General features: G+C 40.6%; 1 protein-coding gene and 1 pseudogene across 1 annotated transcript; one reads left to right on the plus strand and one right to left on the minus strand.

Annotated features, from left to right (window-relative positions):
* The first annotated feature begins 10,922 nt into the window (after positions 1-10,922).
* On the plus strand, positions 10,923-35,636 carry LOC146624985 (protein NLRC3-like). The gene is made up of 12 exons (XM_085363239.1): positions 10,923-11,011; positions 11,096-11,197; positions 21,081-21,197; positions 23,974-24,052; positions 28,331-28,532; positions 28,673-30,470; positions 32,056-32,229; positions 32,576-32,749; positions 33,019-33,192; positions 33,457-33,630; positions 33,884-34,039; positions 35,594-35,636. The coding sequence occupies exons 1-12, from the start codon at positions 10,923-10,925 to the stop codon at positions 35,634-35,636; spliced, it is 3,282 nt and encodes a 1,093-aa protein (XP_085219365.1).
* Positions 25,954-27,969, minus strand: LOC146624986 (E3 SUMO-protein ligase KIAA1586-like; annotated as a pseudogene).
* Positions 35,637-72,089: the final 36,453 nt, after the last annotated feature.

Here is a 72,089-nt window from a genome sequence, read left to right on the forward strand (position 1 = left end):
CCACATCAACCACAATAGCTAAGGTGGGACCAAACCACGACCCCCCACCCCCGCTAGGTGATTGAGCCGATCAAAGGAGCCCAGAGGGATTGATCTAATGTGGTGGCAGAGGCTGTATCGAGACTAATGTGATCTATTAGATGGTTTCTATATTGGCTAGAATTAATTTAATTTTTATTATTCCAGTTCATGAGGACTGTTTTCTTGGCAATGCATAGGGCAGTAAAAACCATGTGGACTGTATTAGTCTCTGTAGTGACATCATCCAATTTTCCCAACATGGACACTAAAGGGGACGTTGGAATTTTACATTTCAGACACTTTGATAAGTCTTCATGATGGGTTTAGATTTTATTATTGTCATTTGTATTAGGAAACATTTAACCATGTATGCTTAGAGGTGTATAATCAATTGTAGATTGAAAGAATGTCTCATCCTAGGAGGTCTGTAACAACTCTGTGTAGCATGAAGAGGGGAGTGTGTTCACTCCTCTACAGAGTGTGTTCTGGCATAGATCACACCCCCTAGGAGAGGTTTTATCTTCTCTTATTGATATATGGTATAGCAAATACACGTATATCTGTTTGAGTGTAAGAGCCTTTTGTTTAGATGGACCCAGCTTTGGGGAGTCTTCACAGGGTCACATCTTGACCTCACACACACACACACACACACACACACAGTATTCTTTGTTCACATGTATACCTATGTAAGATGTTATATGTTAATGACCCTATGCATATTCATGTAACCACAATAAAAGGAGTGCTGTGGGGAACCTGGCTGAGAGTCTGATGGAGGTCAAGTGGTGGGACGACACTTGGCTCCAGCCAGATATCTCCCTCATGCATGAGTAAACCAGAGAACTTTGGTGCCTTGTGTCTTGCTTTTTGCTGCGTAGCAGATTGTCCTTAACATTCCAGCGAATAGGTTTATGCTACAAACCTATCACTTCACATATCCCGCGCCAAAACTCAACTGGTGGACAGAACCAAAGAGCGTGGATGTAATTGTCTGGTGTATTGCCTTGACAGTGTGAGCAGTTGTTGGAAGATGTAAATAATAATAATAATGGATTGGATTTACTGTATATAGCGCTTTTCAAGGCACCCAAAGCGCTTTACAATACCACTATTCATTCACTCTCACACACTGGTGAAGGCAAGCTACAGTTGTAGCCACAGCTGCCCTGGGCCAGACTGACAGAAGCGAGGCTGCCATATCGCGCCATTAGCCCCTCTGGCCAACACCAGTAGGCAAGTAGGGTAAAGTGTCTTGCCCAAGGACACAACGACCAGGACAGAGAGCCCAGGGATCGAACCGGCGACCTTCCGGTTACAGATGCGATTCCCAACCCCCTGAGCCACGGTCACCCTAAAGCCCATCTTGAACATTCGATGACCTGTATAGTGCACTCTATGTAGTATTTTGTATTGTATTAATTGCAGACTGGGATTTTTAATCAATTTAAAAGTTTTTAAGCATACCTGAGACCAGAAGTTTTGGTCTAAACTGACTGATAAATCTGCTTCCCACTTTGCAATAGGAAGGGATATTGATTCATCTAATTTAGAAAGTGTTCTGTATATTTTAGATAATAATTTGGGGGATTTAAGAGTAAGGAAATGTGCCGCACTTGGTGGTGTTTGTAATTCAACTTGACTGAGGTTAAATTTCATTTTTATTATGGATTTAATTTGTTGATATTCTAAAAAATTTTTCTTGTTGATCCCATATTGTGCAACTAGTCTGTCAAATGGGATAAATTCTGTTCCCTCTAATATATGTTCTAAGTATTTAATTCCTTTACAACTCCATTCTGGGAAATTAATCATATTATTGTTTTGTAATATGTCAGGGTTATTCCAGATAGGTGTACGTTTGCATGGGATTAGTGAAGACTCCGTTATTTTTAGAAACTCCCACCATGCTGTCAGAGAGAAGCTGATGTTGATACTTTTAAAGCATTCATGTCTTTTGATGTTTGAGCTAATAAATGGTAGGTCTGAAATCTCTAGATCCTTGCATAGTGCCTGTTCAACATCTAGCCAGGGCTCATCTAGGAAGGTATGTTTTGACCATTCTGAGATGAACTGAAGCCTGTTGGCTAAGAAGTATAGGTGAAAATTAGGCAGATCTAATCCTCCTCTATCCTTGGTTCTTTGTAGCGTTTTTAAGCTGATACGCGGGGGTTTATCTTTCCAAAGGAATTTGGAAATATATGAATCCAGAGATCTGAGCCAATCTTGTGATGGTTTGTTAGGGATCATCAAAAATAAGTAATTTATTTTTGGCAAGATCATCATTTTTATAGTGGCGACCCTTCCCATGAGTGATATGGGTAGAGATTTCCATCTAGTCAGATCGCCTTCTACTTTCTTTAGAAGTGGGATGTGATTTAATTTAGTTAAGTCTGAAAGCTTAGGAGAAACATTAATACCTAAATTTTTAATATTTCCGGATTGCAGTGGGGCAGAGGAAGAATTATGGAAGGAGCAGTTAATGTGGAGAACTGTAGATTTTGGCCAGTTTATTGAATAATCTGAAACTCTTGAAAACCAGTTTATTAGAGTAATTACCTCAGAGAGGTTGGTTTGTGTGTTTTGCAGAAAAAGCAATACATCATCCGCATAGAGACTGATTTTATGTTCTATGTTCTTACATTTCATGCCCTTAATTGTTGTAGCCTGTCTAAATGCTGCTGCTAGAGGTTCGATAAAAATTGCAAAAAGTGAAGGGGAGAGTGGGCATCCCTGCCTGGTGCCCCTCAGGAGACAGAAGCTGGATGATGTCTGGTCATTTGTTCTGATACGAGCTGTTGGGGAATTGTATAATATTCTTATCCAGTTTATAAAAGAGTTTCCGAAACCAAATTTGTGTAAAGTTGCGAATAAAAATTTCCAGTTAACTCTGTCAAATGCTTTTTCTGCATCTAGAGATAATATTATGGTTTTCCTGTCACTTCCCGTCACTTCCTCTTTCTATAGCAAAGGGGTGGCGTATCGGTCGATACCATCCACCTCCACTCTGATGGTCTTTTCCTCTAGCATCTTGACAGCCATGGTATTCTGTTTTGAACGTGTGGCCACCTTCTCATTCTGGAATGAGATAACATGCAATTGCCAGAGCTTGGCCACATTACTGAGAAGTTCAGCACAGGGAGTCAGGGTGCTTGTGAGTAGACACTGAGGAGTGGAGGCTTGATGTAGAAGAACCTTGGCTAGACCCTGTAGAGTCCAACCCAGACGTGTCTTGAGTGTAGCTTGTCCTCCCCGTGGTCCCAGATGTACAGGCTCTACTGGAGTCAGGAGATGTGAGAGCCAATCAGCAATAACGGTTGAGCTTGGTGAAACAAATGAAGTGGAAGACTTCGCAGGTGGCAGTAGGACCTTTGCAGTGCGTCAACTGGATGTGAGTGTTTGGCAAGCCCAAGCTCAGTGGCAGTGAATGCTCCTTGGATCCGGAACCCTTTCCACAGGTCAGTGGCGGAGGCTATAGAGAAGGAAACAGAATGTCCTTCCACCGTTCTAATGTCTTGTTGGATTGTTCGAAGTGCCAACTCCTCCCTCATTCCCTGAAGGCCCAGCTCTTGGGCAGCACTGTGAAGAAGGATTGTGCGCTCTGACCCATCGTCTAGGATGGCCGAGGTTATTATAGAAGGGGCATTTGTTTGGCTTCCCCAATTTGGAAACTGGACGTGATGCCTGTTTCGAAGGCTCTGATCCTTAACAGTAGGGTCGTAGCCCAATAAGACGGTCATAGTCACTGTTGCTGATCTCTGCTTGGGTCTGGCACCCTTCCCACAATCCACACGTGGCTCTCAAGGTTGCTGAGGATTATGGAAATACACATCATCATCTTGGATGTGGACTTCATATTCAAGCCACTCTGCCAAATCTGCTAAGGTCAGGATGGGTGTCTGAAGAGGACTGATGAGCTGCTTAAACTGTGCTTGAAGACTGTGTGCAGTTTGGACAGCAGTCTGGTGACACGTGACCCACACTTTAGTTCTGCTCTCCCCTCTTTCCCAAGCTGCTCCAACTTTCCCATGAGAGCCCTCACTTTAAGGGTGAAAAGACAGAATCCTCGGCTGTCACCACTCCGAACAGGAGACTCCGACAACACATCAGTCATCCACTGCAGTGCAAGTTTGTGAGGTTGACCGTACAGCTCTATCAGAGATGTTATGGTCTGGCTGTATGGGTAGCGGCTATTGCTGTAGGAATCGGCACTCAGGAGGGCATCTTCCAACTTGAGATGATCAACTAGGATCTGGTACTTGAAACGTTCAGTTGCATCATGAGGCAGGATATTGTCAAGTGCCATTCGCAAATGAACGTACTGGCTGGGGTCATCAGACGTGAAGTATGGAATGTGTGGTGTTGGTCCCCAGTACACTGTGGGGTGGCTGTAGCTTAGGTGGCAGAGCAGGTCAGCCACTAATCAGAAGGTCGGTGGTTCGATCCCAGGCTGCATGCCAAATATCCTTGGGCAAGATACTAACCCCATGTTTGCCAACTGGTGGTGGTCAGAGGGCCCGGTGGCGCCTGTGTCCGGCAGCCTCGCCTCTGTCAGTGCGCCCCAGGGCAGCTGTGGCTACAATGTAGCTTGCCATCGCCAGTGTGTGAATGGGTGAATGACTGAATGTAGTGTGAAGCGCTTTGGGGTCCTATGGACTAGAAAAGCGCTATACAAATGCAGGCCATTGCTGTCGCCGTACTCGGTAGAGGTCTGTGCTGACCATATTTCCTCCAGGCGGGTCCTCAGTCATCTCCTGGAAGCTTTCTGGTTGTTGGCGCTGAAAGGTCTATGGCTCTGCATATTCAGGAATGATCTGCCTCTTTACCCATGCTCCAGGGCCATACTCAACATTCATGTTAATTTTCCTGACCTGTTCAGTCACAGGAAGTTGTCTGTACTGATAAGGTGATGTACATCTGATAGGAGCTGAGACTGCTGGACATTCCCCCAAAATAAGGGAGTATCAAAAAATGCTAATTTTACTATTTACATAAATCCTAACTAGGCACTTTACACAAGTGCCAACATGAGAAATTAGTGACGGTCCCATAATGACCGCATGGCAGAGGCTGCTTCTCAGTAAATGACAGTAACATTCGGTAAACAAAGTGTTTAGGATTAAAACAAAGGAGGATAATGGCCGCAGCAAAGAACAAACAGGATAAAACAGAGAAACTTACAGTCTCATGGACGCACACCTCTGCTGACTCTCCCCACCTGCAGCTCTGACTGAACTCTCTGCGTCGAAGTGTGCGTGTAATGATGAGGTAGAATTGTGTCTTCTGATTGGCGAAGAGGATGGGTTGCCTCCCCGCTCATTGGCTATTTGGCAGCTGTATGCTGATATATTTACTCGGCAGATGTGGCTCTGTTCGTCAGTTCTGCCAACTGCTTTTTGTACAACCACATTATAATGAGGGACCACTGTATTGAACTTGAACAAAGGTTTGAGGAAGCACGAAAGCTGTCCACACATCTGGACTCAATGTTGTTGACAGTTGAGCCTACGTATTAAAGAACTGTGACGTATAAACTTTGAAGCGGTTAAGGGGCGCTTTCCCACATGAAATAAGTGTTAGTACCTTGAAATGGCAATGAGAAGGAATGAGCCGAATCTTAAATTAACTAGAGAATAGCATGCTCTTAATGTGAAAATCTGACTCCTGCCCCTGATACCTGTCCTACTTCAGGTGGAGTCCCGCCTCCTTCCAGGAAGCAGCTCACCTGGGTTTTTGTGTTTGGTGTCCAGCTGTGGAGTGGAGCTTGTTGTTGGTGTGTGTGTTTGAAGAAACTGTAAGTTTGCTTTGTTTCCTCCTTTAACAGTTTCACTGTTTGTTTCTGCTCTGTGATGTTTGGACCAGATGTTCAGCTTTTATTTCAGGACACACTTTGGATCACTTGTGTTTGAAGACAAATCCACATGATTATAGATTATTGATTGATTGGAATCCACGCTGATTATCAGTCAGTTACTCTGCACTTAAACATTTGTTACTGTGATCAACAGTTTAAATGGTTCTGTATGTAACTTTAGACCCAACAGTATTGTCATGTAACATTGTTTTTCCCTTTAAACGAGGACAAAGAGATAAAATCAGTTTGTTGTTAAGAAGTTGGCCTTCAGGTTTTACTGAAGTGACGTTGAAAGAACACAAAACAAAGCAGCTCAATTTAGTTCAGGGTCACTGCAAAGTCAATCAGACATAAAATTCATGTTTTAGATGCTGTGTGTGCTGATAATATCTGCATATGGACTTTGCAAGTTTAAAATACACAAGTTTAAAAATATATTTGGACTCTTCCGCTTTTCTGTGTCTTTCTATTGTGATGAACACATTGATTGCTGCTGTCACACTCTGAGGGTTTTGTGTTCATTTTGTACTTGTGTTTTAATCAGGGAGCTGAGTCTGCCTTCTTTTTTTGTAGTGTTTGAAGATTTTAATCACTATTAGTTGGTCACAGTGTGGTCTCTTGTGTCTGTGTGTTGCCATTGTATTGAAGTCTTTGGAATTTTTTGTTGAACACTTTGAACTTTGTCCTTTTTGAAGTATTTTCAGTCTGAATGAAGAGTCACTTGATTGTATTTAAGTTTGTTGTCCTGAATTTGGCTACAAACCTTTGCCAACGAACCCAGGTTACTCTTGTATTAAATACATTTATCTAGTCACTTAATGGTACATTTAGATGAGTTAAATAGTTGAACTGATGCATGTTACTGTTCTGCTTGTTGTGATGAATTCTCAGTAAATCGTGACTTTAATGTAAGAGCAAAGTCTTACAGCCTCAAACGCATTTAAACCTCTCACTCCATAACTGAAGATGTGTAAGATATAAAGTGCAGAAGGCAACCCTGATACTAGTGTTTGATCTGTTTCAAATTAAACACAAATGAACTCTTCAAGGGACAAAATTTATTAGTTGTTTGGTCCTTTGTGAATTCCATTTCTTGTATGAATCTTAATTCTTACTTCTGTGGGAAATGTTCAGATAGAAAGATCTGAACTTTTTTAACAAGAATCAGACGGTTGTGTCCAGAAGATCAGGTCTGAGTCTGTCTAAGACCTTGTGGTGCTCCTGGTCAGCAGATGCCTCGAAGCCATCTGTTCCTGACTGCTGATGCTTTCCGTTAACATCTTTAACAAGGACTCATTTATTCATGAAAAACAGAAGACTTGATTCAAAAACAGAAGAAACAGCACACAGTAAAGTTACATGTAATAACATGTTTAATGTTCGAACACAGGCACTCACATAGTGTGACGCACTTAATCATGAGGAAGTTAAACATTCTTCTGTTGATGGCTAATCACTGAGGCATCACAGAAACTGATGGAGTTGATAAAACAGAACAGGAAGTGAGATATTTTAATTTACTTGACATAAAATACATTTATTTTATGTCATGACATAAAATAAATCAATTGTATGATCTAAATCAAACCACTGATGTCTCTTAGCCTTTATACAGCTCTGTTAAATAAGTGTTGCTGCCATTGGTGCATCACTGAGATCAGGTGTTATGAAAACTGAAACTATGCTGCATGCAGCTACTAGTTTTTCTATTTTGGTGCTATAAATTTTCATGGACATGGTTTCCTTGGCTGAAAACACCAAACATCATTAAAATATCTTTTCATGAAAATGATGTAAGACAGAGCAGAGAGCTAATGCTGACTTTAATGCTCAGGACCCACTTCTTCTGATCGGACTGTGTTTGAGGATCTTTAGAAGTTTTTCTTTCTAGTTTTTCCACAAGTTAGCTGATTTAAAACAAACAAACAATAAAACAAAAAATACCTTGTTCACATGCCATCAAGATAAAACAACACATATCCAAATCCTGCTGCAGATCTGGTGTTCTCCATATTAGGCTACGTTCACACTGCAGGCGAAAGCGCATCAAATACGACTTTTTTGACCCTATGCAACCCATATCTGATCATGGTGTGACAGTGTGAACGGTACAAATACGATATTTTCAAATCCGATCTGGGTCACTTTCGTATGTGGTACTGAATCCGATACATATCCGATGTTTTAGAAAGCGACTGCTGTTTGATGGTCATGTCGCATTAAATCCGTCTTTTACGTCACCGACACGAGACAGACTCCAATTATCAGCGCCGGAGAAGACATCGTGAACGCTTCCTGTCCATCCAGTGAAACAGTTGGGAAGACAGTGTTGGAGAAACGTGAACATTTTATTTGTACTGCATAATCTGCAGATTCTGACAGAAATCTGCAGCTATCCTTTGAAGCACCGCTCCTCTAAAACAGCAATAAGGATAATCATTAGGCCATATGTAAATAACAAAATAACAAAATAACTTAAAGCAAAAACTGGGAAACGTAAAGTCCGAAACAAGTCTTTATATTAAGGTCCATCAGTCAAACAATACTGTTTGGTCTGGGTCTAAACAGAGTGTGTTATGTGTGACGTCTGCTTTTGCACATGCGGACCGTTTTGAGGGTTCACACTAGAGCGCGTTTGCTGTCACATTTTATTTGTAGTGTGAACGAGCAGACAAAAATTCGGATTTGATCAAAAAATTGGAATTGAGCATCAAGACCTGCAGTGTGAATGTAGCCTTAGTGAATGGTAAGCTGCTAAATGTGTTTTATGTGGTAGCATCCAGTGAAACAGCATTTATACAGTCTAGCACTGACTCAGTTCACTAACCAGGTTCAAGGAAAAACTGGAAGATTTCCCAAACAGAGAAATCATGCTGGGATCTTTGTTCCCGCTATGAACTCTAATACAGTACAGATCTACAGGTCAGGGGAGAAAATATAATAAAAAAAGATTTCCAATAAAACACATAGAAAATCTGTTTTTCAGGTTCAGATTCATTTTCTGAATCTCCGCAGCGGCACGTGGAGGAAGTGGTGGCCCTAAGCAGCAGATACTGTTTGTAGAAGTAACAGAGGAGCAATAAGAAGCAAACTGATTTAAAGAGGGGGGGGGGGGGGGATTAACAGATGAATTGGAATAAAATAAAGATTATTTGAACTTTGAATTACATAAAGTTTCTTCACTGACTAAACTAAAAATACATGTGCACTCAAGTAAACCTGAATCAAAAAAGAAACTAAATTTAAGTTACTCAGCTCTTATGTGAAAAAGTAGGTTAAATATTAGGAGCCACCATCAAAACAACTGGAGTAATGTCACCTGGAGTAAATGCAGATATATTTACATGACTGAATATACCGTCCATTTCACAGATATCTTTAGTTTGGTTAAAGATTTTGATAAACACAGAAATTGACAAATCTGGAGTACAGAAAGTGGAATACCTAAAGAATTGTAATAGCTGTCTGTCTAAATTGAGTCTACATTAATGGAAATAACCCAGAGAACCTGCTGGAATCACTGAGTTTATAACAAAACAGTATGATATATGATTCATTTATAGCGCAGTAATACAGGTTTAAAAACAACAGGGACTAAAATGTCAATAATTCATAGTCATTTTATTATTTAATTAACTTCATATTAGGTTGATTTGTCCGAGCGTGGCCTACTGATGAAAATAACAGAGAAGCTGGAGGGGGAAAAAAGCTTTAAAAAAATTTTTTTATAGACTCTACACTCAGAAGTCAAAACAAGTGCGATGAATGAAATCCACATTTGCAGCACTGACAATAAGAAAGACCTTTAAAAGTACCAGGAACAAAACTGAACAAAACCATGCAGAAGTTTAAAAAACAAACTTGATGTACAAATTTTGTGGATGTTAAAATGCCTGCGTAAACAGAAGTGAATATGATGATGCGATTTTGGATGCTGATCATTTAAAAATGCTGAAACTTGAAAATAATCACAAATCCAACTAAAGACAGGTTTAAGTTCAAAATAAAGGTTAAAGTTGATAAAACTTTTGTTGAAATACTGCATAAATAGGCAGGTTTTTGTAAAACGTGGAGGTTATTACATGGGGTTCTAGTGATATGTAAAAAATTTTAAGTCTTGTGGAATCCATTAATAAACATTAAATTTGTTTCATATTGTCATGGTTTTAGCACTGATCTATTTTAAACTTCAAAAGAAAAAACAAAGTGATTACATATATATTACTCCCAACAAATAAGATATCCCCCCCCCCCCCCCCCCAAAAGAAAAGCCCAAAAACCCCCCAAACAACAAAACAAAAGCCCTCTGTTATTTGTAATACAGATTGCTGAAATTGCAACTAAATGCACAATGGAATGCAACCACAGGTTTAACCCTACATAAGCATGTAGGTGGGCATATTAGAAGAGAGTGAAGGAGAGGACAAGTTTTATAGACTTTAATAGACTTCTTACATGTAATTTATATATGATCATTGTTGAATCAGATATTGGATCTGTATTTGATGTGATGTTATGATTTTGTTTTTATTGTGAAATGTCCCACAGAACAAACTGAGGTAAATTACCTTTGTGTTATTCAAACATTCTACAGGTTAGGTTGCGGTACTGTGGATTTACTGTAGACCCATGTGCTGGAGTGCAGTACAGTGACTGTAGTGTTCACGGTCAGAGTTAGGTTACATCTTGGGGTTCTTCCACCTGCTGAATTCCACTTTATGTCTGACTGTTCTCATTTTTCTGTTTAGGTGTAGAGGGAAGGGCACCCTCTACAATTTAGGCAACAATATACAGCTTTTCTTACCTTTATGTTTCTCTGCTTGTGACGTACACAACCAATGGTCAAGCTGAGTACATTGATTAGAATTAAAATTTAGACTGTAACAAAATTTCTATTCCCATGTGCTAACATTATTTTATTATTATATTAATGTAGCACATGGTTCAGTTAGCCTTGTTATAGAGGATTTCAGTTGATGTGCACATGAATGATTTGTGTTTCCTCTGCAGGTAGAAAGTGTGTGTGAGCTGATGTGAATTGAGCAGCATGGATCAGTGTGAGGACAGAGAGGAGGGAGTCCCTCCCTCTAAAAGCACTCTGTGTGGGGAACATGAGAGCCAGACCAAAGCTCAGAGGTGAGATGACCATCTCTAACTGTCCATGACTCTTCTCCATGTCACAGCTCAGCACTCACATCACTGCTCCATCATTATTCACAGGAACCCGCCTGGACCTTCCCCCAGCTTTGTGTCCTTACAGAGTGACTGGTCTGCTGGACGCTTCACTCTTTTTAAGGGATACAAACTGTCTGCTGCAGAGAGGTGATCTGTTAGTAATATGAACTTTTTGATGTCAGTTTGGTGCACTGCTGGCACAGTCTCTGTGCACAGAAATCTGTGTTGCGCACGAAAAAAATCTAACCTGAATTGAAATTAAAATTAAACAATTCTGTTTTGCAGTGTTAGTCAGTGACTGTCTGCTCCAGTATGGGATTAGAACGATGAGTCCAGCCAATAATGCGATTCACATTCGTATATACGCAGCTAATCAATGTCGTTGACAGGCTCTGACAGCGTCCTTATGTGCCGGTGTTTTAGCAAAGCGGCTGATGTGGAGTGAAGCCACGTTAATGACAACGTGGAGCATTGGAGACGTGAGCAGGACAGACGGAACAACTGACGGACAAAGTGTGGACTTTATACCAGTTTTTAAATTGTGTTGATTGGCCACGTAAAACCAGAGTTATGATAAAATATCTGCAATGTTTGTTTTTCTTCCTGAATACTGTCGTTGTTTATATTTACTGCAGGAAGAAACGGTAAAAACGGCGTTTTATAAGGAAAACCTCCAAAGCACTCTCCACCTGTGAGCAAAAACAACACCAAAAAAAACTCTCCACCCTTTCCTATTGGTCGAAAAATGTACCATGTCGACCAATCAAAAAATGAAATGGCAACATGGCATTTAGTTGTTTAGTGTCATGGTCCGGGTGAGCACGGGGTTTTTCCACTCCGCTGGGTTCTACCTTCAGGCAGAGACTCCAATCAGCTTCCACACCTGGTTCCAATCAAGTCACCTGCATATAAGACCAGCATTCACAACAGACCTCTGCCAGATCTTCTGCTAACCCATGACCCACCTGGCAGTCACGTTTCCCGAACTACTCTCATCTCCGCCTGGACGCTGGTTCTGTCATCTGGTTTCTTCCTCTCCACCATCGGACTACACCTGCCTGCCTCCCTGCCAAGTCCCTCACTCCACGCATATTCTGGATCCTCTCTGGACACTCCTCACCCGGAACCCCCTGGACACCCCTTCCTCGCATGACACTTTAAACCTGCAACGCTGACTGCGTACCTCCATCCAAGCCGCTGCCCCTTTTTCCATCCGTGAAATCCAGCACCTAGCCATAGCACTCAGTTTCATGTTCACAGTTTGGCCTCACAGTTCACAGTTCATAGCATTTCATAATTCATAGCATTCATAGTCTCCTGTTGTGTAATTTCACTAGACACTTGTAAATAAATCACTGTGTTCACGCCCGTTTGCCTCCCTCTGTGTCTGCATTTGAGTCCACACCCACAGCCGGGCCCTCTCGGCCGTAACAGTAAGATCTGGCCACAATATGGACTCAGCAGACGCAGAGCGGACAGCCATTCAGAAACAAGGTGCAATCCTAGGTCACCACGAGCAATCCATTCAATATCTCCTGGCTTCACAGAAAGACCTTGGTGAGGGACAGGCTAAGATCTTTGCTGCCTTAGAGACTCTACAAGCTAACCTCGCTTCCGTGCCGCGTCCTGCCCCCGAACCCGCGCCCCCCGCACAAGACACACAGCCATCCACTTCGTCCCCTGCCTCGGCTTACGCGCTCCAAAATGGGCCGATTTTTCGCGACGCATCATCCCCGGAGCCCGAACCTTTTTCTGGGGATCCGGGGAGCTGCACGGGGTTCCTACTTCAGTGCGATCTGGTATTTGGCCGCTCACCGCGCACCTTCATTGACAACGCCGCTCGGATTTCCTATTTCATAGGGAAATTACGGGACCGTGCTCTAAAATGGGCAGAAGCATACCTGTCAAGCCATCCCCTGCGAACTTGCTCTTATGATGACTTCCTGGGTGAGTTTAAAAGGACATTCACTCATCCTGTCTCTGAGGGCAGTTCGGCCCGTAAGTTGTTACAGCTGCGCCAGGGTCGCCGTAGTGTTGCTGATTACCTCATAGATTTTCGAACGGCCGCCGCGGAGACGGGGTGGCCGGATCACGCGTTGCAGGGAATCTTTCTACAGTCCCTGAATGATAACATGAAAGATCAGCTCGCTTCACGGGATGAGCCCGCTACGTTTGAGGAGTTAGTCTCCCTCTCTCTCCGTATTGACATCAGGCTGAGAGAGAGGGAGAATGAAAGGGACTACAAACCCCAACGTCCCCTACTCCGCCCACTTCCGTGTTCGTTTACGCCAGCCCCACCCATGATGCAGTCGCCTGTGTCGGCCGCCTCTCCCTCCGTCGTGGACGCGGCGCCGGAACCGATGCAGATCGGCCGCGCTCGGCTGCCGCCGGAGGAGAGAGAGCGTCGCTTTCGTGCACGCGCGTGTTTTTATTGCGGGTCGACAGAACATTTGATCGCAGCATGTCCCAAGAGGGGAAAAGGGCCAGCCCGCCAGTAGATTCGGGGATACGGGTGGGCGGTTCTCATAGTGATGATAAACCCCGTTTGCTTCTCACAGTCAGTTTAGTTATCAACCGTGCCACGCACACCTTTCAGGCCCTGGTCGACTCCGGTTCAGAGCAAAACCTAATCAGTTTTGACCACGCCACACGGTTAGGATTGCACCTTGTGCCTTTAGATCCGCCCATTTCTGCGAAAGCACTTAATAACCAGGTCTTTGCACAAATAACTCACCACACTGAGCCAGTGACTGTAATCACTTCAGGAAATCATAGGGAGGAGCTCACTTTCTTCGCCCTCTCATCGCCTGACACTCCCCTCACGTTCGGCTACCCTTGGTTAAAGCTACACAATCCACACTTGGATTGGTCTGGACGGAAGATAATAAGCTGGAGTGTATTCTGCCATGCTAATTGTTTGAGGTCGGCGTGTCCCCCGGGCCCCGAGGAGCCCTATGCGTTGGAAGAAACAACCCCCGATCTCACTGGTGTGCCCATGGAATATCACGATTTCAAAGAGATTTTTAGTAAGAGTAAGGCGCAAGCTTTGCCGCCTCACAGACAATACGACTGTGCCATAGACCTTCTCCCCGGTGCTCCTTTGCCCTCCAGTCGATTATACAACATATCTAAACCAGAACGTGTTGCTATGGAGAAGTACATCAGTGAGTCACTTGCTGCTGGAATAATTCGACCGTCGTCTTCACCTGTTGCTGCCGGATTCTTCTTTGTGGGTAAGAAGGACGGGTCACTACGACCATGTATTGATTTCCGTGGTCTCAACGACATAACTATAAAGAATAAATACCCATTGCCACTCATCAGTTCTGTGTCAGAGTCCCTGCAAGGCGCCACTATCTTCACTAAGCTGGATCTTCGTAATGCTTATCATTTGGTTCGCATTAGGCAGGGAGATGAGTGGAAGACGGCCTTTAACACGCCACTGGGCCACTTCGAGTACCTGGTCATGCCCTTTGGACTAACGAACGCCCCAGCCGTATTTCAAGCTTTGGTGAATGATGTTCTCAGGGACTTTCTGAACAGATTTGTGTTCGTATATCTGGATGACATACTCGTATTTTCCAGATCGCTCCAGGAACATCACGCTCATGTCCGTGCTGTCATCCAGCGCTTATTGGAGAACAAACTGTACATAAAGGCAGAAAAGTGTGAGTTTCATGCATCATCAGTCTCTTTTCTTGGTTATATCCTGGCAGGGGGGCAACTGAAGACTGATCCAGCAAAGGTCAAGGCAGTCACAGAGTGGCCGGTGCCCACATCCCGTAAGCTTCTCCAGAGATTCCTGGGCTTTGCCAACTTCTACAGGCGATTCGTCAGGAACTACAGTCAGGTAGTTGCACCTCTAACACGCCTCACGTCTACAAAGCACCCATTCACGTGGCCTACCGAAGCCGACAGAGCTTTCAACAAGCTGAAACAACTGTTTACAACAGCTCCCGTGCTAATTCAGCCCGACACCAGCAAGCCCTTCATCGTTGAGGTGGACGCATCAGATGTTGGAGTGGGGGCAGTGTTGTCTCAACATACTGGTCCATCAGCAAAGTTACAACCCTGCGCTTTCTTCTCGCGTCGCTTGTCTCCGGCAGAGAGAAACTACGATATTGGGGACCGTGAGCTGCTTGCTGTGAAACTAGCATTGGAGGAGTGGCGGCACCTGCTGGAGGGGGCTGAGCACCCATTCATAGTCTGGACAGACCATAAAAATTTAACATACCTACGGAATGCAAAGAGACTAAATACACGCCAAGCCCGTTGGTCACTGTTTTTTGCCCGTTTCAACTTTTCTATCTCATATCGCCCAGGTACCCGGAATGTTAAGCCAGATGCTCTCTCCCGCCAGTTCGAAGCCGCCTCAGAGCGGTCAGGGGTGCCCTCCATACTCCCTGCCAGCTGTCGTGTAGGGGCTGTCACATGGGAAGTAGACTCCGTCATTCAGCGGGCTCTGCAAGCAGAACCTGATCCGGGCACCGGTCCAGCTAACAAGCGCTATGTACCCACAGCAGCCCGCACCAAGGTTTTGGAATGGGTTCACACGGCCAAGTTCGCAGGTCACCCGGGCCGAGGTAGGACAGCTATGCTACTGAAGAGACACTTTTGGTGGGAGACGTTGGATAGGGATGTACGTGAATACGTAGCTGCTTGCACGGTTTGTGCTCGTAATAAGTCCAGGAATCACCGTCCTTACGGACTGCTTCACCCACTATCCACCCCACACCGGCCATGGTCACATATTGCGTTGGATTTTGTAACAGGGCTTCCAAACTCTGCAGGAAAGACTACCATACTTACCATAGTTGACAGATTTTCCAAGGCAGCACATTTCATAGCTCTAGATAAACTGCCCACTGCTTCAGAAACAGCTAAACTGTTGGTTGAACAGGTTTTCAGACTCCATGGGATCCCTGTGGAAATAGTGTCTGACAGGGGTCCCCAGTTTGCTTCTCAGGCCTGGGGAGCCTTTTGTACGGCCCTGGGGGCCAAGCCCTGTTTGAGCTCAGGCTACCATCCACAGACCAATGGCCAAACTGAGCGCCTGAACCAAGAACTCGAGACCACTCTTCGCTGCGTCACTGCCCATAATCCAGCCTCTTGGTCCACATTCTTGCCGTGGGTTGAATATGCGCATAACACACTCACCGCCTCGGCCACAGGTCTTTCACCTTTTGAGGCGTCCTTAGGTTACCAGCCACCTCTGTTCCCCGAGCAAGAAGCTGAGCTTGCGGTGCCTTCTGTCCAGCATCATCTGCAGCGTTGCCGCCGGGCCTGGACGCGGACTCGTGAGGCGCTGTTGCGCGCTGTGTCTCGCCAATGCCACTACGCCAACCAGCGGCGCACGGCGGCTCCTACTTACTCTCCGGGGCAAAAAGTGTGGCTGGCGGCTAAGGATATCCCGCTCCAGGGAACCTCCCGCAAGCTGTCTCCGCGCTATATTGGGCCTTTCGTGATTGACAGGCTGATTGGCCCTGCGGCAGTCCGGCTCACATTGCCTGCATCGTTGCGGATCCATCCGGTGTTCCATGTTTCGCAGGTCAAGCCAGTGTTGTCTAGTCCTCTGTGCCCTCCTTCCGACCCCCCTCCTCCCGCCCGGCTCGTCGATGGTCATCCTGCCTTCTCGGTGCGGCGTATCCTGGACGTGCGTCGGTGGGGCAGGGGCCGGCAGTTTCTGGTGGACTGGGTGGGGTACGGGCCTGAGGAGCGTTCGTGGGTGTCTCGGTCTCTGATCTTGGACCCGGCGCTTGTTTCTGATTTTTTCAGGTCTCGTCGCGTGTCCGGGTCTGCTCGGTCGCCGGGGGGCGATCGTTGAGGAGGGGGTACTGTCATGGTCCGGGTGAGCACGGGGTTTTTCCACTCCGCTGGGTTCTACCTTCAGGCAGAGACTCCAATCAGCTTCCACACCTGGTTCCAATCAAGTCACCTGCATATAAGACCAGCATTCACAACAGACCTCTGCCAGATCTTCTGCTAACCCATGACCCACCTGGCAGTCACGTTTCCCGAACTACTCTCATCTCCGCCTGGACGCTGGTTCTGTCATCTGGTTTCTTCCTCTCCACCATCGGACTACACCTGCCTGCCTCCCTGCCAAGTCCCTCACTCCACGCATATTCTGGATCCTCTCTGGACACTCCTCACCCGGAACCCCCTGGACACCCCTTCCTCGCATGACACTTTAAACCTGCAACGCTGACTGCGTACCTCCATCCAAGCCGCTGCCCCTTTTTCCATCCGTGAAATCCAGCACCTAGCCATAGCACTCAGTTTCATGTTCACAGTTTGGCCTCACAGTTCACAGTTCATAGCATTTCATAATTCATAGCATTCATAGTCTCCTGTTGTGTAATTTCACTAGACACTTGTAAATAAATCACTGTGTTCACGCCCGTTTGCCTCCCTCTGTGTCTGCATTTGAGTCCACACCCACAGCCGGGCCCTCTCGGCCGTAACAGTTTAGGAAGGGGGAAGTTTTAGGAGTGACGGTGTGTTTGAGATGTGAGAGATTTGTGACATTTAGCATGTTTGGCATATAAAGTTGGTGTGTTGTCTTGTGTAGTTAATGTGTAGTTAGTGTGTAGTGTAGTCAGTAGTGTTGTGTGTCAGAACAATGAGGCGACTGCTGAATGTTACAGGAGTTACAGGAGTGACACATCTGCTGCTGTCAGGCCTGCAGGTATCAGGCTGTTGTTCTCCTTCATCTCATAGTGGACAGAAATTATTTTTTGGAGCGGCACAAATAATTTGTGTGGCATCAGATTTGATGCAGAACAGCTGATTGTTCTGTAAATAGTTTGAAATGTTTATTTAAAAAACTCCTTGGCTGCATTTTTAGGTAAACAGCTGCAAAAAACTTTTACTTTTTTGAAGAAGTAACTGTATAATTAAGTGCCCAACATTGTCTGCAAAATACAGTATATAATGACCAGAGTCACAGGACTCTCTCCCAGACCACAGACTCATAATACAAGTCAGAGCTTTATAAAGAAAAAAGAAAAAAAAGAAAGTTTTGTTTTCAAAATTGGAGTTCAAGTTATTTTTCCTTCCAATAGTGTTAACATACTACAGGTCATGAACAAGATTTTATTTTAATTTTTTATTGTAAGTGGGCTAAAGCAGTTAATTAAAAGTAGTCTAACATAAATGCTATAATTTGATTATTTTAATAAACATGTAACTTGGATGATTCGATGCAGACGTGACCACAGTGCACACGTCTGCTGTCGCTCACAGTGTCCAAGGGACACTCGGGGAGTTTGTGTGTTCGCTCAGACACGTGAAACATTAGAGGGAACGTTGTTGGTGTCTCATTTAAATGATTTTTATGTTTCTTGGTTTCTAAAATTGATCTCTGTAGGAGACAATGTCTCAAAGGACACACAAGCACAGGTGTCACCGTCATTTTCAACTGGTTTTAAGCCACTTTTTGACAGACTATTTATTTTAATTAGAGGTGGAATTTCAGACATCAAACATCTGGATCCAAAACTATCATGCAAAAAAAATGCTACAAGTGTGTAGCATCACTTTAGCTTAGCATTAAATCAAACATGTTATGCTACCCACTGTAGCTTTTATTGCTTTTTAAATATGAACTGACACAATGGGAAAAGCAAAAACAAATGAACAAAAACACATTGAGAGCACTCCTCAGAGTTATCAATGATCTGCTGGTTTGCCCTGATGCTGACTGATGCTGTGGTTAAGTTCTACGGGGTCTGTACTTGGACCCCTCCCGTTTTCTCTTTCAACTATTTTAACTGAGTGACAGTCATGAGCTCAGCACATTGAATGACCACATCCATAATATTAAATCACACACAAAACACAAACACAAAACATCTTGTAGCTAAATAAAGATCAAACCGGGGTCATTATTACTGGCCCTATTGCAGCTAACCCATATTCAACACTTCTGAGTGCTTTGACCCTGAAGATGAACCAATTTTCTAAACATCCCCACTTCACTTTTGACAATCGCCTGATCCGGAATCAGTCTTGTTTTATGCAGTGTAGAAGACTCAGTTACATTAGCACGGTCTATCCAAAAGACATTAAAGATGGTGATATACATGTTAGATTTCCTCTAGGCTAGATTTTTGTAACCCATCATCATGCTCTGGCATCAGATCTTATCACATATTATTCATGATATATTCATAATATTCAGGCTCTGCTGGTTGTCCCAAAATCTTTGCTTAGAACAAGGATGATAAGCATTTGTCTGTTAGTGCAATGATTATTTGGAATAAACTCAGGTGATCAGATTGGTGAGCTTTTTACAAGCAAGTCTTACCTGTGCGTCCACAAGCAGAGGCCGTTTTTATTGAGATATTTTAATTATTAGAGAGCTCAGTGTGCCACTCTCTCTACGCTAATATGAGTTAATGGTTCTCAGTCATTAGTCTCTGTCTCTCACTTTCTCTCTGTAATAAATAGAAGTGATAGTATCAAAAACATTATTTCAGTAATTACAGTAGTCTGGTTATTAAAAAAAATAGGAAACCTTTTGCCCGGCAATGATGAGAAGCAGCAGCTATGCCACTTGTTGAAACTCGGGCACTAAAGTCTTGTGTAGTCAGGGTCAGGCCACCTGGTTGTTTTAAACCAAACTTCTGAGCAGTGTGGTTCAAAACCCCGGTGTGGCTCAGTGTTTCGAAACATCTGCCCTTGGGAAGCTTGACATAGTGTCAACATGTCTGTTTCAAGCTTCCCATCCATACTGTAACCAGAGTCCCACTCACTAGTGGGAGGGGGGGAGCAGCAGATGAGAGCAAGCAAGAGAAAACTGGACAAGGGAAAAAGAGTAAGAGAGAGAGTAGTGATGTAAACTTTAGTCCTTGTAGCTAAAATCTGATTTGTTTGGGTTTTTATTTAGACCTGAGTCAAAGTTTTTTTTTTTTCTATACTGTCATTTAGCACCTTTTTCCCTTGTTTTCTTTACCAAATCTGCTGTTGAAGCACTGAGAGCTAAGGTAAAAACTAGAGAGTGTATTTTTGCGTTGTTTTGCCGACAAGCTAGGTTTTTATACCAATTAGAGATCTTCGCATTGAAAATCCTCGACTGTCTCGAGACAGCCCTAGCACAGCTTCCACCGTCTTTGTTAACGCTGGATCACCTCCCATTTAAGAAAGAATGATTTTAGTAGGACCCTAATCTCAGGGCTTATCACAAGACCTGATTACAAAATGGGATGTCAGTTTAAATAGTTTCTCTCTGAGTTGTATGGAAACTTGATCTTGTGCCTCCAGCACTAATTTCAATCACTATTTCAATCACATTGGTCCGGTAACACATTTAGGTGTCACTGAACATTCCTAAATGATCACTCTGTAGGTCCAGTGAGTGAAAGGGTTGCATTAATCTGAACTGCACCTACTTACATTAAGATATTAGAACTGAGTGGATAACTTAGAACGGATTAACTTAAAAATCTAAGTTAACCCTAAAGGAAAATAATCCAGCCATACATGTTGCTGACGCAGATCCGGATTAAAGCCAAACCTGAACTGCTTTTTTTTTTGTATATCCTGGGATTGTGATGCATAAATTAATGTGCACTGGACATTTTGTTTATATTTCTGTCTCCTCTATTTCAACAGTTCAAACTCTCACTGGTCTTTGATCTGTTACTTTACAGCTTCCAGTTAGAAACTGTTCATGCAAAGCTAGACTCTGGTCCCAGCTGTCTGTAAAGGTCATATGGCTCAGTCCATGTATTTAAACTCTGTCCTCTAATCAACTCATCCTCAGCCTTTTCTTTGAATAACCCAGAGGAATTCTTACATACATACAATACATTTAAACTCCAGCTGCTTACAGTACGACCATAATCCTGAACAGTGTAAATGACAGTGTTTATCTCTGGGTGGTGCTCTGTTCTTACAATGCCAAGACTTACACTGCTTATGTTTAGCCTGCAAACCAGTTTCTCTTTAGGATAATGAATGAATGTATTCTATGACTTCAATAGGTTCTGTGACTGCAAATGAAAAGCACGTTTTTCTTCTCTAACAGGATCTATGGGAGACCTGCTGGACCTGGACCTGAACCCAGCTGTGTGTCCTTAAAGAGTGACGCGTCTAAAGATGACAAAATTGGTTTTAAAGTCCAGCCTCTGTCTGCTGCAGAGAGGTGAGCTGTTAGTAACACGAACTCTTTGATTTGAACTCTTTGATTTAACTGCTTGATGTTGTTGGATATAAATGGCAGTACAAACACGTCATTCCCTCAATCCCATTTATACTGTCTATTAAAAACAAGTCTGTGGTTTGTAAACAGCTGAAAATCCACTTCCGCAAACAGGTAGTGATGCTTGTGCTCATGTTTTCTTCCATCAGCAATGTTGTGCTGTAACTTTGCTGCACAGATTTCACTTTTATTCATAAAACTCAGAGACTCAAACACTGGTTATTATTTTTTAACTTCTACAAACTAAAGTCACTCTCCACTTTTCTGAAAATCCATCCAGTAACAATCAAACTGTAATCTGCTAAAATGTAGAAAATAAAGTTTCAAAATTCAGTGTCTTAAAACAAGTTCATATATCTTACTGAAATGATACTCTTTAGTGGAGTGTGTCTTATTTTAAGTGTAATGGTATATTTTGACTAGAAATAAGACAAATATACTTACTTATTACAAGATTTTGAGTTTTTGCAGTGTAGTCTAGTTAGCTAGTTGGCCTAGGATAGCCTTGGTGTTCTCCTGGACAAGCTAGAGGAGGTAGCCGGGGAGAGGGACGTCTGGTCTCCTCTGCTTAATCTGCTACACCTGTGACCCTGATATAAGTGGAAGAAAATGGATCAATGTCTGCAAGCTTCAAACATCCATCTGTGCACACAGGCTGTATTGTTAGACTTGCTGAGTTGAATTAGCTGGTAAGACCAGCATCATTCTCTCATTTTGTGTGCTGACCCTGGTTTGGCCCTTGGTGTGATTATGAAGTCCACTGTGCACTGTCCTTGGCCGTTTATCGAGCCTCTTACTAAAATACACGCACACACCGATCTCTGCTCAGATTCCCCTTTTTATTATTTTCTCTTTTTTTTTCTTACTCACCGGTCAGTTACATACTCTGCTGCAACCCAGTGCAATCTAGTGGCTGATGCAAAAAATAGGTCAACATGTTACACACTGCAGATAAACAGGTCAAAGTTAGCAAAACCTTTTAGGTGGGCAGGACTCTGAGAACGTTACGATGGCCAACCTGTCAAAAAGGTGTCAAAGGCAGCATGTGGTAGGACATGATGACCTCTACAAAGTGATACGACTCATCTTTATTTCACCAAGGTTATACATAAAAACAAGGAATTGTACTCTGGTTCACTTTTCTGTGTTCATGAAAAAATATAACCCCATGCTCGCTCCTTCTGCCATTGCACTTGGAGCATGGTACCCAAACTTGGGTGGGGGTGATGATGATATCGCCTCCTCTAAACTGTCGCCCTGGCTCCCACTTACTGTAGCATTTGTGTTATATCTCATTGATCTCTAGCCATGAGAGCAGTTCTTTCTTCTGATGTTGAAACACTGAGCTTCTTTCTCTGTCGATTTGGACGCTAGGTATCTGATGGGTCTCTGCTTTGCATGTTCTGCAACAGTGACATGCTCTCTTACAGGTCGCTCTTTACGCTCAGACAGGAATCTCAGATGGGCAAATCAACTTAGTTTAGACTCTATGGAAGTGCTTCCCAAAGGGAGAGGGGTTCTTATGCGATTTGTCAATTTAACAGACAGTTTAGTAACTATGTTAAACCAAGTTACACCATGGCAGCAACATAAGCACCATTTTAAACTGCAGTTGTTTAATATTTGGTTTTATTGTCCATCAAAAGCCTACTTGTCAAAAGTTTTAGAACACACCAATGTTTCTAGTTATTTATTGCAATTCAAGTCTTTCAACTCCAATGAATAGCTTGAAATGGTACAGTGGTAAGTGGTTACCTTAAAAAAATGTAAGGTTATCCCAAAATGAAAAATAATGTACATTTCAGAATTACACAAAAATGCCTTTTTTTTTAGCCAGAACTACCTCAATTACCTCAAAAGGACAAGATGGTAAGCTGGAAAACATGGAGAAGCCAGAACAGTTTCCAAACTTAAACCCCATCAAGCTGCTTTGGGATGAACTGGACAGAATTAATGTCAGGGTCCCTGGGTCATCGACATAGTGTTTTCAGTTTTGTCATGTTCAGTTTATTTCCCACATCCATGTTTTTCACTTTCTGTTTTCTGTCACCTGTGTATTGTGTTCTGGTTAATTCCATGTATCATTAGTCAGACTAAGTTCAGCTGTGTACTCACTGGTTTCTAATCACTCATCTTCAGTCCTTTGTCATGTCATTGATGTTGTCTACACCATCCGTGTGTCCAGTGTAGCCAGCCAGTTCAGTCATCTCATCATCATCATCAGAGTGTTACATACTACTATCAGACCTATGCTGCATGCAACCAAAGGATGAAACACAAATATCTGACAAAAACGATGCGGCAGTTGTGCTGTATAAAATAATGGGGGCACCAGTTTTAAAGATAAAAAAATTCATTCAACACTGCTCCACTTCAATAAAAATATGACTCATGACACTGATTCTCAAAAAACAGAAACTGTGAGTTTGTGCAGTGCAGACTGTATCCAGTCTTTATTAAGAAAAAGATGGATAAACTAAACTATCAATGTGTCCATGAGCAGTGAGCAGACAGTAATTTTCTTTTTTTAATTTAAGAAAAGACTCGACATGCTGGACATCAGTAAGAATTTAAAACAGACTGAAAATGCCCAATGTTTTCAGAAATTTAAGGGTTGACTAAGTTGATTCATATGACGTTGTTTAAGGATTGCCCCTTACCAGAAGAATATTGGATCTTTATCCTGTGCTTGCACTGATTCTTCATGATTCTTCCACAGAGTGGACCAGCAGAACTCAGAGGTTCCCAGTGATCAGTCTGCCCAGCAGCATCAAACACACCTGGACTCCATATTTATGGTCTGTACTTATACAACAAGTACTTTCGCACAGTGCTTTAAGTGGCCCAAAAGAGGTGCCGGTACTCTGTTTTTTTTCCGCCTCCCCTGAGGTAACAACAACTATGGGTTTTATGTACAACAGTGAACAGACAACCTTATACAAAATAATAAATCATTTTATTAGTTTGTGGATTTGCTTGAGCTAGAAAGAGCTACTGAACATAAATAAAATGTGCAAAAAGGTATTGAATTTTATTTTTTAAACAAAATGTACATAAAATTAATTATAAACTAATTTGTATTTTGCTCTCTCTCTTGAGTCCCTGCTGGTATCAGCAGCAGCACTTGTAAAGTGTACCTGCAGAGCTTGGTAGTTCTCCCATACTGCTTTCACTGTTCTCTCACTTGAAGCAACCCAAACATAATAACCATAGAACAGTAGAACATAATCTTGAGTCTTGAAGATGGTTCATTTCTTTACCCCTGAAAAATATACAAAAGCAGATTCAGCAAAATACAATCACAGTACACCAAATGAAAAATGAGAAATACTGTACAAATCATTTTACCTAGAAAAGGCTCCAGCACGTTTTGGGCTCCACTTTCCTTTCACTTTGGGCTTCGCAGTTTGTGGATGCTGCACTTCTCCTCCCTAGTGCCAGCCATGTCTGCACATATGTTTGTGCGTTAAACTGATCCAAGGGTGGTCCGTTGCATTTCAGGAAAAATCATATTTGAAAGCCTTTTGATGTCGAGAGAGTTTCTTTTATCTGTCAAAGTATCATTCATTGAGCTGAAAGCTCGCTCGCATTCACTTGTTGATACTGCAATGGTGTGGACAGCTGTAAGAAGCGGCTTCAGGGCTGCTGGTGTCTTGGAAGCTTTAAGGTCTTTATACTCCCTAAATCCTAGGACACTTTCCCTCTCCCCAACTCTGAATCTCTGACATAAACGTCTGACCGCTGCATCCCCATATTGAATATCTAGAGATGCAGCCCAGGAGTCAGACTGGAGGACCTTGATGTCTGAGAGGAGGTGACTATCTGTCTTTTCAGATGAGGTTTTACTGACATGCGAGGAAGTTGTTGGAGTAACATTTTCAGCCAGGCTACGGAAAAATTGGCCATGGTTGATTTTTATAACCCTCTGATTTTCATGCAGGCATACATTTCTGAAGATTTTCTCCTTTTCAGCTTCAATGGCAGTTTGTGTGTAGGGACCAGGTGTGGATACCATTGACTCAAACACCCGGATTTGTCGGTCCAGCTGCCTGTCGGCTTGATCCAAAGTCATGTCCCGTCTCTGGAGCATTCTTGAGAGGTCACTGAGTTCTGTGAGAGCGTCATACATGATGCCAAGATTGACCACAAAAGAAACAGTAGTGAGAACATCATTGAGTCCTTTGTATTTTGCTCTCTCTCTTGAGTCCCTGCTGGTATCAGCAGCAGCACTTGTAAAGTGTACCTGCAGAGCTTGGTAGTTCTCCCATACTGCTTTCACTGTTCTCTCACTTGAAGCAACACAACGCACTGATAAAACACGGCCTATCACAAGGAGACGTTGTCCAACATTGTGAGCACTCTCGGTTAACTCCCTTTGGTTTTTTGGTGATGCATGGTAGAGGGAGTAAAGCTGATCTAAGAATATTTTAAAGTGGTTGATTCCTCTTACCTCCTTCAAAACATCACAAACTGCCAGTTCCAGTCTGTGATTGGAACAATGCCAGACAAACAGGTAAGGGAATTTGGAACAAAGCTGCGCTGCAACTCCTGCTTTCCTCCCAAGCATCACTGAGGCTCCATCACAAGCAAATGCCAACAAATGTTCCTGTAGGTAGTGAGGGTCAAAGCCATTATTATGAAGACATCCTAACAGTGCTTCAGTGATGTCCTTTGCTGTGGTCCCCTGCAGCTCAATCAGTTAAAAAAATATTGTGTCTGGATTTTCACTGGAAATAGCTGACCGCAGGCACACGACAAGCACAGACTTTCCACTTATTGTAGTGGATTCATCAATGAGCACACACAATTTTCTTTCATTCATCACTATGTCATTGACTACCTTCTTTTTCATTTCAGCTGCAATGTGATCCAGTATATTTGCACATGAGTTATTAGAGTGCAAAACTCTGCCCATCTTGACACCATTTAAGACTTGCAACTGGACATCTATTGGCATGTCTGTAAAGGGACGCCCATGCTTGCCAATCTTATAAGCTGTTCTAAACACATTGCAAGTTGAAGCGTAGTCAGCCTTTCTCATATCTTCAATGTGTTTTTACATTGTATTTTGTGTTGCCTTCTCTTTTATTTCAACTGCTTTCTTGTGATAAATTGAGTCTCTGTGCTCTTTTATTTTCTTTCGTAGTGAGTTTTGTTGTGCAGCCTTGTCCCTTCCAAAAGACGAGATTAAGCACCCACTCCACTCCTGCGACACTCTCTGCCCTTGCTGCATGTCCACGCGAGCACAAACTTGACTACACACACTACAGCCCAACTTTTTCTTCCTTCTGATATTTTTATTAAAGTTTTTACATCGACTTTTACAAAAGATAAATTGAACAATATGCCATTTTCTTTTTAAAGAACATAAAGCAATATAAAACATACACTCCCACCTCATAATTATAGCAGTACCAGTGGGTGTACAAACAGAAAAAGGAAAAAGTCCAATCTGATATTACTAGTAACAAACCCAAGGGTACAAGACAACAGTTCCTGAGTGTACAAAGGAGATGTGGGGAGTATCCAAAACCCACACCCCCACACAGACACATAAAAACCAAAACACACAAACAAACAAAACAAAAAAAAAAAAAAAAAAAAAAAAAAGCCCAACTTTTGATTTCTGCTGATCAGCCACTTGTAATTTGTGGAGAAATACCGGACTTGTGCTTGGGACCAACATTCTGGCCACTCATGCTCGCTAACGCGGCTGTTGTCATCGGTAGAAATGGTGTCATTCTCGTCCTCGTCATCGCCAAAAGTGCCGTCGTCCGCGGCTGCGGCACTAGTGCAGCTTTCATTAGCTTGCGTCTGACTGCAGCGATATCATTCTGGCTTGGTGGGGTGTCAGCCAGCGAGTCCTCTGATTCTGACCTTGTTCTTTTACTACTCAGAGTCTGAAGCCAGGAGAGCATATTAAGTGTTCATTGTTTTTGTATTTTAACCGAGCAGCTGTTTGCGCGTTTTACACACCCTCTCCGGACCACGTTGAGTTGTTGACATGACAACGGCAAAAGCGACGCATGCGCTTTTCACTTGTAAAACACATTGGTGTATGGGTAATGTAGTCTCTGCTCTCGGTGGGACAAATTAGGAAGCGTGCTTGTGAAGGGCGCTCTGAAAAGCGGCAGCGCAGTCAAACGATTATAACAGATGTGCAAATGAGAAAAGCACGTTCTGTTTTTGTTTTTTTTGTCCCATTTGGATCTATAGCCATCAGAATTGTTGTCTTGAGGCCAAGAAAGATGCCAAGAGGATTTATTTTACCAAGTGGATCATCATGGCCTTGCCATATTGGTCCATTTGGTTGACCTTTATTATAATTATGAATTTATTTTATTTTCAGTTGCAAACGGGACAAACATAACTGTGGGATAGGACAGGGGGAAAGAATGAAAGAAAGAGAGGGAGAGAAAGAAAACCAAAGGGGAGAAGAGACGGTGAGAAGGGGGGGAAGAGAGAAAAAAAAAACAAACAACAAAAAAAACTCCTGGGTCACCTGTATGGAGAAAAAAACCCCAGAGGAGACAGCAAACAACAAAGAGCAACATAATAATAGAAAAAAAAGCACCATCACAATAAACTAGCTAGTCATAGATATCAATAGTTACTAAATAATAAACGATATTGTGCAGCACGCAAGATAGACAGCGCACAGTGTGCTTTGAGGCAGCAGCCAAGAAAGCTGTAGTCTGCGTCTGTAAATACCCATGTGTACACCTGTGTGCATACCTGTGTGGATCAGCATGCTTGCATTCCAAAGGTTTCTCCATGTAATGATCTGCTAGGGAGTGTGGGGAGCCACAGCCCTGTCCTTTATGGTATCATGAAAAACACGTTCTGGGCGCATGGAGAGGTGGCGGTACTCTCAAGAGCTATATTTAGAAGTGGTGGTACTTAGTACCGGCGCGTACCGGCCCACTTAAAGCACTGCTTTCGCATCTATTCTGTTCACAGTCCTCTCCATGCTGCTCTTTGTAGACCAGTGAATTGTCAGTGTGTCCAACATGGATCTTATGTTTGGCTCCATGATTTCCATCTGATTGGCTCATTCATGAAGTATTCTGTTCCAGTTGCTGGAGGACAACATCATCACTTTTGTGAAGAACGAGCTGAAGAAGATCCAGAAGGTTCTGAGTCTAGATTACCCAGAATGCTTAGAGAGTCAGAGGGAGGAGGAGCAGAGGAGGAGCAGCAGAGAGGCATTTGTGAAGATCACAGTGGAATTCCTGAGGAGAATGAAGCAGGAGAAGCTGGCTGACCATCTGCAGAGGAGTAAGAGGATTTCAATAAATATTTGAGCTGCTGATTGAATAGAAAATTTATTAATGTCTCAAGAGATGCACAACATGTGTTCAAAGTTGTCATATTGAATTTGTAAATCATGAATTCATATCCTTTGTTTATTTATTCAGAACATCTTGCTGAAGTTTGTCAACGTAAACTTAAATCTAAGCTGAAAAAGAAGTCCCAGTGTGTCTTTGAGGGGATTGTGAAAACAGGAAACCCAACCCTTCTGAATCAGATCTACACAGAGCTCTACATCACAGAGGGAGGGACTGCAGAGGTCAATGATGAACATGAGGTCAGACTGATTGAAACAGCATCCAGGAAACCAGACAGACCAGAAACAACCATCAGACAAGAAGACATCTTTAAAGCCTCACCTGGAAGAGATGAACCAATCAGAACAGTGCTGACAAAGGGAGTGGCTGGCATTGGGAAAACAGTCTTAACACAGAAATACACCCTGGACTGGGCTGAAGACAAAGCCAACCAGGACATCCAGTTCATATTTCCATTCACTTTCAGAGAGCTGAATGTGCTGAAAGAGGAAAAGTTCAGCTTGGTGGGACTTGTTCATCACTTCTTTACTGAAACCAAAGAAGCAGGAATCTGCAGCTTTGAAGACTTCCAGGTTGTGTTCATCTTTGATGGTCTGGATGAGTGTCGACTTCCTCTGGACTTCCACAAAACTACAATCCTAACTGACCCTAGAAAGTCCACCTCAGTGGATGAGCTGCTGATAAACCTCATCAGGGGGAACCTGCTTCCCTCTGCTCGCCTCTGGATAACCACACGACCTGCAGCAGCCAATCAGATCCCTCCTGACTATGTTGGCATGGTTACAGAGGTCAGAGGGTTCACTGACCCACAGAAGGAGGAGTACTTCAGGAAGAGATTCATGGATGAGAAGCAGGCCAGAAGGATCATCTCCCACATCAAGACATCACGAAGCCTCCACATCATGTGCCACATCCCAGTCTTCTGCTGGATCACTGCTACAGTTCTGGAGAATGTGCTGGAAACCAGAGAGGGAGGACAGCTGCCCAAGACCCTGACTGAGATGTATATCCACTTCCTGGTGGCTCAGGCCAAAGTGAAGAAGGTCAAGTATGATGGAGGAGCTGAGACAGATCCACACTGGAGTCCAGAGAGCAGGAAGATGATTGAGTCTCTGGCAAAACTGGCTTTTGATCAGCTGCAGAAAGGAAACCTGATCTTCTATGAATCAGACCTGACAGAGTGTGGCATCGATATCAGAGCAGCCTCAGTGTACTCAGGAGTGTTCACACAGATCTTTAAAGAGGAGAGAGGACTGTACCAGGACAAGGTGTTCTGCTTCATCCATCTAAGTTTTCAAGAGTTTCTAGCTGCTCTTCATGTCCATCTGACCTTAGTCAAGTCTGGACTCAATCTGCTGGAAGAACAAAAAACAACCTTCGTGAAGTCTGAAAAAAGAGAATCTGGAGAAACACACTTATACCAGAGTGCTGTGGACAAGGCCTTGCAGAGTCCAAATGGACACCTAGATTTGTTCCTCCGTTTCCTCCTGGGTCTTTCACTGCAGACCAATCAGAATCTCCTACGAGGTCTGCTGACACAGACACGAAGCTGTTCACTTACCAATCAGGAAACAGTCCAGTACATCAAGGAGATGCTCAGTGAGAATCTGTCTGCAGAGAAAAGCATCAATCTGCTCCACTGTCTGAATGAACTGAATGATCATTCTCTAGTGGAGGAGATCCAACAGTCCCTGAGATCAGGAAGTCTCTCCACAGATAAACCGTCTCCTGCTCAGTGGTCAGCTCTGGCCTTCATATTGCTGTCATCAGGGAAAGATCTAGATGTGTTTGACCTGAAGAAATACTCTGCTTCAGAGGAGGCTCTTCTGAGGCTGCTGCCAGTGGTCAAAGCCTCCAACAAAGCTCTGTAAGTTGTATGTCACAGTAGCATTCACATTAATTGTGGTTAATAGCCTTGTTAAATGATGAAGTAATGTGTCTGATCATGTGTGTTTTGTTTATTTTCATTTTTTATATTTTGTTCCTGTCCTGTTTGTCCATGTAGCTATTGAAATTGTTCTCTGAAGCCATCAGTAGTCCACTTTTCCCCAAGTGGACCCTTATGGCTTTTGCTGTGATTTTACTTGATAGTTATGTTTTATTAGAAGATAATACCAACCCAGACCCCCAACCGGACGGCCAGCTCCTGCTTCTAGCCTCCAGCCCCCGATAGTGAACAGAGAACGGAGGTGTGAACAGACCCCATGCCTCATTCCGCCTGCTCATGTGTGGTTGTCATGAGTGTAAAGTGCATTTAAAACAGGGAAACATAGCATCAATGACCCTCTGTGTTATGGAGTGGGAGGACGGAATTAATTAGGGATCAGGAGGAAAGTATGGGGGGACTAACTACCCCCTACCTGTTGCCTACTCACCTACTGACCGCCATAGGCACCTGGTTCCCCTGTGTTAATAACATGTTAAGCCCTTTGGGGTTTTTAGGTTACAGGTTAAAGTTGACATGGCCAAATCAAATTGACATTTTTTTCTGCAATTACAATCTCTGTGTAAACCATCTTGGTATCAAAATAAAGCTAACATTGTGACAGGTCATCAGAAGTGCAAACATCAGAGCAGATGCAACTGTATCAAATAACTGACCAGAGGAAAAAACAAAAATATGAAGGAGTTTTTCTTTGCTTCATGTTTTATAACACATGCTTTAGTAGATTTAAAAAAAATGAAGAAAACAATGAATCAACAAATGGACATTACCTGTGCAAAGGTCAATGCTGCTGAAGCGAAACAGAACTTTACAGACTGTTGATTTGAGACAGCAAATTAGTTTGCAATTTGTCATAATCTATCAAAGTTGAAATTTCTTTAGTATTCAATAACAGAAAATGAGTTGTTTTTTTTGTAGAAAGTGATTTTTGAAAAAAATTAACAGAACCACAGGATTTTTGTTTTTAGATCTTTATTCAAAATCAGTTTACCTGCTCTTTAGTCATTTGTTGTTTTAATAGTTTGTTGTTTAGATTCTGAAAGAATCTGAGCTTCAAAACTGAAATTGTGACGTTTCTGTGGATATCACACATCCTATATTTATTTAAATAATAGACATGGTAGTACATCCTGTTAAATCAGATATTCTCCCTCCCGCCTCTGCTACTGGAGGGCTGAATAAGCCCAGTTATTTCTTGATACTTCGCACTTTGTGTTTTGTCAGTTGACCAGCATGCCACAAGTGTGTAATGCAAACTTGTGTTTCTTGTGTTTCTTTGGTTTTCACTGTGTAGTCTGGTGTGGCTTACTATACTTGCTGTACACATAAATAAGGGATTGATGAAGAATGATTTAGCTGAAACCCCCCCACCTACCCCCACCCCCTCCCAACATGATCTCTATAAATGAACTGTCTGATATTTCTCTGAAAAATAAATAAAAATGTATCTAAATTGTATAATAAATAATACAAATAATTTTCTTGTTTGCTCTTATTGTCTTATCAGACTGAGTGGCTGTAACCTCTCAGAGAGAAGCCTTGAAACCCTGTCCTCAGTTGTTAGCTCTCAGTCCTCTAGTCTGAAAGAGCTGGACCTGAGTAACAATAACCTACAGGATTCAGGAGTGAAGCTTCTGTGCGTTGGGATAGGAAGTCAACACTGCAAACTAGAAACTCTAAGGTCAGTTCAAGTGACATTTACATTTTTGTTTTTAAAGATTTTTAAAGTTTTTAAAGATTGTGAAAAAAATCACAAAGAAATCTTTATCTTTAAATCTATCTTTCTTTCTGTTGTTTTATTGTTGTGTTCTTAGTAAAAATGTGAAATTTCTTACTTGGCTAATTTAGTTTAACAATCAGGTCAGAATTCATGAAGGTACACACACACACACACACACACACACACACACACACACACACACACACACACACAAACATTACATATTGCCAAATCTAGTTACTACTTGCTGTACCATGAATACACTTTAATAACTGGGTTATTTGTCTTTGTGTTCATAATTTTTCAGACTAACTGACTGTAGCCTGACAGAGAAAAGCTGTGAACATCTGTCATCTGTTATGAACTCTCTGTCCTCCAGTCTGAGAGAGCTGGACTTGAGTAATAATGACCTACAGGATTCAGGAGCGAAACTTCTGTGTGCTGGTGTAGAAAGTCAACACTGCAAACTAGAAACTCTAAGGTTAGTTCAAGATATATTTACACTTTTTGTCAATGATTCAGAAAAATACAAGTTACTAAGAAGCTGATCTTTATGTGTGTGTTGTTGTATCTTTGTGTTATCAGTAAAAATTTGACATTTCTAATGTGGCTAACATGGTTTAATATTCAAGCCAGAATTCACACAAGAACGGGATAACATTACATATTGCCAAATCTAGTAACTCCTCACTGTACCATGAATGCACATTAATAAATGTGTTATTTGTCTGTGTTTTAAAAATCTTTCAGACTAACTGGCTGTAACCTAACAGAGACAAGCTGTGAAGATCTGTCAACAGTTGTGAGCTCCCAGTCCTCTAGTCTGAGAGAGCTGGACATGAGTAACAATGACCTACAGGATTCAGGAGTGAAGCTTTTGTATGCTGGAATAGCAAGTCAGCACTGTAAACTGGAGAAACTAAGGTCTGATTAAGTGATGTTTACATTTCTTTTTCAGTGATTTAGAAAAAATTACCAACAAGCTGAAATGTATCAATTTGCTGTTGTATCTTTGTGTTATAAGTAAACATTAGACATTTCTAATGTGGCTAAAATAATTAAATATTCAACTCAAAATTCGTGCAAAAACCGGATAACATTACATATTGCCAAATAAAATAACTCCCCAGTACCATAAATACACTTTAATAAATATGATATTTTGTCGTTCTGTTCATTATTTTTCAGACTAACTGACTGTAGCCTAACAGAGACAAGCTGTGAAGATCTGTCATCAGTTATGAGCTCCCAGTCCTCTAATCTGAGAGAGCTGGACCTGAGTAACAATGACCTACAGGATTCAGGAGTGAAGCTTCTGTGTGCTGGACTAACAAGTCAGCACTGTAAACTAGAGAAACTAAGGTCTGATCAAGTTGTATTTAAGTTTTTTGTTAGTGATTGAGAAAAAAAATCTAAGAAGCTGGCCTTTATCCATGTATTTTGTGTTATTAGTAAAACTTTAAATTTCTAACATGGTTCACTTGGTTAATCAATCAAGTCAAAATTCATGGAAGAACAGGAACAACATTGCATTGCCAAAAGTAGTAACTCCTCCACGAGTGATGAATACACTTTAAGACCAATGTCATTTTTCTTTCTGTTTATAATTTTATAGGCTAAGTAGCTGTAACCTCTCAGAGACAAGTTGTGAAGCTCTGTCCTTAGTCCTCAGTTCCCAATCATCTAGTCTGAGAGAACTTGACCTGGGTAACAACAACCTTCGGGATTCAGGGTTGAAGATGCTCAACACTCCAAACTCGACAATTATCAGGTCAGATCAAGATTATTTTTCTTTTAAAAATGACCAGCAAGAATTAGAGGTAATGAGGAGATTGTTTGCACGCTATTAGGACATGGAGCTGTGCCCATGAGCAGAGTTTTGATTTATTAAATGTATCTGTTTTTGATTTACTTGTTTTGAAAATATGTTGTTTAACATATATTTTTACAATAATAATAATAACTAGAAAGCGAAAATTTCTGAAGAAATTTTAAGTGTGCCTATGCCGCCGCTAATCAGTGTAGTTTGCCATTCAAACGGCTACAGAGAGCAAAACTCAGCAGAGCAGCCATTCTCCACCATGAACTATGGTAAAACCAAACACCGCTCGCGCCTCACAGATGACAGCTTACGGTTTTGTGTAAAGATGAGGTGACTTCGTACAGCCCCAATTTGTAGACGCTGTGCGCAGAGGTTCATAAGCAGACCCGACAATGTTTGCATAAACACGCTTTGAAGCATTACGTTATGGACCACTTTTCACACATAGTTGCTGTACCCACACAGCCGGCTGTAGCTTTTCATCTTACAGCCCGACGCATACAAAAAAAAATAAAATAAAATAAAACAGCCGAGAGAGCACAGACTTTACGCCTGAGAGGCGTGATTGCAGATGCCGCTGAGGTTGGTCCACCTCCCCTGCAGCGGCACTGCAGACCACGCCCTGCCACACACATCAAACACGTAAAATAAATATTTATGCAGTTTTGCATTCACTTTTTGTTTTTTTTTGTTATTTTTACACAGTGTTCTGAATGTTTAACAATGGTCTACAGCCAATCTTGTGTATTATTATACAAACTTTGGTTGTAAGATTCAGATCACTATTTAATAAAAGCTAAATATTTTATATGAGAGTAAGAAAGAAAGTATATCTTTGTGTCCCCCTCTCCCTGTTCATGCCCTACCTGGCCCCAGGTAGTTCAATTCAACCAGGCGTTCAATTTGTGGCTCGGACTGTTTCGTTTATTCAGATGCTGGGGCAAACACCACTCCAACTCTGCTGCTGGCCCTTTGCACATCACAGTAAACACTGCGTGATTATCAACATAGTAAAATACAACAACATATATATAAAAAAAACACATTAAGCAAAAATAATCATGTTTTTACAAAATTCCACGGTCTCAGGAATGAGTATGACACAAAACTAACATAACAGGATTACCAGCAAACTGCAGCTGAAAAGCTAATGCTTCATCTTAGTCAATTACTAAAATGAATCAGTAACATCAGTAAGCATGGACGCGGTTCAGTTGTGAGTTGGTAATATCCATTTTAAAGTTAGTGCTTAGCATCTCTTATAACACTAAATAAAGAGAATAGACAAGTCAAATACTCAAATATAAACATAATACAACATAGTTAACATAATCAAATATAAAGATCAGAAATATATAATACACTTCAAACTGCTCACACTATGCAACTAAATAGCATTAGTGCGAGGTTAAGCAACCGTCAGTACACAGGAACTACTTCCGGTAGTTATACAAATTAAAAGCGTCCCCCATTATAATCCGCTATAATGCTCTTATTGTGAAGGGCAAGCGGGACGCCATACTTCCGGTCAAACTACGTTCGCTAGCTAGCCGCGGCTAGCAGCAACATCGTGAGAAATCTCTTGCTAATATGGGATGTTTTGACAAAACGAGCAGATATTTGACGTTTACACACCTACATTCTCACCTGAAAATATCTTAAAAGTTTACTTTGTGACCTAGAAACACGAATAAGAGCAATATATTAAACGAAATGATGGCCGCCATTGTTTCACTCGGTAGAGGCGTGCTTTGCATTGTGGGATTTTGAGTTTTAAGGCAAATTTGCACTAAAATGTAAATATTTACAAAACTATAAAAGTTATGAACACCAAAAGTCATAGCATAGTAGTCCAGACCCAGCCGCACAAAATGATGTAACATATGTAACCCGTCAGTACACAAGAACTACTTCCAGTAGTTATACAAAATAAAAGCGTCCCCCATTATAATCCGCTATAATGCTCTTATTGTGAAGGGCAAGCGGGACGCCATACTTCCGGTCAAACTACGTTCGCTAGCTAGCCGCGGCTAGCAGCAACATCGTGAGAAATCTCTTGCTAATATGGGATGTTTTGACAAAACGAGCAGATATTTGACGTTTACACACCTACATTCTCGCCTGAAAATATCTTAAAAGTTTACTTTGTGACCTAGAAACACGAATAAGACGAATATATAACACGAAGTGGGAGCCGCCATTGTTTCACTCGGTAGAGGCGTGCTTTGCATTGTGGGATTTTGAGTTTTCAGGCAAAGCATTGTGGGATGTGGAGTTTTAAGGCAAATTTGCACTAAAATGTAAATATTTACAAGACTATAAAAGTTATGAACACCAAAAGTCATAGCATAGTAGTCCAGACCCAGCCGCACAAAATTATGTAACATATGTAACCCTTGTGTCAAAACTGTGCGGCACATAAGCGTGGGAAAATTTTCACTAAAATATTTATATTTAAAAAACTATAGAAGTAATAACCACCAAAAGTCATAGCAACTCATTCCAGCTCCAGCCGCACACAATGATATATCATATGTGAACCTTGTCTCAAAACTGTGGGGCAAGTTACGGTCCAAAATTTCAGGCGGAAAAAGGAAAATAATAACTAGAAAGCGAAAATTTCTGAAGAAATTTTAAGTGTGCCTATGCTACTGCCAATGAGTGTAGTTTGCTTTTAATGTGGTGCAATAAGTGCAGGTTGCCATTTATAACAATAGGGGGGAGCAATATGCAACATGAGCATAGTTTGCTATTTATACCACAAGAGGGAGGGAAATTGAATACAGCTGATTTTCAAGTTAAAGAAAAGTAAGCTGTATTGTGATCTCTGCTATATGCAGTGCAGCATACAGAGATGAGAGAAAGATGCTCCAGTTACACCATTACAAAAGAAGTTAATCGATATAAAATAAATTATGTTTAAGTCTGAGGTGTTCAAGAGAAGTTACAATTTAGATTTTACAGTTTTGAGTCGTTTAAAGTGAACAGTTTAACAGATTGTAAACCAAAGTAAGTTTTCTTGGTAGAAAAAAAAAGCCCATTAAGCGGTATTCAATTTGTATTTCAAAGGTATTTTAATGTGAAAAGGGAAAATTATGCAAATTATGAAATTTCCCCTTGTGGGACTAATAAAGGTATCTTATTGTATTCAAACTATATTTTGTACAAATACCATTTACAATAATGTATTCCATTTAAACATGATATTTAGATTGTGGTAAACAGCAAAGCAATATAAAATAAGGAAAAAGGAAACCATTCAAGTAACTTTATATTATGAACCGAAGAGTAAGGAAAAGTATAAATGAAAAGCATACAAGCATTAATGTATATAGATAAACCCAACAATCATATGACCCCCTATGAGCAAGCACTTTGGCGACAGTGGGAAGGAAAAACTCCCTTTTGACAGGAAGAAACCTCCGGCAGAACCAGGCTCAGGGAGGGGCAGCCATCTGCCGCGACCGGTTGGGGTGAGATGCAAACAAATCAAAAACTGTCCACAGAGCTACAGGGGGCACACTGGGATCGCAACAGCAGCCATAGAGGGAGACAGATTAGGATATTCTTTCCAGTACTGAAGTGGGTCGCTTTTCTTATGTGTGCGTTTTTCTCTGAGAGGTAGGTCTCCACTTTAGTTTCTTCTCATGAGGCATTCACGGATACTTCTGGATAAGGGTCATTTGGAAGCAAGAGGTTGGCTGACTTTGCAAAAACAGCTAGAAAACAGATAAAAGCAAAACACAATTTAAAACAAAACAAGAGACATCACAAAGCGCAGGTTTCAGTTAGCGAACTGGCAAGTCATGATGTTCTAATAAATATTTGCAAAAATAAATGTAACTTTAGAACTAAATTACCCAAAACTAAATTAAAAAGGAAGTAAAAGAGAGAAATTTGTTTAATACTGGTGTCTTTTGATTAAGTAAGTTGCCATGTGAGGTAAAACCACACGTGGCTGTAATTTGGTGGCCTGTATATAGTTCCAATCAAAGCGTATAGTTGGCTTAAATGGGTTTAATACTGGTGTCTTTTGATCACTTGACTGTATATAAACCTGTTGAACAAAAGGTGCATTTTAATTTCACTATACCTGCCCATCCTTGTAGCTGGTTTCTAGAAGAGTGGCACAGTTTCAACATCAGTGTAGAGCTTCTCCACTGCCTTCACTGGACAGAACACATCTGAGGAGTTATGAATGAATGGATGACTTAATGAATGGATGAGATTATAGTTTGTTTCAAACACTATCAATACCAAATGTTACAATATAAAGAAAGAATCAAAAAAAAAATACAAATGACCTGTTATGGCAGGGATCCCATCAGGTGCAGTTGCAGTCTTTCTGTTCACGTTTCTGGTCAGCTCTTCAATGGATGACAGCACATCAGCAGTCTTATCTATGAGCTCCCACTGGTGAGCTGTCAGTGTTGCTGGTAGAGCGTGCTCAGTCGCAAAGACATGAAGATCACGTTTTTGTTGCAGTAGGCTTCGCACCACGTAGAGGCTGGTGTTCTGTTGTGTCTGCGTATAAGAGAACATGATTGACTTTATTTTTCAACAAATTCGGTTCAGAGTGTATAGGAATTAATAAAATAGAAGTACATTAAAGAACAAAGGGGATACAACAAAATTCTTGCTTTCATAATGCTAACATGTAACCATATGTCTTTAACATTTAATGGTAATGTAACTGTCCACTATAAATCCTTAATGGAGGAAGACGTTTTTTTAAATTTACCTTGCTGCCTGGAGGACATAAGGAGGTGGGTCTATTCTCCGTTACCAAGGACAACCTGGCTGGTGCTGTCTGCCAACCCAGGAAAAACAGTATATAATGTTAAGACATTAAGTGACCTGACACATTAATTTCACTCTAAAATGCAATGCATGGCATGAACTGGTATGCCAGTTGGGTAACAGATCGTTTTTCTAGTGGACGTGTGTACAGTTAGTCAAAATTATAAAACCTACTAACAGATTTGAAACAGAATGGAATATTTGATACTGAACAGTAGTGGTTACTAAACTTACAAAGCAATAAAAAAGAAAATCCCTGCTGTTTGCATAATGCTGAGATGTAACCATGAATATGTCTATAACATGTAATTGTCTGTTGTAAATTCTTAATAGAGGAATATTTTTTGATATTTACCTTGATACCTGGGGAACATAAGGAGGTGGGTCTATCCTGTGTTTCCAAGGATAACCTTGCTGGTGCTATCTGCTAAAAGGGTATAGAAGACATTAAGTGACCTGACACATTCATTTCATTTAAATGCTCTGCATACCATGCACTGTTATGCCAGTTGTGTGACATTATAACAAACAATCCTAAACTGTATGGGTAGGTGTTCTTAACTGTCTCAAACGTGTTTCGAAAACTGTTCAACTGTCTGTGATCACTACTATATCTTCATTACCTGGTCAGATGGAAAACTACTGACTGCCTCATCTTGGTTGTGGCCAGTGAGCATTGGGACAGCAGGATCGACCAGGTCAAGTGGTTTCCAGCGCTTCTTTTGTGCCTGGGATCTTTTATTTTTTCTCGGCATCTGGTAGAATGTCAGCAGAAAAACAGAATATTAATTGTTGGCATTTCAAGCATGTGATCAGACCCAGCTTTCATTTTAAGTCAAGCATAATAACCAGGTAGCTGCATTGGTAGCCAAAAGACTTTACAATGCAGTAAATCGACAAACAGTAAATGAATCAAAAATTCTGATGTATACCAGCAATTTTTTATTTTAACCCTCTGATACACAAGATAACTACAAGAACCAAAAAATAATAATAAATCTCTCTTTTCTTTAAATAGACATATTGATAGTGTCACTGCCCGGTCTTAAGGCTTTGTTAAGTAAAGTTCCATAACAGTTTGTATATTGTAATTGGGAAAGTGATTACCTTGAAAGTTGGGAGGCAGATTTGTTGACCACGACAACTACTCCATTTTGGTGTACAGTAATTGGGAAAGTAATTACCTTGCAAAGCTGGGAGGCAGTGTTGTTGCTGGGGCGCTGGTAGAATGCCAGCAGCAAGCAAACCCAGATGTTCACAGCTCCTACTTAACACCTTAAACTTTCCAAACAAATCTTACAAGAACATTTGGCAAAGTGATTGGCTTGCAAACCTAGGAGACAGTCTTGTTGCCCACAACAGTTTTGTTATAGAGTAATTGGAAAATTGGGTACCTTGCAAGGCTTACAGGCAGTCTCGTAGCTGGGAGGCGGTCTTGTTGCTGGGGCTCTGGCAAAATGCCAGCAGCAAGCAGACCCAGATGGTCACAGCTCCTACTTAACACCTTAAACTTTGCAAACAAATCTCACAAGAACAATAGAAGTACATTAAAGAATGTTACAAGAGGACTCACCTGTACTTCTTGTTGTAGATGCTGATATCCATATTTAGGTCCATCTGTATGACTTTTAGGCGAGAGTAGGCCAATAGGGAGTGACACTTGGCAAGTCCATATCCCTCATACCCTTGCAGTCATTTTGTGTTAGTGAATAACACAATAAATGGGGTTATGATAACTGTGATATGTATTCAGAACACCTGATTGGAGGCAGGCGTATGGCTGTGATATGTAAATGTGATCAATCAATGTGTGTTTTTCGGTAGTTGCAGCAGTAATCAGTTGTGCATATCCTCTTGACTGCAACAGTTCTTGGATGGGTTTTTTTCCTCTGCTCATAAGGTCCTCATTGAAGTCTCCACAAACAATAATTGGTTGGTGATTCATCATTTCCAACGAGTCCAAAAGACATTGCATTTGTGGTAAAAACCTCACATGGCTGTAATTTGGTGGCCTGTATACAGTTGCTATCAAAGCTGTGACTGGCGATTCAACCTTGACAACAACAAATTCAAGGTCAGTCACATTTTGCAGGTATTTTCGGGACTCTGCTGTAAGAATTGTGTTGTAGTAAATTGCAACTCCACCGCCATTTACCTTTGCCATGTCTGTATGATTTGTGTAAGAGACGTGTCTGTTGCGTGTGGCCATGTTGTATTGTTCCAGCTGGAAGCGGGGAGAAACCGATGATCCAGACAAGTGTGTTTCTGTTATACATAAAACATCAGCAAGGCTGAGTTCATGGTGGCATCTCATGTCCTCCATGTGAGTTGGGAGACCTTGTGCATTATGATGGATAATTGTCAACGTGGGGACTGTGGGATCTACTGATTTTAAGAATTGCAACAGTGGTCTTGCATTCTCAAATGATGCATGTCTCATATTTTTGAGTGCATCTGTGATGGCAGGATCAGCATAGATTTTCTTTTCATCAAAGTCTGTGATGTACAGTCCTTTAAGTGAGGTTGTGCGGCTGAGTGCAACATAGGCCATTCCAGGTTCAAAAACACGCTTCAAGCATACTACTGCTGATTCCATTGTCATGCCTTGTACTTTGTGAGCTGTACATGCAAAGGCCAACTTCATTGGAAATTGCCTGCGAACCACTCCTTTTTTACTTGTGCATTCTTCACATTTCTCAATATACACAAGATTGTCTGAGGATCCTTGTATTTTTCTGCGAAATTTTTGCCCAGAATTTTCATTGTCGAGCGTGAGTCCAATGAGATTCACAGTTTTTGGTCCATCCTGTGTGGCTGTCACAATGTTCGTGATTGTTCCAAATGTCCCATTAACAAGCCCATCTTCAACATCCAAATTTCTGATAATCATAACACGCACTACTCCAGGTGCAGCTTGTATGTTATCAGGTAAATCTCCTTTGTTGCCTTTCATCATTTCTGCCAGGAGGACCATGTCACCCGTTCGTGGGTCTTTTCTGTAGTCTTCTGCCTGAATATTTATGATATCAGAATGAAGAGCAGTTACAGTTGCTGAATTGTGTTTGTCGACCTCTTTGTTTGTAGCATAAATGTGTAATACATTAGATGGACAGTCTTTTATGTCATGGATAGCCTGTGTGAGCAAGGCTTTGTCATCGGCTTCAAGAGAATCTGTTTTTTGCTTCACTCTTATCCTGTTCAGAACTTCAGCAAAAGAATGATCATCTTTCTGTCGCATGATTTCTGTCAGGTTGACCATGTGGAAATAGTCTTTCCAGAGATCAAGGACATTGTCCTCGTACACACAGAGTGGTTTGGCTTTTCCAAGGGGTGGCAGCTGGTAAAAGTCTCCTACTGCAAGGATAGACATCCCACCAAAAGGTTTCTTGTTTCCTTTGATCTGCTGAAGTCTCCAGTGGATGTAGGCAAAAAGGTCTTTAGAAACCATAGATATCTCATCAATGATCAGAATCTCTGCATTTGAAAGTGAAGCTCTCACTTCATCCAGTGCATTCCCCAGTCCCTGATAAGGCGGTTTTAAAGATCTTGGCAGCTTTAGCAGAGAGTGCAGTGTTTTCCCAGATATGTTAAAAGCTGCAGTGCCAGTAAATGCAGTCAGCAGTACTGCAGGGTAGGACATGTCTGCTTGGTCTCGGAATCTGGGGAGTTGGTGCAAAATCTTTGTTGCCTCCTCATATATGCACTTGATAACATGTGATTTTCAACAGCCAGCTCCTCCAGAGACAAAATAAAAGAACTGCTCAGGACAGTGACCCCACACAAGTTTGAAACACCACTCACGCACTGCGTAGAATATGGATGCTTGGGTTTCATTGAGACTTTGGTACATTTTTCTGACAAAGTCTGGGCTCAGCTTTGGTGCTATGATTGCTGGCATGGTTCCACTGCTGCTACCACTGACTTGGTAGTCAGGAACAATGTCCATTTCATTTTCGCCAGTGTCATGTCTGGATTGTCGTTGGGCCACACACTCTAAACGATCTACTTCAACCTCAGGTGCAAAGGTGTTCCATGCATTGATAAGTGGGCCTTGTTGTTCAATCTGTTCCAGTGCCCTTTCCATTGTTTTGCCATGGCCTTCATAACGCTTTTTGTTAAAGGTAACAATTGGCCGTACTGCATAACCATGTTTTCGTCCACTTTTGTAGAACTGCTCGGATGTGGGGTATTCTGTGTTTTTAAGGTCATCATTTGATCGATGTGGATAATAAAGTTTTAGCAGTCTGCTAAAAAACTTTTCTGGTTGTTTCTTTTCTGAGAACCGAGGATATCTGATTATTGCAGGTTTCCCTTTTGTTCTTTTTTGAATATAACCCATGTTATTCAAAAGACGGATGGCATTTTTGGACTCTGTTTGACGGCCGTAGAGAATCCTGTACTCTGAAGCAAATTCACCCAAACACATTCTTTCAAAGTCAGGTGTTCTGGGTCTGTTTGCATATTTTTCTGGCAATCCGGACATCCACACATTTTCATCATCTGGTGCCATGCTCTGCAACCTGCTCATCGGGAGACTCATTTTCAGGGCATCATCATCAGTCTGTATGAAGACCACACTGCGTGAACACTTTTTTAGTGGCAGGCTGCATGTCCTTGCCACGGATTCTTGGGCACTGACTTCTCTGTGTTTAGCATATGCCTGCATTATCTGTTTCATTTCATCTCTTTCATTGACACTGGACTTTTTTACTTCCTGGATGACTCCATTAAGAAATTGTGTCATCTCAAATTCGGGTTTAGAGACATAAGACATCATGTACATCAGGCAGCTGTAGTCATCAATGACATATTGGATGTTCATGTTGGCATTCCAGGCCCTCAGCAGATCTGCATTGTATGCATTCACCCAGCAGTCATTAGGTTCACGCTTTAAGAGGATGACATGACTATTGGTTAAATTGAAGACACAATCCAAGTATTGTTCATAAGTTAATTTGCATTTGTGAAGCAGCTCAGACAAGTCTTCAAACGAGGAATTTGGGTCGCAGAGCAAATCTCTCAATGGCTGGAGTTTTTCTTTGGCCTCTTTCATTTTTTTTGCGAGAGCCATTCGTCTGTTCTTTTGCTTTTCATTTGTGCCTTTCTCCTTACTTGTGCTATGCTGCTTATCATTGTGATCATCATCATCATCTGGGCTTGGGAAAGTGATCATTGTTTGATCTACGGGTAGTTTGGGGAAGCCAAACCTACATGACACATTACCTTTTTTGCAGGATCTGGAGTGATTTCTGCTGTGGACTTGAACCTCAGACACAATTTTGTGAAGTTCAGGATCGGCATTTTGGTCAGGCATCTTACATGTTATGTACTTGTCAATAAATTTGTACACGTGGTCTTCAAGGTCGCTTCCAAATTCAGGTGCATCTTTGACCCAAACCAGTAAATGGATATGAGGGCTACCTCTGGCCTGAAACTCCACTCGATAAAAGTAATCTTCTACTTCACCGATGGGCTGTGCTGGGGACAGGATCAGTGTTGTCATTAGTGCATCGACTCTTTTTTCAAACAATCGCATCACAGTCACAGGGTTGCTTCGGAGAATTTCACACTTTGTGTTCCAGTCAAGTTGTGAAAAATCCACCTGTTCACCTTGTTGAGTTTTTATGACCTCAACAACCTCAGGCCATCTCATTTCAGCAGCTGAAAATGTCAGGAAAAAAGTTGGCTTTCCTAATGGGAACTGGACAGGAAAGGCCATGGCTTCAAGTTTAGGAACAGAGAAGAAGCCAACAGGTCTATTTCCTTGCGCGGGTGCAATGCTAAATATTCCTTCACCATATGATAAAATGTCCTGTGCTATATCTGGTGGTTGCATACAGGTGTCTAGAACAAGACCAGGTCGAAGTTCTTCCTTTTCTTTCTCCATATCTTGTAAGGGCTGTTCATTTGACTGTTCAGGCTCCATTAGTTGGTTTACATCATGACATGGCTCAAGCAGTCCAGCTGTTGTATCCTCAGTGGTTCTTCTTTCTGGTACAATTTGCTGGTCGAAGTTTCTGGGCAGTGCATCTTGAATATCTGCATCAGCAGTGTCATGTTCCGTCTCGATTATCTGATTACTTGTGGGATCAGCAAAAGTAGCTTCATCATCAATAGATACATCTTTGTATTCTGAATGCATCTCTTTTAGCTTTGATAATCCTGCTAACACGTTCTTCATGTTTACAGTGTAGAAGTGTTGGTAACCTTTGAATCTGATGTGTCTCTTCAGCTGTACCTGCAGGAGCTGGGCTTCACTGTTAGGTCTGGGAAGACAGTTTACTGTGGTTTCCACATCCGATGGTACACAAACAACAGCTCCATGTACGGCTCTTTGCTGTCCTTTTGGTAATGCAATGATTTTTGCAAACGGGAGAATTTTAGCAGTCAGTTGTCGTTCTAGTACATTTAATCGACTCAGTTCAATTGGAATGGTTGCTAGTGCTAAATTGTTTGCTACTGCGACAGATGGCATCTTGCCTCTTTGTAGGTGGTTGTCACAGTTGTAGCAAATCCACTCTTCCATTCTTTGTTTTGGGAAAGTACAATTAGCTGAGCATTCCCTGTCACAAACATGGACAAATTTTCCTGTCAAGCAAGTGGCAACAATGTTACTATTAGTAACATACTTTGATCTTTTGCAGTGTTTAACTTGATTAGGAAACAGAGTTCTGTGGCACACTGTACAGACATGGGTGGGTCCTAACTGAATGGCTTCACGGAAAGCTAATGTGGCTGCTTGCATCACACTGTTCACTACAAGCTGGGGCTGTGCTTCAGACTGTGGACCCTGCTGGAACTGTGTTACTAGTCGTCTGTATTTCTTCTTTATTCTCTGTGCACACAACTTTTTATAAATGGCAAAAGATGCAGTGGTAGCCATTTTGTGTCTCTGGTACTGGGCACAGCGCTGTATATGGCGCAGTCTGAATTGTGAGTCATTGTGATACCTGGCATAAATTGATTTTTTCTGTTTGTGCCTGTAGTTTAGATCAGATGCATATTTTGTTCTTATGTATTGCTTCTGTCTGGTTTGAAAGTCAGTATCCGTGTTGTACCTTTGGACCACATATTGCTTCTGTCTGGTTTGAAAGTCAGTATCCGTGTTGTACCTTTGGACCACATATTGCTTCTGTCTGGTTTGAAAGTCAGTATCCGTGTTGTACCTTTGGACCACATATTGCTTCTGTCTGGTTTGAAAGTCAGTATCCGTGTTGTACCTTTGGACCACATATTGCTTCTGTCTGGTTTTAAAGCTGGTATCCGTGTTGTACTTCTGAACCACATATTTTTTCTGTCTGATTTGAAAGTCGGGATCCGTAGTATATCTTCTGATAATGTAGTCTCTCATTTTTTGTTGAAAATGACGATCACTTTGGTATCTCTTCACCTGGCAGGCTTTTACTTTTTCTTGAATATGAGGATTTGCGTAATATTTTTTGGCTGATAACAGCCTTTGTTTACGGTAATGATAGTTTTCAGCATATTGAGTTTTCATAGCCTGTAATTTTTTCATTCGAAATTCACGACAGGAGGCATATCGTTCTCTTTCGTGTCTTCTTTTGTTTGTCTTCTTTGCCACTTCTTCAGTTGAAGATTTGTCTTTAGCTTTTACATGCTCCCTCTGAGCTTGACGAATAGCTTTCTTACGTTGTCGTTTATTTAATTTGCTCACATTTCTTGCTGTTCGGGGGGTTTTAGCCATTTTGTCATCTGGTGAGTTTAAAGTATTGTCTAACATTGTCATGTGGGTTTTGGCTGATTCTGGTTCAGGCATTTGCACAGTGGGATTCGTGATTTGTGGTTCATCATTTTGTGTTGATGATGTAGCTGTAGCTCCTGGTGTTGCCTGAGTTGACTGTCCAGGGGGTTCCGTGTGAGTGCTGACTGTTTTGAAAGAAACAGGCACAAACTCATATCGTGCATGCTTGCCTTGATTTTGAAAAAGGTTATGCAGGTGGGTGATCAGGTCATTCACATGAGTGAAAGTGAGCATGACTGCTGTTCCATTTGGCTGACGTAAACCCGCTGCACTTCTTGAATGTGAATCAAATAATCCATACCTCCCAGATTTGTCACGGAAAACCGCAATGCACTCAGGTGAGACCATGAGCAAAGCAAAGTTCACATCTGTTGACAGACATTCAAGGCGAATAGCAAGAGGCAACCACCACTCTGTTCTTTGAGGACTGTTCTCTGCTGCTTCCAGAAATCCATAACTTATGTCATCCATTTTCACACTGTAGACATTTGTGTCAGTATGAAGTTCTTTGGGCAGGTCCTCCATGGTCAGATGATCCTGTGTATAACGCTTCTCCTGCAGAAGATTTGTTTTAATCCAACAGTAGAGTGCATCTCCCTGTTCAAGGACCTTATCAAGCATGGCTGTGTTGAACTGGTATTCCTCATTAAGGTAGGCCAGGAATGTGAGGGCATTACATGTGCACTGATGATTTCGAGAGAATTCTGTGTACCTCTCATCACTCTGACAATGAGTTGCACTGACACTCCAAAACGGCTGAACTGTGTTGCTCTGTAGCTCCTCCGTCAGTAGGTCTTCATTTGTGTCATGGAAAGGCTGATCAAGAAATGCAAAGGTGACACATATTATTGTTAAACATTTTATGATATGTGTTTCAAGGTTGAGCAATAAAATACATTTAAGTGTTGCTGCAATAATGTAGAAAAATATGTTTTTATTTTTTTAAGTGTCAACGACTGAACATAGTGTAAAGCGCTTTGGGAGCCTTGGAGACTAAGTAAAGCGCTATACAAATACAGGCCATTTACCATTTTTAATTATGTTAAAATAATTAAGCAATGTGCAGGCAAATTAATCCAAATTATATCACTCGTCAATCATAGTATAGCATAATCTGAAGATAAACAGCATGAGATATGCCAGAAAGAGAAAGGCAGAAAGACAGTGACAGGAACAGTGAGAGTGAGTGAGAGAGAGCAGAGGTGGGAAGTAAAAATGACAAATATTTCAGATATCTGTAATTTGCTTGAGTGCTGTTTTTTTTAACGAAGGTCATATCTGTACCTTCTGCTCCTCATATTTTCAAAGCAGTTAATTTCTTTCAGTATAACACATTATTTTAGGTTGCTGCGGGCCTTCAAACATCAACTAAATTGCAGCCTAAATACAAATATATGAAAGGAAATCCTGTTTACGTATTATTCGTAAGAGGATCTCAGATGCTCTTAAATTAGATGTAATTCGTTCACTGATTTCAGATTAAACCAGATGGTTCTGTACATGTGCCATAAAAACACGTTTCATAGTTGTGTTACATTTTGTAAAGAAATGACACAAAATTCAGTTAGAGGTTAAATGTGATTGAAACAGAATACAGTGACATCCATCTTGATAAAAGATGAGTGTCACAAAGCCATGTTTGTATTTATTTGCATTGCTTTTCACTGTGGATGTCAATTTATGAGAAGCTTCAAGTATTAAATGGTATAAACTTTTTTCTGAACACACACACACACATACATATATATATATATATATATATATACACACATACATATATACACATACACACACATACATACATATATATACATATGTATATATGTATACATATATACACACATATACGTGTGTGTGTGTGTGTGTGTGTGTGTGTGTGTGTGTGTGTGTGTGTGTGTGATATAGCTAAATAGACAGAAATAGCTGTTGAGATGTCTACATTTTAGGAATCTGAAGAAAGACATTTACAAATTTAGTAAATTTGTACATGTTTTAAAAAGTACATATTTAGTCTAACATTTTAGTATATTTAGTACGAGTTAGCAAGCATACTTAAGGTGAAAGACTAAATATCAACTAGGGCTGCCACGATTTGTCGACTAGTCACGATTACGTTGACTATCAAAATCGTCGACGACTGATTTAATAGTCGACGCGTCGTTTGAAGCTGGAATAAGTAGCAGGATTTAAGAGTGTAATAACGGACTGAAACAGAAGATGGCAGCATTGCATGTACAAGGATGTCAGCTGCCGTTAAACCCCGAAGAAGAAGAAGAAGAAGAAGCAGCAGCGTCCCAGAATTCATAGCACGGCCCAGCGCAGTTTCCAACAATGGCGGCAGCTAGTTAGTTTTAATATTACTCCTATTATTCTTTCTGGGTCACAAAATAAACGTTTAACATATTTTGAGGCGCAAATGTAGCTGTGTAAACCTCAAATATCTGCTCAGTGTATCAGGACACCACATATTTTCAAAAGCGCTCCGACGTTTTCGGAGATGTCTGTTACCCACTAGCTCGTTAGCAAGCCGGGGGCTAGGCTCACTAGCGCAGTGAGAACACCGGACTCCCGGCAAATCGTTTTCAAACCCACCGCCGTCTTTCGCTACTCAGGTTAAATATATATGAGTCACTTAGATAACTTAAAATGTTATTGTTTGGCTTTTTTTTAGTATTTTATTTCCTGAGTAAATCAGTTTGGCTGAGATTAAAGTTATAGTTTTTACACAGCTGAATAAACGTCAAGCAGACAGCTGATTATCAGAAGTGTGAGATGCTGGAGAATTTACTCCGGTGTCCTGTTATATTTTAGATAGCAAGGAGTTTATTAAACTTCTGCAAATTTCATTAAAATTTAATTAACTATCATCTTGTCTTTATTTTTAGTTAGCAGAGACCTGAAACACTTAAAGCTGTAAGCTAATGATACACAGCAAATCCAGCATGTCCAAATTAACACTGTCGGATTTGATTTCAACACTATTAAAGTGTCTATATGGGTCCACACCAGAGAGTGTTAATTTAACTCTTTTTGGAGAGTTGGTACGTTAACTCTGATTTAGTGTTAAACACCAAATCTGTCTGGAGTTGATAATTTAACACTTGGTGTTAAGAGTTTATATATTAACTCTCAAAGAGTATTTTAGTTTAACTACGTAAGAGTTATCTTCTAATTCATTCTAAAAAGCGGGAATTTTACTGTTCTGAACTTCTAGAAATTTCTTTTGGAAATAAACATTTACTAAAAAGATGCAATGGTTTTTGAAAAACATTTATTCTGAACTGTGCACCACAATTTCAAAACATTTTCTGAAAGATGTAACAGTGTACATGTTCTCACTTTCATTAGAATTTTGTTTATCAAAAGGTCTGACATGGTAAATGCAAATAACAGCATTCTCATCACTTATTTCTTCAATACAATATGCATGTCCTTCATTCATCCCTTTGTGGAACTTCAACGCACTTCTGCTCTCCCCCATATTCCATCTTCACAAGCATATCCTGTGCGGAGATTGAATAAAAATTAGTTGACACTAATTAACGGCACAAATAATCCAGTAAACAATTGCAGCACAGTAAAAAAAAAAAAAGGAATCCTCTTTGAGCCATTACTTGTGTAAAGTATTTTCCCAAAAGACAAGGACACAGGCAACAGGTAATACTGAACTAAATGTAAAACCTCAACCTTTTTCATTTTTACCTAAACCGTGTGCACAAAACTCTGGAGGGATCTAAATGCTACCGTAGAATCCAGTCAGGACGTCTGCTACTGCTGTTTGCTCGTTTTTTTTCTCGTTTTTATGGGCGATGTTTTCAGGCTTCAAGTAGCACCATTATACCAACATTTCACATTCTAGACATTGTTTTAGGTGTTATTGACCAAAAGTTTGACTGAAAATTCACATGCAAGCTTTTTTTCAAGGCTGTGGTATTTGCCCGCAAACAATACCTTTCAGCTAGCTAAAACAGAATATTATGCTATCAGCGAGCAACATGGCTAATGCCTTTCACACAGCTTTGTCTCAACTCCAAAGAGCCACAGAAGTAAAAGCTAATAACAATTGAAACAATCTTTGAAAAAATGACTTACCAAGCATGGCAAACAACTCAAATATGTAGAGCAAAATGTTCTGAAACGGCTTCACTTCAGCTTCGATTGGAGCCGTGCTGGGGGCGGAGTCTGTGAATTTACTCTGTTGGTGTCATAGCCCCTCTAGGAGTTCAGAGTTAAGAGGTCAAGAGTTAATGTTTCCATTGTAACACCTCCAGATTTGAAATAGAAACACTCATTTTTAACACTCGATTTTAACTACTATCATTTTACACCTCAGAGTTACATTAAAAGAATGTGACTCTGCTTAGAGTAAAATTAACTCTACTTTTGCAAGGAGACTATTAACACCAAAAAATTTAACACTTTTGAATTTGCTGTGTAGTTATATAAGAGCAGATGCTGCTGGTGCAATAAGCTGTAGTTTTACGTCCAATGGATGATGATCTGATTAGTCGACTAATCGCAAAAATAATCGGTGACTAGTCGACTATCAAAATAATCGTTTGTGGCAGCCCTAATATCAACCCCGGTGATTATACAGCAAAGATTACATGTATACTAATTTGTTATAGACATTTGTGGACATACCTTTTTAGGTGGAGAATTTGATGCCGTGTGGAAATCATCAGTTGCCCAGACTCGTTTTGCTGGTGGACGAGTGTCTGAAATCTGATAATGGGTTACATACAGTTAATCAAAATTATAAAAACCTACTAACAGAGTTGAAACAGAGTGTAACACTGGATACTTTAAAGAAAACATGAAACAGTAGTGATTACTAAACTTACAATAAAAAATAAAAAAGCAATAAAAAAAAAATCCCAGCTGTTTGCATCATAACTACTAAGAGATTTGAAAGTGAGTGTAACTTTAGAAACTTTAACAAAAATATGGAACAGTAGTGGTTACGTAACTAACAAAGGGGATACAACAAAATTCTTGCTTTCATAATGCTAACATGTAACCATATGTCTTTAACATTTAATGGTAATGTAACTGTCCACTATAAATCCTTAATGGAGGAAGACGTTTTTTTAAATTTACCTTGCTGCCTGGAGGACATAAGGAGGTGGGTCTATTCTCCGTTACCAAGGACAACCTGGCTGCCCAGATAGCAAGGAAACATTGAAACAATGTTGAGTCAATATCAGGCTGTGTCATTGAACCAACGTTGAAGTGTGACGTTGACCTAACGTCACTCTTGCACCCTTTTTTAATGTTGAAACAACGTCAGGTTTTGATGTTGAATCAATGTTGAAACCTGACGTTGATTCAACGTTATATTTTCTAATACTGCTGACATTGAAACAATGTCAGATTCTGATATTGAAACACTGTTGAGCTATGGTGTTGATTTTCCGCCTCTTTCGCACAGTTGCTTTTTATTAAAACAGTTAAATCATGACTGGAAATCTACCTTTCTTTATAGGTATTTTAACCAATACTAAACTACTGCATGTTTCCATCAATACTTCAACCACCTAAACACATAATTGTACTTATTCCTTAAATTGGACACCCTTTATAAAAAAAACCCCAAATGTCTCACAATGTATCATGTCAATATTAATATCCTAAAATAAGAAAGCATTGCATGTGATGTAACAGAGAAAAAAAATAAACAAAAAAAGGTCAATAGGCATGTTTCGTTTGCTAAATACTTTATTAAAAGACAGTTTCCAATTACGTTTATATGATTCACAGAAGTTTGTAATTTTTTGCATGATGTGCGTCCTGCACCACCCAAACGATCTGGGGCGTATCGGAGCCATTTCTGCACTGCTTGTGCAAAGACAAACTCGGACATAGAGTTTGCCCCTAACTGCTGCGTCAGGCTCCAATCAAGGCAAAGCGTCTCACCTATAGACACATTTTAAGAGATGGAATTAGCGTGTCTCATGTCTTAAATGTGTATGCAAGTGCTTGTGTGTTTAATCAACAGGCCGTTGTTATGTATTTAAATCACATCTGACAGCTATTACACTTTATAGTTACAAAGTGTACATAACCTTTATATACTTACCATTGCCTTATTTGCCTCTTGTGATTGAAGAGCTGGCTCTGCATTGTTTAGCTCCTCAATGTTGTGCAAGGGCAAATCCAGAGCCAGTACCCCAGCATCTACCGATTCATTGCAGCCGGTATTGCGGATGGCTCTGACCTCCTCACGGAGTTCGTTAACAGCTCTCGTCAGGTCTGACAGAAAAAGATAATTTTTTTTTTAAGTATTTAAGAATACAGACAACTTGTCAAACGTTTCCTTGTGTCACACACAGACATGTACAAAGACACTAGACAGTATTTTATTACCTGGTATTTTCACTCGAGGGGCCTGGGGAAACCATTTTTTTTGTGGGCTGCTCATCCTCTGAGTCACTATATGTGTACAGGGGATTTGGTCTAAAGAAAAAAAGTTGAAAACGGTCATAAGTAATTACAAATGTGCTTTTGGAATATTTTTTCCTAAAGTTACAGTTTGATTTATAACAACACACACAGGAAACGGAGATGTGCAAGAAGGTACAGTATACAAGGAATTTTTGAAGTGCACAAGTGTACACGGCTTTGCATTTATAAAAAGTTTACAAGCTTCCACTTTTTGGACTATATTATGTGGTGATATTGCAGTATGCAAGCACCACAGATATGTATAAAAGACAAGATCATAAATTCTTAGCAATCAAAGATATGTTTGTGAAATAAAAAAAGTTTTACTTGTGCTTTCTTTTATGACTGGTCTGAGTTTCAGCTTCGGACTGAAGGTCAGACGTATCACAGTGTTCACTTAGATATTTCTGAAGACTGCGTTCTGCTTCGTGAAATGTGTCTGGAAGTACAAACACAATGTATGGCCAGACATAAATTAGGACACGAAAAACTTGTTATTGTTACATTTATACAACACCAATCCAGATGATACCCACCATGGCTTATTAGAAGTCGGACTGGTGCATAGGTGAGCCATGTTGCACCAGGATGAACTCTCCTCTTTACTGCGTCGTGGATCCTGAATGTGTCTCACGGAGGGTATGGAGGCCATGACAATTTCTCCCCATTTATCCATGATCTAGGGACTATTTCTGTACCACCAGTGCTAAACTGCACAATGCACCAGTCTTTCATTTTTATCTTTTTTTTAATTTGGAGTCCTTTTTTGCCCTGTCTAGGATAAACAGGAAACAGATAATTACAATATATTTCATAGTCACTACAAAACTTGATCTATTGATTGAACTAAATAATAAATAATAGCTTAAAATGTATATAGGCAACAATTACAAGCAAACCCGTATATGTAAGCATTTAAACACTGAAGATAATAAAATTAACAGTATTTTGTCTAAGTCTGCCATTGTAGGAATTCATGGCACCGAGACAAAAACTTGGCGCACAGTGTGGCGTCAAAATAGGCGCACACCTTTGACGCTGCGTTTTCTCCGTCTTCCTCGTCCACACGTAAATGCTAAACGCAGTTTACGTGTGGACAAAAGGTGCAAACGCAAGTTAGGTGAGCGTGCAGCGTAAAGTTAGGTGAGCGTGCAGCGTAAAGTTTGAATTGAGTGCGAATCGAAGCGGGTGCTCTCCAATCATTAAAAGTAACAAAGTCATTGAACACATTTATACAGTTACCTTTACGTTTATCAATCATATATCACAGATTTACAATTTTTTGTAGTACTATGCTAAAAAGCAACTACAGAGCGAAAGTCTGGGTCAAGCGCCGAGGCGACGGCAAGAACAAAGGAACCCTCGAAGCGTTAAAGCTAGCTTTGTAAGGGAATATAACGGAAAAGTATGAAACGAAAATGTTTTCTTTGTTGATAGACTTTGTTTGCAGTGCAATTTATTTGTTGCCGGATTGTAAGATGAAAGTAGACACAATTTCAGGCTCCCACATTTTATCCGAAACTTTACATTAACAAGTTTTTTTTTTTTTTTTTACTGTTATTCAAATGCAACCGTGGAAATAACGAATAGAACAAAAGTCATTCATTCTTACCTTATACTAACCGTGGCGCAGGCCAGTGCAGTGCATGAACTGATGCCTTCTCCGGTCAATTCCGCTGAGAGTAAATCTAATGTCCCGCTCTACTGTACAAGACAATGGTTACCTGGAGGGATGTACCACTGAGAGGGGTGCTGCGGAATAGTCCAAGTGGTAGCAGCTTTAATTTCCCGCTCAACCATAAATCGATGGTTTTTCAACGTGATTGTTGTCACCTTGTCAACTATAAATAGATCAACAATCAACGATGACAGAACAACAGTGAATCAATGTTATTTCAATGTCAGTGTAAGGTTTCATCAGTATTTCAATGTTGTTTCAACATTGGTTTTGTGTTGACATTTCAATCCTGACGATTCTGATGGTTCAGATGGAAAATCAACATCTGTTCAATGTCTCCTTGCTATCTGGGTGGTGCTGTCTGCCAACCCAGGAAAAACAGTATATAATGTTAAGACATTAAGTGACCTGACACATTAATTTCACTCTAAAATGCAATGCATGGCATGAACTGGTATGCCAGTTGGGTAACAGATCGTTTTTCTAGTGGACGTGTGTCTGAAATCTGATGAGAGGTTATGTACAGTTAGTCAAAATGATAAAACCTACTAACAGATTTGAAACAGAATGGAATATTTGATACTGAACAGTAGTGGTTACTAAACTTACAAAGCAATAAAAAAGAAAATCCCTGCTGTTTGCATAATGCTGAGATGTAACCATGAATATGTCTATAACATGTAATTGTCTGTTGTAAATTCTTAATAGAGGAATATTTTTTGATATTTACCTTGATACCTGGGGAACATAAGGAGGTGGGTCTATCCTGTGTTTCCAAGGATAACCTTGCTGGTGCTATCTGCTAAAAGGGTATAGAAGACATTAAGTGACCTGACACATTCATTTCATTTAAATGCTCTGCATACCATGCACTGTTATGCCAGTTGTGTGACATTATAACAAACAATCCTAAACTGTATGGGTAGGTGTTCTTAACTGTCTCAAACGTGTTTCGAAAACTGTTCAACTGTCTGTGATCACTACTATATCTTCATTACCTGGTCAGATGGAAAACTACTGACTGCCTCATCTTGGTTGTGGCCAGTGAGCATTGGGACAGCAGGATCGACCAGGTCAAGTGGTTTCCAGCGCTTCTTTTGTGCCTGGGATCTTTTATTTTTTCTCGGCATCTGGTAGAATGTCAGCAGAAAAACAGAATATTAATTGTTGGCATTTCAAGCATGTGATCAGACCCAGCTTTCATTTTAAGTCAAGCATAATAACCAGGTAGCTGCATTGGTAGCCAAAAGACTTTACAATGCAGTAAATCGACAAACAGTAAATGAATCAAAAATTCTGATGTATACCAGCAATTTTTTATTTTAACCCTCTGATACACAAGATAACTACAAGAACCAAAAAATAATAATAAATCTCTCTTTTCTTTAAATAGACATATTGATAGTGTCACTGCCCGGTCTTAAGGCTTTGTTAAGTAAAGTTCCATAACAGTTTGTATATTGTAATTGGGAAAGTGATTACCTTGAAAGTTGGGAGGCAGATTTGTTGACCACGACAACTACTCCATTTTGGTGTACAGTAATTGGGAAAGTAATTACCTTGCAAAGCTGGGAGGCAGTGTTGTTGCTGGGGCGCTGGTAGAATGCCAGCAGCAAGCAAACCCAGATGTTCACAGCTCCTACTTAACACCTTAAACTTTCCAAACAAATCTTACAAGAACATTTGGCAAAGTGATTGGCTTGCAAACCTAGGAGACAGTCTTGTTGCCCACAACAGTTTTGTTATAGAGTAATTGGAAAATTGGGTACCTTGCAAGGCTTACAGGCAGTCTCGTAGCTGGGAGGCAGTCTTGTTGCTGGGGCTCTGGCAAAATGCCAGCAGCAAGCAGACCCAGATGGTCACAGCTCCTACTTAACACCTTAAACTTTGCAAACAAATCTCATAAGAACAATTAGCAAACTGATTGGCTTGTAAAGCTGAAATGTAGCCTTGTACTGTCTGGTTTGAATGTCCCACTGAGAGACAAAGAGGAACTTTACTGTTTGGAAGGGAGTAAAAACACTGTACCATCTAATCTTAAGTTTTAATTACAAACAACGGCTCTGGAATAAAATGGCATCCAGTGCTAAACACACCTATTTTCTAGATATCAGCTGAACACACACATAGAAAATATAAGGGGGGCACTTACCTTGGCTGAAGCAAGAGTTGAGGTGTTAAAGGCTGCTGTAGTTAACGCCTTATAAAAACAGAAAAAGAGGTGTGAAACGCGGCTACAACGAAGCTATTGTTGCAGACGCGGGGACAGTCGCCTCTTAAGTTTTAATTACAAACGATACCTCTGGAATAAAGTGACATCCAAGTGCTAACCACACAATCATTTTGTAGATATCAGCGTCAAGACACAGAAAATCACTTTCAAAGGTGGAGGGGACGGAGACTCTTACCTTCGCTGAATTGCCGCTAACTAGCTTAGCATCGTGATCAATGACCTGCATTGGCCTGCATTTGTATAGCGCTTTACTAGTCCATAGGACCCCAAAGCGCTCTACACTATATTCAGTCATTCACCCATTCACACACTGGCGATAGCAAGCTACATTGTAGCCACAGCTGGCCTGGGGCACACTGACAGAGGCGAGACCACCGAGACAAAGGACATGAAACGCGATCGCCAAGATACACATACAAAGAAAAAATCACTTCGCTTCTTAAAAGTTTTAATTACAAACGATACCTCTGGAATAAAGTGACATCCAAGTGCTAACCACACCATCATTTTGTAGATACCTCATTTGTAGATACCATCATTTTGTAGACCTCGGCTGAATACCCGCTAACTAGCTTTAGCATCGTGCCGAACAAAGAACTCGCCAAGAATCACAAAAAAAAAAGAAAATCACTTTCAAAGCTATGTTTCAAACCAGAGAGGGAAGGAGATACGCTTAATTTAGCCGAATAGCCACTAACCACACAGCCATTTTGTCGATATCAGCGTCAAGAAAAAAAATCACTTTCAAAGGTCAATTTCAAACGGAGGAGGGACGGACACGCTTACCTCAGCTAAATACCCGCTAACTAGCTTTAGCATCAAGCTTCACCACGAGACAAAGAAATCACCCAAACACGCATAAATTCCAATCCAGGCAGAGAGACATACGCATAAATAAATCACTTTCAAACCGGGAGACGCTTAATATCCACTAAATAGCTTTAGCATCGTGCCGAACATGACCACGACAGACAAAGAATCACCCAGTCACATGAAAAAAATCGCGATCGCCAAGATACACATACAAAGAAAAAATCACTTCGCTTCTTACAAGTTTTAATTACAAACGATACCTCTGGAATAAAGTGACATCCACACCATCATTTTGTAGATACCTCATTTGTAGATACCATCATTTTGTAGACCTCGGCTGAATACCCGCTAACTAGCTTTAGCATCGTGCCGAACATGACCACGACAAAGAATCACCCAGACACATTAAAAAATCACTTTCAAAGCTAAATTTCAAACCGGAGAGAGAGAGATACACTTACCTTGTCAAACCTTACACTGTTGTTCCGAATACTTCAGAAAATGACGTTCAATTGTCAATTTCAAAACGGAGGAGAGGTGGACAGATGCATGCGGGTCCAGCATACGCTACGGTGTCTTCTAAGGTCAATTTCAAACTGGAGGAGGGGCGGACTGACGCGCGCCGTTGATAGTGTCATCATTACGTTAATCCGCCGCACCACTCCCGGCATACCACTAGAATAAAGGAATTATCGGCCCATATTAACGAAAAATAAGTCCAGTGTGAAACAGTCGCTTGGCGAGCGATCGGGTGGTTTAGCGAGTGTCAGCCTCTTAAGTTTAAGACAAGCCCAGCTGCTTTTTAAGCGACGCGGCGCTAGCTAGCAAGCTAGCGTCAGTACACAGGAACTACTTCCGGTAGTTATACAACATAAAAGCGTCCCCCATTATAATCCGCTATAATGCTTTTATTGTGAAGGGCAAGCGGGACGCCATACTTCCGCTGTGCGCGCCGTTGATATTGTCGTCATTACGGTAATCCAAATACTCCCGACATACCACTAGAGTGAGCCAGCACACCACAAATGAAGTTTGCCTTAAGTTGTTCTCCATTCATTTCAATGGGAAAAAACTTGCATTAAAATATTCATATTTAAAAAACTATAGAAGTAATAAACACCAAAAGTCATAGCAACTCATTCCAGCTCCAGCCGCACAAAATGACATAACATATGTGAACCTTGTCTCAAAACTGTCGGGTGAGTTACGGTCCAAAATTTCAGGCGGAAAAATAATAATAACTAGAAAAAAATTGCATTTCCTGCGAAAATGCTGTGTGGATGCCTTTATGCTGAGGATGTCTGCTGAAAAAAGCTGAAAAAGTTGAAAAAAAAAACAAAAAAAATATTGCCCTGAGCGGGATTCGAACCTGGCCCTTCTGGTACTCAAGGGAGGTTCTCATCTCACTGCGCCACAGAAATTCTCACAAAGAAGAGGTGGAGAGACTGACAATTGTGCTTAAATGAGCAGAAGAGGCTTAGAATTGTGCTGATAAGAGGTGGAAAGGCTGAAAATGTTTCAGAAGAGGTGAATAAGCAGAATTTGGGCAGAAAAGAGGTGAAAACTCTGAATATTTTGCTGAAAAGAGTTCAATCACCAAAATTTCTTCTGAAAAGAGTTCAATCAGCAGAATTTTGCTGAAAAATGTTTTTTTCTGAAAACAGCAGAAAAAACTGAAAATTTTGCTGAAAAGAGTTGAATGAGCAGAATTCTGCTGAAAAGAGTTGAATGAGCAGAATTTTGCTGAAAAGAGTTGAATGAGCAGAATTTCTGCTGAAAAGAGTTGAATGAGCAGAATTCTGCTGAAAAGAGTTCAATCAGTAAAATTTCTGCTGAAAAGAGTTTAATCAGCAGAATTTCTGCTGAAAAGAGTTTAATCAGCAGAATTTCTGCTGAAAAGAGGTGAATGAGCAGAATTCTGCTGAAAAGAGTTTTTTTTCTGAAAACAGCAGAAAAAACTGAAAATTTTGCTGAAAAGAGTTGAATGAGCAGAATTCTGCTGAAAAGAGGTTTTTGCTGAAAAAGAGCTGAAAAAGTTTGGATTTGTGCTGAAAAGGGGTTAAAAAAACTGAAATTTTTGCTGAAAAGGGGTGAAAAAGATGAAATTTGTGTTGAAAAGAGTTAACAAAGTTTAACTGTTGACTGAAAGAAATGTTGCCATAAGCGGGATTTGAACCCAGGCCTCCCAGTCTGAGAACGGACGCTTATCTCACTGAGCTAAAACACAGCTCAGTCCAGCATGCAAAATCAGTGAGGCCATTGATAATGTGTTCCATTCATTTCAATGGTCAAAAGTCATAACAAACATCAGCAGAAATAGCAGAATATTTTAAAGTTTAAACATAGTATTTCTTCTAAAACTTAGTATTTATACTAAATAATATTTTTTTTCCTGTCAAATCATAGCATTTGTGCTGGAACATAGAATATTCTGCCAAATCCTACAATTTGTGCTAAAACATTATTTATGATTTAGCAGAAACACTGGGACTTGGTAGAAATACTATGATTTACATGAAATACTTTGACTTAGCAGAAGTACTACAATCTAGGAAAAAAGTACTACAGCATAGCAGAAATTCTATCATTGAGCAGAATTACTAGGATTTAGAGGAAATACTAAGATTTGGCACAAACACTGATGTGGCTCAAGAACCTTTATTGTGCAGTTATACTATGATTTGGAAGAAATACTATGCTTTGGCACAAATACTATGATTTGGAAGAAATACTATGTTTTAGCACAAATACTATGATTTGGCTCAAATACTATGATTTACCAGTAATACTATGTTTTGGAACAAATACTACACTTTGTCACAAATACTATAATTGAGTACAAGTACTATAAGTTGAAAGAAATACTATGATTTAGCAGAAATGCAGTGTTTTTGCAGAAACACTGTAATTTCGCTTAAATAGTATGAAATAGCAGTAATACTATGATTTGGCAGAAATACTACTTTTTAGCACAAATACTATTGTACAGAATGGTGTACGTCAGTTTAATGCTGGGTGGTGCTGCAATAGTAACTATCCTTGGTCAGAAGGAGAGGCTGACATCCAGAGATTAGATTACCACAGGTGGAGTTTATTGCGGTCAGATGGATGGTACAGGGAGGTATGGCATACAGTAGGAGGATGTGGAGAGGTGATATGGTGTGGTTTCTATGATTAAGAACAGGGTATGCATTACAACATGCATACAGATTAAAGATTAAGAAAACTGGCAACAAATTCCTCCACTACAAATCAGTCTGATGCCACTTTTTACAGGGTTCACGTTTACTAAGGCACTACCCAAAAGGCGCCACAAGAGGGCACTCCAACACAAGAGATGACCTATTTACACTGATGCACTTAGTAAACAGCCCCTACTTAGCCACTACATAATACAGTGATATTACAGTATACAAATTCACACAAATACTATGATTTGGCAGAAATACTATGACTGAGTAGTAATACTATAACATAACAGAATTATTAATTTGGCACAAATACCACGATTTGGCAAAAATGCCATGATTCAGCACGATTATGATGACATGGCAAAAATACGATTGGGTACAAATACTATGATTTGGCAATAATACTGCATTTTAACACAACTACTGAGATTTGATTGAAATACTATGATTTTGAAGAAATACTATTACTCCATACAAATACGATGCTTTGGGACAAATACTATGTTTTGGTTCCAATACTATGATGTGCAACAAATACTATGATTTGGCACAAGTACTATGATTTAGTACAAAATACTATGATTTGGCAGAAATACTATGCCTTAGTAGTAATACTATAACATAAGAGATATACTATGGTTTTGCAGACATACTATGTTTTTGCACAAATACCATGATTTGGAACAAATGCTATGATTTAGCAGAAATACTAAGATTGGGTACAAATACTATGATTTGGCAATAATACTGCGTTTTAACAACAACTACTGAGATTTGATTGAAATACTATGATTTAGAAGAAATACTATGACTCCATACAAATACGATGATTTGGCAGGAATACTCTGATTTGGCACAAATACTATGATTTAGTACAAATACTATGATGGGGCAGAAGTACTATGTTTCAGTACAAATACTATGATTTGGCAGGAATACTCTGATTTGGCAGAAATACTCTGATTTAGCAGAAGTACTATCTTTTGGTAGAAATTCCTGCTAAAAGATACTATTTCTGCGTTTTTAGCAGAAATACTGTAATTTGGCATAAATACTATGACTATGAGGCATGGCATACAGTAGGAGGATGTGGAGAGGTGATATGGTGTGTTTTCTATGATTAAGAAAACTGGCAACAAATTCCTCCACTACAAATCAGTCTGATACCACTTCTTACAGGGTTCACGTTTACTAAGGCACTACCCAAAAGGCGCCACAAGAGGGCACTCCAACACAAGAGATGACCTATTTACACTGTAAACACTCCCTACTTAGCCACTACATACTACAGTGATATTACAGTATACAAATTCACACAAATACTATGATTTGGTAGAAATACTATGACTTAGTAGTAATACTATAACATAACAGATTTCCTAAAAAAACTATGAAATTGCAGTAATTCTATGACTTGGCAGAGATACTACGTTTTAGCACAAATACTATAACAACGCAGAAATACTATGACTTAGTAGTAATACTATAACATAACAGTTCAATGTTCTTGCACAAATGCCACAATATGGCAGAAATACTATGTTTTAGCACAAATACTGTGATTTGGTATAAATACTATGATTTGGCACAAATACTATATTCCGCAGATACACTATAACATAACAGATATTCTACGACTTAGTAGTAATACTATAACATAACAGAATTATTAATTGGGCACAAATACCACGATTTGGCAAAAATACTATGATTGGGTACAAATACTATGATTTGGCAATAATACTGCATTTTAACACAACTACTGAGATTTGATTGAAATACTATGATTTTGAAGAAATACTATGACTCCATACAAATACGATGCTTTGGGACAAATACTATGTTTTGGTTCCAATACTATGAAGTGCAACAAATACTATGATTTAGCACAAGTACTATGATTTAGTACAAATACTATGATTTAGCAATAATACTCTGATTTAGCAGAAGTACTATCTTTTGGTAGAAAATCCTGCTAAAAGGTAGTATTTCTGCGTTTTAGCAGAAATACTGTAATTTGGCTTAAATACTATGATTTGGCATAAATACTATGCCTTAGTAGTAATACTATAACATAAGAGATATACTATGGTTTTGCAGACATACTATGTTTTTGCACAAATACCACGATTTGGCACAAATGCTATGATTTAGCAGAAATACTATGATTGGGTACAAATACTATGATTTGGCAATAATACTGCGTTTTAACAACAACTACTGAGATTTGATTGAAATACTATGATTTAGAAGAAATACTATGACTCCATACAAATACGATGCTTTGGCACAAATACTATGATTTGGCACAACTACTATCATTTAGTACAAATACTATGATTGGGCAGAAGTACTATGTTTCAGTACAAATACTATGATTTGGCAGGAATACTCTGATTTGGCAGGAATACTCTGATTTAGCAGAAGTACTATCTTTTGGTAGAAATTCCTGCTAAAAGGTACTATTTCTGCGTTTTAGCAGAAATACTGTAATTTGGCATAAATACTATAATTTGGTATAAATACTGTGATTTGGCACATATAATATATTCAGCACATATATTATAAAATAACAGAAATATTATGATTTGGCCCCAAAACCATGATTTTGCACAAATACCATGATTTGGCAAATATACTATGATTTTTCAAAAAATACTATGATTTAGCAGAAGTACTAAGATGTAGTAGAAGTACTTTGCTTTAGCAGAAATACTATGATTGAGGAGTAATACCTAAACATAGGAGAAATATTGATACACAGACACACATACACTGACAGTAAAGGGAACAGGAGCTGTGGAGAGTCTGGGCTTGGTATATGTAGGTCAGTTAAATTAGCTGCACCTGCTGTAGTCAGCCCTTACACACACAGACACAGAGAGAGGTGTGAGTTTTCTTCAGTGTATTTCTGACATTCAGGATTCCCCTCGAACAAATGGCCATAATTTCCTAACCGTAGAGGCTAGAACGGTCATTCAGACATTGTTTTGTTCAGAAGAGATGGGGGAATCTTCAGGTCTTCATAATTCAGAGATAAAATATAAATTATTAAAGATATATGACTTGTAATACACTGTAACTGAGTAGAGGCGAATCAAAAACTGCCTTGACTTGCCCTCAAACAACGCTTTCTAACTCGAAATCTATTTGGAGTATCGATATCATTCTTTCACCATAAGAAACAGCAGGCTTTGGTGAACAGTCATGGAAATTTTCAGAGCTCTGTGGAAATCCATCAAAAAGATATGATGAGAGAAATAAGTGCCTCATTTCCAGAATTTGAATTCTGATGAAATCTGAGCGAGGGACAAATTTCCACCCCTCAAACAAGTCTAACTCATCTCAGAACGGTAATAGGTGAGAAAATAATTCTTGAATTGTGAGCATCAGGAGTGTCTGAAGATATACGGGGACAAGCCTCATGTCTTAACTTTGCTTCGTTAAGGAGATATGACAATTTGAAAATGCCTCTCATTAGAGAAATCCAGCGGTGATTTTGAACAAACTCTCCATTGACTTTATATGGAGAGTTTTCTGACCTTGTGTTAGTCTGAGGAGATTTGCGAAAGTTCTATGAATACCACAACAATGATAGTGACATTTTCTGAAAGCCAGCAAAGATACCTACGTTTTGATGTATAATTTGTGGGGATTGAGTGGAAATTGAGCGAGTAGCAAGAAGTTGTTTGGACATGAAGAGAAAATTCAAACAGTTTCACTGTCCCCTCTGAGTTAATTGCATAGCAACCATAGCAACGCATGTATTTTCTGAAAAATCACAATTTTGCAACTGAAGACTTAAAGAGAGATAAGATTAAAACGGTAGAAGATCTGAAAAAGCTGAATCACACAGGAATAGCCCAATAATTTGAGAACGTTTTAAAGTTTGAATGGAGTTTCTAGGTGAAAGTATGAGGCAGTAGTTAAGTTTCAAAGACAAGAAAGTTTTAGCAAAATTGTGGAAGTTTCCCATTCATTTCAATGGGACAAATTAAAGGAAAAAAGTGTAATATTTTAAAAAGTATAATAGTAATAAACACCAAAAGTCATAGCCGGCATTAGCAGAAAGAGCAGAACAGTTTAGAGTTTGAACGGTGAAAATAGCACAAAAATTGTGGAAGTAGTTCTGCGGCGAAAAGTGTACGGAAACACCCGGAATAATAAAGAATAAAGAGAAACAGGAACTCAATAGTGTGGATGCCTTGAGGGCATCCACACAACTAGAAAAATTTGCATTTCCTGCGAAAATGCTGTGTGGATGCCTTTACGCTGAGGATGTCTGCTGAAAAAAGCTGAAAAAGTTGAAAAGAAAAAAAAATTATTGCCCTGAGCAGGATTCGAACCTGGCCCTTCTGGTACTCAAGGCAGATTCTTATCTAACTGCGCCACAGTCATTCTCACAAAGAAGAGGTGGAGAGACTGACAATTGTGCTGAAATGAGCAGAAGAGGCTGAGAATTGTGCTGATAAGAGGTGGAAAGGCTGAAAATGTTTCAGAAGAGGTGAATAAGAAGAATTTTTGCTGAAAAGAGGTGAAAACTCTGAATATTTTGCTGAAAAGAGTTCAATCAGCAAAATTTCTTCTGAAAAGAGTTCAAACAGCAGAATTTTGCTGAAAAATGTTTTTTTCTGAAAACAGCAGAAAAAACTGAAAATTTTGCTGAAAAGAGTTCAATGAGCAGAATTCTGCTGAAAAGAGTTCAATGAGCAGAATTCTGCTGAAAATAGTTTTTTGCTGAAAACAGCTGAAAAAGCTGGTATTTGTGCTGAAAACAGCAGAAAAAACTGAAAATTTTGCTGAAAAGAGTTCAATCAGAAGAATTCTGCTGAAAAGAGGATAAGTGGTGAAAAAACTCAAAATTGTGCTGAAAAGGGGTGAAAAAGCTTAAATTTGTGTTGAAAAGAGTTAAAAAAGTTTAAGTATTGACTGAAAGAAATGTTGCCATAAGCGGGATTTGAACCCGGGCCACCCAGTCTGAGAACGGACGCTCATCTCACTGAGCTAAAACACAGGTCAAGCCGGCAAGGAAAACCAGTGAGGCCAAGGATAATATGCAAAAAAGGGCAAAAAATATTGAAAAGAAAAATCAATATCTCAAAAAGTATAGAAGTTATGAGCACCAAAAGTCATAGCATGCATTAGCAGAAAGAGCAGAATTTTTTAAGATTTGAACTGAGAAAATCGGCTGAAAACTGAGGGAGTAGTTAAGCGCCGAAAAGTGTACGGAAGCAACTTGAAGAAAAGACTAGAAAAATTTGCATTTCCTGCGAAAATGCTGTGTGGATGCCTTAAGGGCTGAAGATATCTGCTGAAAAAAGCTGAAAAAGTTAGAAAAAAAAAACCCAAAAAAATGCTGCTCTGAGCAGGATTTGAACCTGGCCCTTCTGGTACTCAAAGCAGGTTCTCAAGGCAGGTTCTCATGTCACTGCACCAAGCTCTTTCTCACAAAGAAGAGGTGGAGAGACTGACAATTGTGCTGAAATGATCAGAAGAGGTTGAGAATTGTCCTGATAAGAGGTGAAAAGGCTAAACATTTGGGAGAAAAGAGGTGAATCAGAAGAATTTCTGCTGAAAAGAGGTAAAGAAGCAAAAAGATGAGCTGAAAAGAGGTGTAGAAGCAGAAGTGCTTGCTGAAGATGGCTGTATGTGTAATGACACACTGGAGAGTGTCAAGTAAGCAGAGCGCATGCAAGCAAGGAACATGTGTAGCAACTGTCACAGGTAGGATTCGAACCTCTCCCACCGGGTCTCACGGCAGCTGCCCTACCCTCTGAGCCAAATGAGTTCTGGTCGCAAGCAAAGATATGATGAGAGGGAAAATGTGCACTGTGGAGCAGAAGCTCAAATTAGCAGAAAAGAGGTGAAGAGGAAGAAGTTTGTTGTGAAATGAGGTAAAGAAACTGAAATTTGTGCTTAAAACAAGTGAAAAAGCTGAACTCTGAAATCCTGCTAAAACAGCAGAAGAGGCTGATATTTTTCAGCTACTCATTGAGCCAAACTGGTTCTCACGTAACTGAAAAAAGGTGAAAAAGCTTAAAATTCTAATGAAAACAGCAGAAGAGGCTGAGATTTGTGGTGATAAGAGGTGAAAATGCTGAACCAATCAGAGGTACTGCTTCTGTCTGCTTCATCAGGCTGTGTACTTGTATGTATTTCTGCCATAGACTGTTAACAAGAATCTGAGGTCCATATTAGAAAAGCTGCTAAAATCATTAAACTTTGCAGAATTGTAATAAATTATCAATATAAATTACAGGTCTGTGATAGTGTATAAATTTGTAGTGAAAAAAAAAATGTTGAACAAGGTGGGATTGAACCCACGAACTTTGGTCTGAAGAGCCGTTTCATTACCAATCACGCCACCTGGAAAAGGGTGTGGGCGTCTGAAAAAAAAGGTTGATGAGCAGTGAGAATTAGATCGCGGTGAGAGGCGAAAAACGCCGTTTTTTGGAGTTACAAAACGTCGTGTAACTCAAAAACTAGGTGGGTTAGAAGCATAATTCTTGCACTGGGTGAATCAGCGGACTTTGGAGTACTTTGACTGCGATTTACATAGCTCTTTGTATCTCCGTCGCGGAGATATGACGAGAGAAGAAACGGCTTCATTTCCAGAGTTTGTAAAATGAGAGGAGGACAGATTTCCACCCATCAAACAAGTCTAACTCATCTCAGAACGGTAATAGGTGAGAAAATAATTCTTGAATTGTGAGCGTCAGGAGTGTCTGAAGATATACGGGGACAAGCCTCATGTCTTAACTTTGCTTCGTTAAGGAGATATGACGATTTGAAAATGCCTTCAGTTTCAGTATTTCAGCTCTGAGTTTCACAACCTCCCCATAGACTTTGAATGGGGAGTTTTTAGACCTTGTGTCACTTCGAGGCAAATTGTGAAAAAACCGTAACTCTCACAATAATTATAGTGACACTGTCTTAAAGCCAGCAAAAATACCTACGTTTTGAGGTATAATTTGTGGAAGTTGAGTGGAAATTGTTCAGACATGAAGAGAAAATTCAGAACGGACGAGTGTGCACTGGGAGTTAATTGCATAGCAACCATAGCAACGCATGTATTTTCTGAAAAATCACAATTTTGCAACTGAAGACTTAAAGAGAGATAAGATAAAAACGGTAGAAGATCTGAAAAAGCTGAATCACACAGGAATAGCCCAATCATTTGAGAACGTTTTAAAGTTTGAATGGAGTTTCTAGGTGAAAGTATGAGGAAGTAGTTAAGTTTCAAAGACAAGAAAGTTTTAACAGAATTGTGGAAGTTTTCCATTCATTTCAATGGGACAAATTAAAGGAAAAAAGTGTAATATTTTAAAAAGTATAATAGCTATAACTACCAAAAGATATAGCACCCATCTCCAAAAAGAGGAGAACAGTTTAGAGTTTGAACGGAGAAAATCGGCAGAAAACTGAGGGAGTAGTTAACGTCCAAAAAACGTACGGAAGCAACTAGAATAATAAAGAATAAAGAGAAACAGGAACTCAATAGTGTGGATGCCTTGAGGGCATCCACACAATAAAGAATAAAGAGAAACAGGAACTCAATAGTGTGGATGCCTTGAGGGCATCCACACAACTAGAAAAATTTGCATTTCCTGCGAAAATGCTGTGTGGATGCCTTTACGCTGAGGATGTCTGCTGAAAAAAGCTGAAAAAGTTGATAAAACAAAAAAAATATTGCCCTGAGCGGGATTCGAACCTGGCCCTTCTGGTACTCAAGAGAGGTTCTCATCTCACTGCGCCACAGAAATTCTCACAAAGAAGAGGCGGAGAGACTGACAATTGTGCTGAAATGAGCAGAAGAGGCTTAGAATTGTGTTGATAAGAGGTGGAAAGGCTGAAAATGTTTCAGAAGAGGTGAATAAGCAGAATTTGGGCAGAAAAGAGGTGAAAACTCTGAATATTTTGCTGAAAAGAGTTCAATCTACCAAACCCGATTCTACTCTTCCTCCACCCTCCCTTATCCTCTGCTTAGCTGAACTCAATTGCTGGTTCTCCTCCAACTTTCTTAAACTCAACAGCAATAAATCAGAACTTCTCCTGGTCGGCACTAAACGATTGCTATCCAGAATTAACAATGTCTCTCTCACCATCAATAATTCGCTGGTCCCTATCTCTCCCTCTGTGAAAAGCTTGGGTGTCATTCTTGATAGCACATTATCCTTTAACTCACATATCAGTAATGTCACACGTGCAGCATATTTCCAACTCCGTAATATCAATCGCCTCCGCCCTTTCCTCACTCCTCATGCCACTGCCATTCTCGTCCATAATCTTGTTATCTCAAAATTCAAAAATCAAATTCAAATTTTATTTATCACAGGCGGAGAGTGCTTTCGAGTGTTTTCCTTATAAAACGCCGTTTTTACCGTTTCTTCTTCTTCTTAAATATAAACAACGATAGTATTCAGGAAGAAAACCAAACATTCCATATATTTTTATCCTAACTCCTAACACAATTTAAAAACTGGTATAAAGTCCACACTTTTGTACACGGTTGTACACGTTCTCATTAATGTGGCTTCACTCCACATCAGCCACGCCGCTTTGCTAGTTAAAACACCGGTGTCTCCACTAGAGATGGACCGATCCGATATTACGTATCGGTATCGGTCCGATACTGACCTAAATTACTGGATCGGATATCGGAAAAAAATAAAAAATGTAATCCGATCCATTAAATATCACGAAAGCACCTCACAAAACTTGCAACACGCCGTAACTCACCTCAGAACGTTAGCACGTCGGAGCAGTATGCATCACGTGATAGAGCGGCTGTGGCATGCGGGACCTGTCGGTGGTCTGGATAGCATGTGGAGCTTCGCTAGCAACCTGGCATTTCATCTCCGACAAAGTTATCCCCGAGAGAAGTAAAGCAACTGTGTAAGTCCATCTCTTAATGTTTGTAAAGCATTCCCACGTTAAGCTTAACAAGCGACTGCCTCTCGCTCTCCGGCTGCTACTTCAATCGTGATGATCAGCTGATCGGCTTTTCTGTCGCGAGTCCGTCTCTCTTGTTTGTTTTTGGCCCACTTTGCACCAGAAAGAGGAAACCAGCGGCTGAACAACAACAGCACGTTTAAGCTTGATAAGCTGTTGTTAGAATTTATTTAATGTTACTTTCTACACCAGGATCTTTTTCTACGTAGCTGACGTAACTGTGCAGGGGCGGATCTAGCAAAGTTTAGCCAGGGGGGCCGATAGGGCATGAACAGGGAAAAGGGGGCACAAAGACATACTTTTCTTTCTTATTCTCATTTAAAATGTCGAGCTTTTAATAAATAATTATCTGACACCCAAAGTTTTAATTTGATGTAAAATGAATAGAAGTCAATTACTGTATATAGTGACTATTAAGTCTAATATATATACCCTAGTAAGCTATACTACTTTTTACTTTGGGAAGGTACCATCTGTGCAGTCTGCAATTTTGTTGAAGAAAGATGTTGAATCTATTTAATATTTCTTGAAAAATAATTGATTTCTGTGCATTTTTTTTTCACACTGCATCAAATTAAGGTTGATTACGTCGATTAAGCATCATGAGGTGGCGCGTGAGGGGTGGTTCCCTATTTTTTATTTATTTATTTTTGTTGTTGCTGGGAGTTGGAACCCTATTAGTAAGGTTGCTTAATATTTACGCTAAGTACTCTTTAAAATACCAGAATAGGGAGGATGGTGTAGGTTTAAGTTTATTAGATTGATCAGTATTGCTGAACTATGAAATATTTTTTTTGTATACAGGTATAACAGAATAGCTTTAGTGTAGTTGTTGTTTTAAACTTGAGTATGAACTTGCAGACTTGCAAAATGCAGCAAGATATTTTAAAAAACCGTTTTGTTGATTAAAAAACACTATATCGGATTCATATCGGTATCGGCAGATATCCAAATTTATGATATCGGTATCGGTATCGGACATAAAAAAGTGGTATCGTGCCATCTCTAGTCTCCACATAAGGACGCTGTCATAGCCTGTCAACCACATTGATTAGCTGTGTATATACGGATGCATTGCATTGCTTATTATCTAATGCAAAAACAACTCAATGCACAAAAGCTGTTAGGATTTGGCTTCCTAAGCAGTTGGGATGAACTCTGTTGGTTTCCAAAGAGAGGAATGATTTCACAAACAGGTTAAAAGTGTCAATAAAACATGTGTTAGCAGCTCTGTATTCCGGAGCCAGGTGCTAAGGCTAAGGAGTCTGCAAACATGTCCTGTGGTGTGGTTCAGAAACAGCTCTGTGTCCTTCTTCTGACTGGGGACTACCACTTCAGCCCAGCACCACTGATGTGTGGTGTGCAGCAGGAGGAGGGTCAGGACAGGTGGGCGGAGCCACACAGCTTTGTCCTGGAGGGCTGCGCCCCCGTCTGCCCCGGGTCCTGTGGGGCTTGGCAGTGCTGCTGCCTTAGGCCCCGGTCTGGATGGGCCTGGGCTCCCTTGCCTTGGTGGGTGCCGAAGGACGGGGGTGCCTACTGGGGTCAGCAGGGGAGCTGGCCCCATGCCCCTCCCTTCTTTTCCTCCCCATCCCCGACTGCCTCCCTCTTCCAGCTCCAACACACCCACCCACACAAGTAGGGCCTTGGGTTGGGGGTGTGTCACCAGGGTGCAGGAGAGGCATTCACCCTCGTCCTCTTCTGGCCACCTGTGCCTCAATTTTATTCCACAACTTAGACATCCACATTACTGACACTCTCATAACACATACATACAGGGCCTTGAGGGTGGGCACGTTAACGGTGTCCAGTGGACGGTCTGTGTATTCAACTCCACCTCTGGCGCCGGTGCCCACCCCTCAATTTTAAATCCATGTAGACATTAAGGGTTCTCGGGAGGGGCCGTGCTAACACCTGCTGCTCTCTGGCAGCAGCACCATGCTCTCCCGTGTTTTAAATGCACCTTAGAATAACACGCAGCAACACTACACATGAGCAGGAGGAGGGAGGGTTTGGGGTCTTCACACACCCTCATTCTCTGCTAGCCATTGGGGCGGGGGGGCTGGGAGGAGGTGTTGGCCGTCTGATTGGGATCTGGGATGCGGGGCCTCCCTGCTGCTGCGGAGCCT

Source organism: Diplotaxodon limnothrissa, linkage group LG9 (genome assembly GCF_057381915.1).
Source record: "Diplotaxodon limnothrissa isolate DT_005_m linkage group LG9, D_limnothrissa_male_GT1.1, whole genome shotgun sequence".
NCBI lineage: Eukaryota > Metazoa > Chordata > Actinopteri > Cichliformes > Cichlidae > Diplotaxodon > Diplotaxodon limnothrissa.

What these genes read in the sequence shown, in the direction of transcription:
- LOC146624985 (XM_085363239.1), top strand. Translation starts at nt 10,923, where the DNA reads ATGGATCAGTGTGAGGACAGAGAGGAGGGAGTCCCTCCCTCTAAAAGC. An exon ending in AGCCAGACCAAAGCTCAGAG is followed by an intron (nt 11,012 to 11,095) that starts GTGAGATGACCA and finishes CATTATTCACAG; the next exon opens with GAACCCGCCTGGACCTTCCC. An exon ending in TGTAAACTGGAGAAACTAAG is followed by an intron (nt 33,193 to 33,456) that starts GTCTGATTAAGT and finishes ATTATTTTTCAG; the next exon opens with ACTAACTGACTGTAGCCTAA.